Source organism: Triticum aestivum, chromosome 7A (genome assembly GCF_018294505.1).
Source record: "Triticum aestivum cultivar Chinese Spring chromosome 7A, IWGSC CS RefSeq v2.1, whole genome shotgun sequence".
Lineage (NCBI taxonomy): Eukaryota > Viridiplantae > Streptophyta > Magnoliopsida > Poales > Poaceae > Triticum > Triticum aestivum.
Window position 1 is genome coordinate 5,479,091 of NC_057812.1, and position 72,089 is coordinate 5,551,179.

Below are 72,089 nucleotides of genomic sequence, written 5' to 3' on the forward strand. Positions count from 1 at the left end.
AGCGTTCAAGAGAACGGGGTTGATGGAGTCGTACTCGTCGTGATCCAAATCACCGATGATCCTAGCGCCGAACGGACGGCACCTCCGCGTTCAACACACGTACGGAGCAGTGATGTCTCCTCCTTCTTGATCCAGCAAGGGGGAAGGAGAGGTTGATGGAGATCCAACAGCACGGCGGCGTGGTGGTGGAAGTAGCGGGATTCCAACAGGGCTTCGCCAAGCGCTGCGGGAGGAGGGAGATGTGTCATGGGAGGGAGAGGGAGGCGCCAGGGCTTAGGTATCGTTGCCCTCCCTTGCCCCCACTATATATAGGGCCAAGGGAGAGGGGGGCGCAGCCTTGGCCCTTCGTCCAAGGAAGGGTGCGACCAGGGAGGAGTCCATCCTCCCCAAGGCACCTCGGAGGTGCCTTCCCCCTTTAGGACTCTTCCTTTCCTTATCTCTTGGCGCATGGGCCTCTTGGGGCTGGTGCCCTTGGCCCATACAGGCCAAGGCGCACACCCCTACAGCCCATGTGGCCCCCCGGGGTAGGTGTCCCCACCCGGTGGACCCCCGGGACCCTTCCGGTGGTCCCGGTACAATACCGGTGACCCCGAAACTTGTCCCGGTGGCCGAAATAGCACTTCCTATATATAATTCTTTACCTCCGGACCATTCCGGAACTCCTCGTGACGTTCGGGATCTCATCCGGGACTCCGAACAACTTTCGGGTTACCGCATACTAATATCTCTATAACCCTAGCGTCACCGAACCTTAAGTGTGTAGACCCTACGGGTTCGGGAGACATGCAGACATGACCAAGATGACTCTCCGGTCATTAACCAACAGCGGGATCTGGATACCCATGTTGGCTCCCACATGTTCCACGATGATCTCATCGGATGAACCTCGATGTCAAGGACTTAATCAATCCCGTATACAATTCCCTTTGTCTAGCGGTACGATACTTGCCCGAGATTCGATCGTCGGTATCCCGATACCTTGTTCAATCTCGTTACCGGCAAGTCTCTTTACTCGTTTCGTAACACATCATCCCATGATAAACTCCTTGATCACATTGTGCACATTATGATGATGTCCTACCGAGTGGGCCCAGAGATACCTCTCCGTTTACATGGAGTGACAAATCCCAGTCTCGATTCGTGCCAACCCAACAGACACTTTCGGAGATACCTGTAGTGTACCTTTATAGCCACCCAGTTACGTTGTGACGTTTGGCACACCCAAAGCACTCCTACGGTATCCGGGAGTTGCACAATCTCATGGTCTAAGGAAATGATACTTGACATTAGAAAAGCTTTAGCATACGAACTACATGATCTTGTGCTAGGCTTAGGATTGGGTCTTTGTCCATCACATCATTCTCCTAATGATGTGATCCCGTTATCAATGACATCCAATGTCCATGGTCAGGAAACCGTAACCATCTATTGATCAACGAGCTAGTCAACTAGAGGCTTACTAGGGACATGGTGTTCTCTATATATCCACACATGTAGCTGAGTTTCCTATCAATACAATTCTAGCATGGATAATAAACGATTATCATGAACAAGGAAACATAATAATAACTAATTTATTATTGCCTCTAGGGCATATTTCCAACACTACTTTCCAATAAGGGGTTAGGTACAGTTACCTCGTCAAGTTCTACTTTCCTCCCACTCACTTCTTTCGAGAGAAACTCCTTCTCCAGAAAGTTTCCGAATTTAGCAACAAAAGCCTTGCCTTCGGATCTGTGATAGAAGGTGTATCCAATAGTTTCCTTTGGATATCCTATGAAGACACATTTCTCCGATTTGGGTTCAAGCTTATCAGGTTGAAGCTTTTTCACATAAGCATCGCAGCCCCAAACTTTCAGAAACAACAACTTTGGTTTCTTGCAGCCGTCTCTAGAGCGTATCCCCAAAACGATAGCGGTAAATCAGTAAAAGACATCATAGATCGTATCATATCTAGTAAAGTACGATTACGACGTTTGGTCACACCATTACGCTGTGGTGTTCCGGGTGGCGTGAGTTGTGAAACTATTCCACATTGTTTCAAATGTACACCAAACTCGTAACTCAAATATTCTCCTCCACGATCAGATCGTAGGAATTTTATTTTCTTGTTACGATGATTTTCAACTTCACTCTGAAATTCTTTGAACTTTTCAAACGTTTCATACTTGTGTTTCATTAAGTAGATATACCCATATCTGCTTAAGTCATCTGTGAAGGTGAGAAAATAACGATATCCGCCACGAGCCTCAACATTCATCGGACCACATACATCTGTATGTATGATTTCTAACAAATCTGTTGCTCTCTCCATAGTACCGGAGAACGGTGTTTTTGTCATCTTACCCATAAGGCACGGTTCGCAAGTACCAAGTGATTCATAATCAAGTGGTTCCAAAAGCCCATCAGTATGGAGTTTCTTCATGCGCTTTATACCAATATGACCTAAACGGCAGTGCCACAAATAAGTTGGACTATCATTATCAACTCTGCATCTTTTGGTTTCAACACTATGAATATGTGTGTCACTACTATCGAGATTTAATAAGAATAGACCACTCTTTAAGGGTGCATGACCATAAAAGATATTACTCATGTAAATAGAACAACCATTATTCTCTGATTTAAATGAATAACCGTCTCGCATCAAACAAGATACAGATATAATGTTCATGCTTAACGCTGGCACCAAATAACAATTATTTAGGTCTAATATTAATCCCGAAGGTAGATGTAGAGGTAGCGTGCCGACTGCAATCACATCGACTTTGGAACCGTTTCCCACGCGCATCGTCACCTCGTCCTTAGCCAATCTTCGCTTAATCCGTAGTCCCTGTTTCGAGTTGCAAATATTAGCAACAGAACCAGTATCAAATACCCAGGTGCTACTGCGAGCATTAGTAAGGTACACATCAATAACATGTATATCACATATACCTTTGTTCACCTTGCCATCCTTCTTATCCGCCAAATACTTGAGGCAGTTCCGCTTCCAGTGACCAGTCTGCTTGCAGTAGAAGCACTTAGTTTCAGGCTTAGGTCCAGGTTTGTGTTTCTTCTCTTGAGCAGCAACTTGCTTGCTGTTCTTTTTGAAGTTCCCCTTCTTCTTCCCTTTGCCCTTTTTCTTGAAACTAGTGGTCTTGTTGACCATCAATACTTGATGCTCCTTCTTGATTTCTACCTCCGCAGCTTTCAGCATTGCGAAGAGCTCAGGAATAGTCTTATTCATCCCTTGCATATTATAGTTCATCACGAAGCTCTTGTAGCTTGGTGGCAGTGATTGGAGAATTCTGTCAATGACGCAATCATCTGGAAGATTAACTCCCAATTGAATCAAGTGATTATTATACCCAGAAATTTTGAGTATATGCTCACTGACAGAACTGTTCTCCTCCATCTTGCAGCTATAGAACTTATTGGATATTTCATATCTCTTAATCCAGGCATTTGCTTGAAATATTAACTTCAACTCCTGGAACATCTCATATGCTCCATGACGTTCAAAACGTCGTTGAAGTCCCGATTCTAAGCCGTAAAGCATGGCACACTGAACTATCGAGTAGTCATCAGCTTTGCTCTGCCAGACGTTCATAACATCTGGTGTTGCTCCAGCAGTAGGCCTGGCACCCAGCGGTGCTTCCAGGACATAATTCTTCTGTGCAGCAATGAGGATAATCCTCAAGTTACGGACCCAGTCCGAGTAATTGCTACCATCATCTTTCAACTTTGCTTTCTCAAGGAACGCATTAAAATTCAACGGAACAACAGCACGGGCCATCTATCTACAATCAAACATGAATAAGCAAGATACTATCAGGTACTAAGTTCATGATAAATTTAGGTTCAATTAATCATATTACTTAAAGAACTCCCACTTAGATAGACATCCCTCTAATCCTCTAAGTGATTACGTGATCCAAATCATCTAAACCATGTCCGATCATCACGTGAGATGGAGTAGCTTCATTGGTGAACATCACTATGTTGATCATATCTACTATATGATTCACGCTCGACCTTTCGGTCTCCGTGTTCCGAGGCCATATCTGTATATGCTTGGCTCGTCAAGTATAACCTGAGTATTCCACGTGTGTAACTGTTTTGCACCCGTTATATTTGAATGTAGAGCCTATCACACCCGATCATCACGTGGTGTCTCAGCACGAAGAACTTTCGCAACGGTGCATACTCAGGGAGAACACTTCTTGATAATTAGTGAGAGATCATCTTATAATGCTACCGTCAATCAAAGCAAGATAAGATGCATAAAAGATAAACATCACATGCAATCAATATAAGTGATATGATATGGCCATCATCATCTTGTGCTTGTGATCTCCATCTTCGAAGCACCGTCATGATCACCATTGTTACCGGCGTGACACCTTGATCTCCATCGTAGCATCATTGTCGTCTCGCCAATCTTATGCTTCCACGACTATCGCTACCGCTTAGTGATAAAGTAAAGCATTACAGCGCGATTGCATTGCATACAATAAAGTGACAACCATATGGCTCCTGCCAGTTGCCGATAACTCGGTTACAAAACATGATCATCTCATACAATAAAATTTAGCATCATGTCTTGACCATATCACATCACAACATGCCCTGCAAAAACAAGTTAGACGTCCTCTACTTTGTTGTTGCAAGTTTTACGTGGCTGCTACGGGCTTAAGCAAGAACCAATCTTACCTACGCATCAAAACCACAACGATAGTTTGTCAAGTTGGTGCTGTTTTAATCTTCGCAAGGACCGGGCGCAGCCACACTCGGTTCAACTAAAGTTGGAGAAACTGTCACCCGCTAGCCACCTTTGTGCAAAGCACGATGGGAGAACCGGTCTCGGGTAAGCGTACGCGTAATGTCGGTCCGGGCCGCTTCGTCCAACAATACCGCCGAACCAAAGTATGACATGCTAGTAAGCAGTATGACTTATATCGCCCACAACTCACTTGTGTTCTACTCGTGCAAATAACATCAACACATAAAACCTAGGCTCGGATGCCACTGTTGGGTAACGTAGTAATTTCAAAAAAATTCCTACGCACACGCAAGATCATGGTGATGCATAGCAACGAGAAGGGAGAGTGTAATCTACGTACCCTTGTAGATCGACAACGGAAGCGTTAGCACAACGTGGTTGATGTAGTCGTACGTCTTCATGGCCCGACCGATCAAGCACCGAAACTACGGCACCTCCGAGTTCTAGCACACGTTCAGCTCGATGACGATCCCCGGACTCCGATCCAGCAAAGTGTCAGGGAAGAGTTCCGTCAGCACGACGGCGAGGTGACGATCTTGATGTACTACCGTCGCAGGGCTTCGCCTAAGCACGGCTACAATATTATCGAGGACTATGGTGGAAGGGGGCACCGCACACGGCTAAGAATATGATCACGTGGATCAACTTGTGTCTCTAGGGGTGTCCCTTGCTTCCGTATATAAAGGATCAAGGGGGGGTGGCCGGCCAGGAGAGGGCGCACCAGGAGGAGTCCTACTCCCTCCGGGAGTAGGATTCCCCCCCTTTCCTAGTTGGAATAGGATACGGGAGGGGGGAAAGAGGAGAGAGAGAAGGAAGGGGGGGGCCGCCCCCCTCTCCTTGTCCTATTCGGACTAGGGGGGAGGGGCGCGCGGCCCAGCCCTGGCCACCTCTCCTCTCTTCCACTAAGGCCCATATACCTCCCGGGGGGTTCCGGTAACCTCCCGGTACTCCGGTAAAATCCCGATTTCACCCGGAACACTTCCGATATCCAAATATAGGCTTCCAATATGTAAATCTTTATGTCTCGACCATTTCGAGACTCCTCGTCATGTCCCCGATCCCATCCGGGACTCCAAACTCCTTCGGTACATCAAAACTCATAAACTCATAATATAACTGTCATCGAAACCTTAAGCGTGCGGACCCTACGGGTTCGAGAACAATGTAGACATGACCGAGACATGTCTCCGGTCAATAACCAATAGCGGAACCTGGATGCTCATATTGGCTCCTACATATTCTACGAAGATCTTTTATCGGTCAGACCGCATAACAACATACGTTGTTCCCTTTGTCATCGGTATGTTACTTGCCCGAGATTCGATCGTCGGTACCTCAATACCTAGTTCAATCTCGTTACCGGCAAGTCTCTTCACTCGTTCCGTAATACATCATCTCACAACTAACTCATTAGTTGCAATGCTTGCAAGGCTTATGTGATGTGTATTACCGAGAGGGCCCAGAGATACCTCTCTGACAATCGGAGTGACAAATCCTAATCTCGAAATACGCCAACCCAACATGTACCTTTGGAGACACCTGTAGAGCACCTTTATAATCACCCAGTTACGTTGTGACGTTTGGTAGCACACAAAGTGTTCCTCCGGTAAACGGGAGTTGCATAATCTCATAGTCATAGGAACATGTATAAGTCATGAAGAAAGCAATAGCAACATACTAAACGATCGGGTGCTAAGATAATGGAATGGGTCATGTCAATCAGATCATTCACCTAATGATGTGATCCCGTTAATCAAATAACAACTCTTTGTCCATGGTTAGGAAACATAACCATCTTTGATTAACGAGCTAGTCTAGTAGAGGCATACTAGTGACACTCTGTTTGTCTATGTATTCACACATGTATTATGTTTCTGGTTAATACAATTCTAGCATGAATAATAAACATTTATCATGATATAAGGAAATAAATAATAACTTTATTATTGCCTCTACGGCATATTTCCTTCAAGAACATACAAGCTGCTAAGCTTGAATTAAACACTAAAATCCAAGTGCTCAGCCGATTCTTCCAAGGTCCAAGATAGTGCATCTCTATCCTAAGGAAACACATCGTATACCATTCCAAGCTCTTGTTTCGTTCTTATGAATCAACCCCAACAGCCCATTAACTTTCATCAATCACTACATAATCCATTAATTCTACAAATCCAATGTCTATGGTGTTCCACATGATCTACTAATGTCCCTATAACTCCCAAATCCTTGAAAAGGGCTATCCTTACTATAGCTAGTCCACCAATTTCCATTATTGGGGTCAAGTAAACTCCAAGATCAAGCTCGTACAAATCCCTAAATAAACTCCGACAATTAATCCAATCTCCTAGTTTATTGTCCACCGAGAAACATGGTATCATGATTGAGATCATTAGACTAAATCCAATCTACTCCAAACCATGTAGTCCCACTTATCAACGTCTTATTAGGATTACCTATTTAAATCAAAATCTCATGTCCAACGAGAACTACTACTTGTTCCTCCAAGTCATTTTCGTAACATTACTTGTTTCCTATCAATAACCCATGGTTAAGTCAAATCCTTACACCTCTAAGAACTTCATCTTGCGATTATAATTGACTTGCTAAGTCCAATTTACTCCAAGGTGATGAAAGTTATGCTACTCTATTAACATGATCCCACCAAGTCCATCTATCAACACGAAAGCCTCAAAATCCACCAAAGAGTCTCAGGTATTTCCTCAAGATCACTAGTATAGCTTCATCAACTCATTTGTCCTCAAATTGGTCCTCCCTATGGCATCGTCAATTCTAGTGCTATCTTAGGATGATAATGTGCTCGTTCACTATTCCCACTAGTTCCACAATAAACCTAGTGATGAGCAAAGATTACTAAACCTTAACTGGTTCTCTTGCAATTCCGTAGTTAAGCACATGGTTAAGGATTTGAGCTTGGGTATCTCGTGAAGTCTCGAAGGGTCTAGCGGTGGGTTTCTAATCTTGAGGGGTAAACATAACTCTACGGGGTTGCACTTGGTCGTGGACGCTGTAGCAAAAGTCTTCAGTGCTAGTTTGATCGTCGAGGTAGAATCCTTGGCGCATCTTGTCTTGCTGGTTTTCAGTTGATGAGAGAGATGAGAGGGAAAAGTAGCATAGAGGAGGTGCCTAAAGGGGGCTCTATAGTGCAAGTGCAATAAACAAGTGCCAAAAGAAGCAAACACAAACATTAAGATAGGGCAAGTGATATAGTCGCCTACTTGTTGCTTAGGGCAAAAGGGCGACTTACATCAAAATACAAACAAATAAAAACAAGCAACAACACAGAACATGGTTCTATTTGAACCATCGCATGGACTCGACTTCGCATAGGGGGTACATGACTCATCCTACCCTAGGGGTTCTCATCCACCGGTGGTTGCCGATACAACAACGGGAAGGACAGGGTCGCTCTATTAGTGATGTATATCATGATCTTTCATATCTTATACCCCGATCGTCGTAGGACAAGGTTGCATCATCCTGGGGCAGTGTCAAGGGTGTCACCATCTTCTGAGTATTGGTTTCCTCATCCCTTGAGAAGGTGTCTTCTGTCTTGTCATGGTGTCGCCAAACTTGTGTTCAAAAGATGCAGATGAATGTTTGGCAAGGCGTCTTCCTTCTAGGCTATCCATAAGGATTACGAGGAATCTCGTGGTCAGGGGCATGAGGATTCTAGCGACCATTTACAAAAGTTTTGAAGGGGAAGAGATCAATAAGGAAAATATACCTTAGTTTTTGGAAAAACTCAGAAGGGAAGAGAAGTATAGGTAGTTTTGAAAATAGTTTTACCCTAACTAACGACCATGCTAACTAAGGCTTCCTAGAGTCAGGATGGATCTGATACCAGCTCTGTGGGGACCCCGAGTCATAAGTCGTGATAACCGAATGCACGTGTACAGTGATCCTAGAGATCAATGCTCACTGAACACACATAACCTGAATAACAAGAGTCTTACATCCATACATACCATCTTACACAAATTAGGACCATTATGGTCAAGTCTTCATAAACTCGCAGCGGAAAATCTTCAATGATAGCATGAACCCATGCCATCTGCCTTAACCCTATAGGCATTCTGACTGGGAAGCGTCCTAGCTCGCATGTTCGTCACCAAAGTATTCTCCATCATATCCTGTTCTTTCATGCCTAGCCAATAAAATAACCAGTGGCAAGCCAATGAGTACTTTGAATGTACTCGCAAGCAACCCATGTTTTGGATCAAGGTACAACAATGCATGATGTAGGTAATTTTTTTGCAGAAAGCTAGTTTTGAGTGCTATGACATGTTCAACAACTTGTAAAGCATGCATCATAAGAATTTAAGTAGCCATGAGGACGGGTTACAGATATCAACATAAACAGAGTTTGGATCAACTCCATCTTAATCAACAAGTCAAGTAGTTTGACTTGACCCAAGTAGTTCTTTCCACTCATCCATACACACACACACACACCAGGTTTCATAAACTTTTGGCCGTAGCCCAAGAGCGGTTACCCAACTATCCTTGACCGTGGACACGGCTATTCGAATAGTTTTTACACTCTGCAGAGTTTGCACACTTTACCCACAAGATCCGGGAAGCTTTCGTGTCACCCACGATCCCGCAGTACCTCAAGTACTCGGGGGAAGCACCCGAACACTATCTTTCCCTAGGAGACACTAACATAGGGTCCACTCGTTGGTACACGGCCTTTGTGTATAAGCATCAAGATTTGGGACTCTTCCCTTTTCATTATCACACATACACGCACGATATGTCCGGTGCCCTGTGAAAACAGTCATGGCCGCCTATCCAAGCACGACCCCGTCCCGAGAGTGACCTCATGTCACCCCCGTCACTAGTAATGTGGGCACCATGCTAGTATCGGCCTAGGTAATCAATAATGCCCCGCCCATAAGGGGTAGAGTGGTTGTACATGTAAGGTTGGAGTAACGGTCGCAACTTAAACCAATCCGTTTTCATAAACAACACACTCACTTGCCTCGGTACACCACTTCGTCATCAAGTGGTTACTCAACTCAACATCTCCCTCGGGCATAAGTGGCACCCGACGGGGTTTTCGAAAAGTCTTTTGAAAATACTTTGTTTTCATAACCATGCATATACCCGACCCATTTGCGTAGCCACTACTTTAGCATCCTATCTAGTCCCACCCGCATAACCCTCATAGGAAGGTAGGGTCATGCTTGATGCAAGTTCCAATAGGAAAGTAACAAAGGCAACCAACCAAAGTGGTCACCACCTCAACACGATCCCGATGCATTGATAATAAGGTGCTATATGACATGCATAAAAAAGGTTTCTTAAACATGGTCAAAGGGCTGCTTGCCTGGATCCGTAAGGTCTTCAATCCTTCTGGTCCATCTCCGAGTATTCCATCTACTTCGTCAACTAACGTTGAAAGCAATCATAATAAAGAAACACAACAAGGCAAAAATAGAAGTGCTCTAAAAATGTGAGTTGGATTTTTCTAGGATACCTTTGGTCATATGAGGAATGACCAAAGTGGTTTCATTGGGATTTGATCAATGGATTCTCTGAATATTTTAATATGGGGGAATCAAGGGATTTGTGGATTTGCAAGAAGTGTACAAAAATATTATTTTGAAAAATGAGCAAAGACACCCATTTAACAAGGAATGATTTTAGAAGCACCTAGGAGTTGGTTTCACTAGATTTGGAGCTCCAATGATTTTTCTATGAATTTGCAAAGTTGGCACTATATGGAGAAATGGACCAATATTTCATGTGGCATATAAAGTATTGAGAAAAATGTTTAAAAAACTACGTTATGAACTTAGTAGTATCTAGTAGTTTGAATAATTGAATTTTTATTAAAAAATGGGCTCCCTCTGATTTTCTAAAGTTCATCATAGAGATGGAAAAACATGATTTGACAAATGTTTGTGAAGCAAATCTTTCTGGAAAAATGTGCAAGTTGCACCATGTGATAGACCATGAATTTACGAACTTCTAGAAATTTGAATCATCAAATTTGGAGTCAATTTGAATTATTTAGGGATTTTACAATATTTAGGAAAAAGAAAAGGAAGAAAAGAAGTCAACCTTATAAAGCGCACTGGGCGAAGCCCAGCTAAACAGCGCCTACTGGGCTCGGCCCAGTGGCTCAGCTGCGCGAGGGAGGAGATGACACCGAAGGCGCACTGCTGGAGGGCGCCACCCAGCGGGGCAAGAGGATCGGCCCGAAGCCGTTTCCACTTAACCCGACTGGTGGGCTGGCTCGGTCGCCTCTGCCACTGACGGGCAGCCCCCCTGCCAGCTGGCGGGGCGGTCGTCCTCTACCTCTTGCTCGAGGCAGAGCAGGGGAGGCAAAGCGCACGCCGGCGCCCGTTCGGCGATAGCCGGCGCCTCCGGTCGTCTCCCGCGGCGCTCCGCCTATGGGCGAGCTCAACTCGGAGCGATGCATCCGCTGGTGCAGGTCACGGCCACCGGAGGGGGCCTAGGTGACCGCAGCTTTGACGGTGGCGGGGGAGGTTGTCGGCCATCTGTGGCTCTCGGTGACGGTTAGAGGAGGTGGGGAGGGTCACCGAACCACGGGGAGTCATTGGATGGAGGAAAGGGAGGGAGGTGAGCTCAGTGTTGCTCGAATTCGAGCGAGTCGAAGCAGCGGCCGTGCGGTGGTAGGAGGAGAAGGAAGGCGCGGGAGGTGGAGCAGGCTACTCGAGGAGGTCGCTGGGGGGAGAGGGAGTGAACCGAGAGGGGAGAGGAACCTGGGGTGGTTGTACAAGGCGAGGCCATGGCGCACCATGGGCGGCGTCCACGGCCGCGGCCTAGGTGACACCAGGGGCCAAATTGGCACCCTAGGCTCACGATGGGAACGGGCCGACCCGGACCTGGCCTTGGACCCGGCCCGGTGGCCTCAGGGTCAACATGCGAGGCCATGGGCCGGCCCATTTTATCAGAATTTTGTGGCCTCGCCGACCCAAAATTCAGTAATTTTTTACACAAGTTTGGTATCCTTGTGTACTGCTCATCTCATGCCCACAGGAAATAGATGTGCTGATGTAGACGCCATTAGCTGCCTTATTATGCGAAATAATTAGGCACAACGCACTCGCCCAGGCAGCCAGGCGATATGTCTATATGTATGCATGTACGCAGCACGCTGTTCGTGCTTCACTGGTTTAGATGTTGTAGCACGAGGACACGAAATGGCCTCACTGACCCATTCAGGCTATGTGTATGCATGTGCGCTGTTGAGTCATTGGTTCATATGGGTCGACCCGTCTGACCCATCAGGTCGCACAATGCCAGCTCCACTGACCCATATATGATTCAAGGCCAACCCATCTGACCCATTGGCCTCGACTTTTTGGGCCGGGTCAGTGACCCGGCGGGCCGACCCGGCCCATTCCCATCTTGACCCTAGGCCATGTCTGGGGCGTTCGTGGGCGTGGAATAGGTCGAGGGAAAGGAAGGGGAGTAGGGCGAGCTCGAGGCGTTCCCGCGCGAGTGCAGTGACTGGCGAGCTCGGGCGGCGCTCTGTCCACGCGTGGGACGGGCATGGGAGAGGGAGGAGGGAGGGGCTGACAGCTTTCCGTGTTGCGGACGTCGAGGTGGTCCTGCTGGCGTGCGGGAGGAGCTCAAGGTGGTCGGGAGCCTTGGGCAGGATGCGGCTACAGTGCAAGGGCGCACTGTAGCATGCTCCAGAGCACGCATATGGCTGGCATTGGCATATTTTTGGCGTCCAGGGCATGGCCTATAGTGTCTAGGGGGTCAGAGGAGGAGTAAACAAAGGGATGGCATCATTGGATGCCCTGGAGAGCCACTAGGAGGGGAGAGAGGTTGAGGGAGAGAGAGATCGGTGTTATCCAGAGGAGTAAAAATGGAGTTTTACCCCCTCAATCGTTGAATTGAGGATGAGAAGGAGTTGCTGGAGGTAGGTGATGACTAGGCACACCTCTGGTAAAAATTCGAGGCAGAGGGGAATTCATTAGGGGCTTCAAACATTGATCATAAAAATGTGGCAGATGGTGTTTGATGTTGTTTTGGGCAAGCAAATGAATTCCAATTGACATGATATTTAACAGGGTCAAATGGAATATAGCAATGAGGTTGTTCACCAAGTTTGAGCACATTTGAAGAAAGTTGCCAATGTAACTTTGGCAAACCCTAGAAATCAACAAAAATGGATTTTCCAAGCTTTAGTCATGTGAATCTTTTATCCTTGATGCACCACTTGGTGTAGTCTCATAATTTGAGTATCTGAATATGTCCACAAAAATTGGGATCAAAAGGAGGCAGTTGGCAATGTAAAGTTGTTCAAACTTGGATCTGGTCAGAGAGGGTTTTGGGGCACTTTTGTGTACCAAAACTATTTGGATGGGAATGAAACTTGGCAATATCATCACATTAGTCATGTGTGGCTTTCTAGAATTTTCCTGAATTTATTTGAAAATATTTCTCATAGAAACATTTCAAATACTTGAAATGAACAGAAATGGTTTTGGAGGGTTTTGTCCAATATTTTGAACATGATCATTTGTTGAAACTCATATATATGGGAAATACATGTCCACTGAGTTTCCCTAAATTTTCTCAAATATTTTTGAAACATTAAAATAATTTTAATCTATTAAAGACCATTTCTGGCCTTAAGAAAAATCATTTATATAAATAGCAAAATAACTTCTAAAATAATAATTTTGTGGTTTATGGGAGTACTATATCTAATAGGAGTCAAATATATCTTTTGAAAGATTTTTACTGCCCTTAATTAAGTACTTGCAGTGCAAGCCTCAATTCAGGGGGTTTTGGAAAACCTAATTTAGAAAATTCTTTTTGGCCAAATTCTTTTTGTAAGAAAATACTATTGTGTCCTATACACACGGCATGATCATTGGGAAAAGTTTTGGATCAAGGAGAAGGAGTATAAGAGTTGGATAATTTGATTTTTAGAGCACTAGCAAACAACAGACAAACATCCAATCAAGCAAAGTCCAAAACACTCAAAAGTTTTTGTCAAACCACATTTTTCATGACTTATTAGCTTAAGTGTTGTGCCATGAAAATCAGGGTGTGACATAACAATATCTTGCTAGTATATATTTTGGCTTAGCCCTATTGGGCAACTCTATCTCCATACATAATTGTGCCTAATACCGAGGTTACCTAGCCCTAGTACTTCATCCAAAAATTATTTTCAATGAAGTCCTCATTCGTGTAAAGAAATTTATATTGTTTCCAAATAACAATGTGTCATGCATATAAAGTTTTAGAAATATTATTATGCTCGCACGTAATTTCTTGTGAACACAAGCATCTTTGCTATATTTGATGAATTCATACTCTTTGACTATCTTATCAAAATGAAGATTCCAACTTCATTATGCTTGTTTCTATCCATTATACGATTTGTCAAGTTTGCACACTTTACTAGCATCCTCTCATAGTAGGGTTCCTCTTGTGCATCATTCCATCAAGTAGAATGACCCCCTCGGAGGAATGACTTTAGAGTTATGAGGATCAAGACCTGGGAAAAGACTCTAGTACGAATGAATTGAGCTAAGTCAACTAAAATGGAGAGCGTTAATTAATGAAACAAGTCCATGTAATTTAACCCTAATGATTCAGCAGGGTGAAAGTTGCGAGTTCATCACCGAATCAGCCTTTTTCCCATTGTCTTTTTTATTGATCCCAGGCGCCAAGAACAACATCGATAAAGATAGCCAACAGCACGCCTACCTGTGTTGTTCCCTTTCCGGCGTATCTCATTTTCCGGTTTGATAGATATAGCGAACAGCGCCGCGGCATATCTTCCGCTCTCACTTGCTGTAGTCCAGACGACCATGTAGTGTTACTTGAGGGAGAGTGGTAATCGACGTGCCAAAGCTTGAGTGATTATCGCCACATTGATGGTTCCACGATTGGATTCGCATCGAAGCTCTTCTTTCATGGATTCACAGGGAAGCAATCGTTCGTCCTGCACTTCCTACCACAAATTATGAAATTTTCTCTGAAGAAAAAAGTCCATTTTACTACCTTCAATAAAGTGGGTGGTTCACTTTACCCCTGATCTATTTTTCTGCTTCTTTTACCCCCCCCCCCTCCCAAACAAACCCAAACCGGACAAAACACCCCCCGGCTGGTTTTTCTCCACCCGCTACTGATGTGGCACTAGTCAACGGCGGTTTTGACCTGGGTGGGGCCCCCTTGTCAGGTCTCTTTCTCTCTCTCTCTCTCGCACCAATCGAAGGTGACGACGAGCGGCGGGGAGCGCATCGTCGCGACGGCGACAGCCCCAACTACACCGAGCTCCCGCAGTGCGAGCGCTTGCTGGGCCCTGCCGAGGTAGACGGCGTAGGAGGACGGCCCGAGGAGGCCGTCGGCGAGGTGCCGCCCGAGCACCTCGGCGTGGAACTCCACCGCCTCGCGCCATTCTTGGCTGCACCACGCCTCCGGCGACCCCGCGGCCGCCGCGGCCTGGGCATGGGTCCTCCTCCTGACGCATGCGGTGACAGGGAGCTCGGCTCCGCACCCCACCCTGGTCCTGCCCCTCTGCCGCCCTCGCGTGCGTGTCACCGCGCCCGCCTGCTGTCGCTCGTGCGTGCCCGCTGCTGCCGCTACTATCACTGACCGCTTGCCGCGCCGCTGCCGCCTCTGCTCTAGCCGCTGCTGTTGACTCCTGCTGCGGCCGCTCGCCATTGCAAACCGCGACCTGCTCGCGCCCTTCCATGGCCTCGCCTCCCCATGCCGCTACTCTCCCACCATTGTTCGCCCGCGCCGGCTGCTGCTCGGAGCTCGCCGGCGCTCGGGAACTTGGCCAGCACTCCTCTTCCCTCACATGTGCCCGTGCCTCCTGCTACTATTCCTCGCGCCGCCTGCGTTGCTCTGCTGCCGCAGCGCCCCGCCCGCGCAGCCCTGCTCCGGCACCCGTCCTCGTGGCCCCGCTCCGGCAGCCCTGCTGCGCCCGCTGAGCCTCCCCTTCTGCTCGCGCTCACCCCAGTCCCTGCTCGTGCCTAACTGCGTCGGCCCGCGCCCGCCACTGCCTGGCCTTGCCTGCTTCGCCCAGCCACCCCCCCCCCCCCCCCCCCCCCCCCCCCCCCCCCCGCCCCGCCCCGCTCGCCACTCCTACCAGCTGAGGGGGTGTTTTGTCCGGTTTGGGTTTGTTTGGGGGTAAAAGAAGCGGAAAAATAGATCAGCGGGTAAAGTGAACCACCCACTTTATTCAGGGTAGTAAAATGGACTTTTTTCAAAAAAAAATGGTAAAACTTAACAAGTTCATCACTGAATCTGCTCTACTCTGATTGGGCCGTTTAGTATCAAGGACTCTGTTTTCGGCCTGTGGGAAATTATTTCGGCCCAAACAACGCGCCTCCTACCGGCCTGCTAAAATTCCCCACCCTCTGGCCGTCGCCCTCGCCCCCAGCATCCAGCACCGCCGCCGTACCCAGCGCCGGCCGTCCCGACCTTGACTCCCCTGCGGCAATGGCGAGTGACTCGCTGCCGTCGGCGCCCCGTGCGGCGGAACCCGAGTCCATCACCACCACCAGTCCACCACCATTTTCTCCCTCGGCAAAGACCTGCTCCTCGACATCTTCCTCCGCCTGCCGAACCTGCCGGCCCTCGTCCGCGCCGCGCTCACCTGCCGCACCTGGCTCGGCGCCGTCCTTCCGTCGTGCCTTCTGCGCGCTCCACCCGGCGCCCCTACTCAGGATCTTCATCGAGACCGACGGCATCTGCATCCCCACCTTCGTCCCTGTGGGTTCAGCTGCAGACTGCAGTATTCTATAAAGTCAGCAATATGGCTAGGTTTAAATGTTTAATCATGTTTACGCCTGTGACTCCAGTATTTTTTCAGATTGCTCCAGATTACAGAGAGGAAAATGGCTCCAGGCCATGGTGTCGCTGCTGTCTAAATATGCCACAGATTTCTTCAACATGAGGAGATGATGTCCGCCAATGACACCATTAACTTTCCTCTTACTCACATCCAGTACTCTACTAGACAACAGAAAAACAGAGTCCCATACAGGCTATGCCAACTGTGAAACGATGAAGCTATGGAACAAACCAGTCAACACAAACATCTGAACAATAGCAAATACAAGAGTTCAAAAGTATTGTCATACAAGCATATACTCCCTCCGTCCAAAAATACTTGTCATTAAAATGGATAAAAGGGGGTGTATCTAGATGTATTTTAGTTCTAGATACATCTCTTTTTATCCATTTTGATGACAAGTATTTTCGGACGGAGGGAGTACAACAATTAGGAATCATCCTTTACATTAACTTGAAGGAATAATCAATATACATTATAATAACTTCAAGCAAAGAAATACAGGAGTCCCATACAAGCTATGCCAACTGTGAATCTCTAAACCATGAAGCTATAGAACTAACAATCAGCACAACATCTGAGCAGTAGCAAATACAGGAGTTCAAAAGTATTATCATACACACATAGACAATTACAAATCATCAATATCCTTTACATTAACTTCAAGCAAATAAAAATCTCAGCCTACTATGCTTCTTCATGCTTATTCTGAGCTCTTGTTACTCAATTTGTAGTCCTCTTTCTTGTCCAGCTTTTCCATGTAAGAACGGCAAACACATACATCTGATCATATGTCTTGTCAACCATGCAGAAATAAGCAGTCCTCCATTCTCTCTTAAACAACAAGACACAAAACACCACCCAGAGACCCAAAACAAATCCCAGAGCGAGTCCAAAATAAAAGGTCATTGGTTCAAAGGAATGTTCATTCCTTTTTTGATCATCTTGCCTTGTAACATTCTTTCCGGGGCAACTGTTCGGAAGAGGAGGCCCACATAGACCACTGTTGCCACTGTACATGGAAGGTTGCTGTGTGTAGAGGGTGTCGAGCTGATGTCCTGATGGTATTCTCCCTGTTAGATTGTTATCAGACAAGTTCAAGTAGCTCAAATAGGTTATATCTGACAGGCTCGGAGGGATTCTGCCAGAAAGCATGTTCCTTGAGAGGTCAAGTGATTCCAGAGCATGCAAGGCCCCAAGCTTATTTGGTATTTTCCCACTCAATTGGTTCCACGATAGATTCAAGATTATCAACGCATCAAGAGCTACTATTTCTTCTGGTATTCTCCCAGTTAATTGGTTGAAAGATAAATCAATGCTCACCAAATCCATAATGTGAATATCATAATCAAGTTCACGTCCCTTGACGACCACAGAGGAAAAACTATATGTACGCAACTTATGCGAGTAACTGCCATAAGGTATTGAGTCGAACATATAATCCTTTACATATTTTCCTGTCATGCCCGTCACATTTGACAGATGCCACGTTATGGGACCTGATAAGCCATTGCCTGCTAGGTTCAGGTGGTGAAGGTGACTAAGATTTGAGATGGTAGCTGGGATTTCTCCGGAAAACATATTCTGATTTAGACGCAAAAATCGTAATTCAACCAAATCTCCAATCCACAATGGCAACCTTCCAGAAAAACTATTACGTGATAGATCTAGAGCCTCCAATCGTCTACAGTCTTTTACAAACGGTGGGAAGTTGCCAGAGAAACTATTGTTACTCAACATGAGAAAGGAAATGTCCTTCACCCCAAAACACCAAGGAAGTTGTCCCTCGAGAAGATTGTTCCTTAAGTCCAATGATTCCAAGAATTCCGCTTTGCAGAGAGATTCGGGAATAGAACCGGTTATTTGATTGGAAACCAGAGCTAATGAAATCAAATGTGGAGTCCCAATGTTTGATGGCAAAGTTCCAGATAAAGAGTTTCTAGACATGTCCAGGGAGGTAATATTTGTTGGTAAGTTAGGGAGTTCACCAGTTAGGTTATTTGAATTGATTGAGAAATATTGCAGTGACATGAATTCCATGTTTATTGGCAACCTGCCGCTGATTTCATTGTTGGAGATGTCCAGATCTGTGACCTTTGCAAATGTAGTGCTGAACCAGTGAGGAATCCTATCAACTATACCTGTGGATGATATATCCATCAATCGAATGTCCACTTGGAATTGAAGCCATGCAGGAAACAAAGGGCCCAGTTGGCAAGAGCCAAGAGTTATTTCTTCTAAACTGAAGGGTGGTATCCAATCGGGACCAACTGTAATCCTCAAATAATTCCATCTTAAATGCAACCTTCTCAACCTCGTTAGACTTGTTAAATGTTCTTCAGTGAAGTCACCGTTCAAGTTGTTGAGTGTGAGATCCATCATGGTCAAATTGCTGAGCATACCGATCTCAGATGGCACAGATCCACTGAGATTGTTGGAAGAGAGATCAAGTCTTCTTAATCTAGAGAGCAGCCCCACCCCTCGTGGTATGCCTCCAATTAGGTTGTTCCGAGCGATGTCAAGAATGACTAAGCTGGTCAAGTGTGGTATCTGATCCGGCATGATTCTGGTAATATTGTTGGAGCCCAAATACAGCTCGTGCAGTTTGTTCAAGGGACACTGGGGCATCCTCCCAACAATATCCTTTATATTTCCAACAATTTGACAAAAGGAAAGGTCCAGAATTCTCAAATTGCATAGTTTTCTGAAGCTTGTAGTCATCGTCCCCATGTTATGATTAGATGAAAAATCAAGGACTCGGAGGGACGTCATATGTGCCAGTGCATCAGGAGGTTGACCGTACAGTTGAGTTTCAGAAAGGTAGAGATCTTGGAGGCTTGTCAAATTCCAAAACCATCCCCTTGCCATTAGGTGGGCAAAGGTGTTGCCGGAGAGATCAAGCCTCTCGAGTTTGGTGAGGTTAATATGTGGGAGTGAATGATTTGCGGTCGGAAGATAGCAAAACCCAAGATCGAGGGCCTTCAAAGAAGGAATCATGTTGACAACATAAGGCCAATCAGCTATTGTGCTGAGGTTTACCGAATTCAGTCTAAGATACTGCAAATTAGGTATGCGCGCTATCCATGAAATGTCTCTTGAGTACATACTTTGAAATTGGCATGAGAGGTCAAGATGCCGCAAGTTTGAGAGGTTTCCGAGATGAGGGGGCACTCTGCCAAAAAATGGTATGCCGGAGAGGTTGAGATATCTCAATCCCGTCAAAGAGGCCAAGAACTCCGGAATGTGGCCGCTTGGGCCCTCGAGGCAATTCATGCTAAGATCAAGGTGCACTAGACGATCCATGGAGAGCAAAGAATTACTTATCTCGCCAACCAAAGCCGTGTCTCCGTAAAACCCATCAAGGAGCACATTACGAAGATGAAGCCTAAGGACACGGTCGGTCCGGTTGCTGCACTTCACGCCTCTCCACTGACAGGAGTCTTCCTTGTGCCAAGAATCAAGGATGCCCATGGGGTCGCTGGTGATGCCGCGCTTGAAGGATAGCAGGGCATCCCGCTCTCGTGGTATGCAGCTTGCGCCAGCGGAACCGCCGGCTGGCCCGAGCTGAAGTGCATCGGAGGCCAGCAAGTCGGCGGCAGCTAGGACGCATATGAGCACGAGCTTGGCAGTGGTGGGACGCATGGTGAGGAAGATGATGGATCCATCTCTATGCCGCTACGAACGGAGTTTCATGGCAATTGTAAGCAAAAAAAAAATCCATCTTTCTGACTGAGTCCATGTTCCCTTGTTGGCAATCTGACGGCAACCCTGTGAGCAAGGACGTACACATGTTTTCTGGCCAAGGTCGTCAGGAACTGAGAATTTCTACACATCCAAGGCCTGAATTCGTCCAGTGAATTTGACTGACGTGCATGTTAGGCAAGCGAACATCACCACGTGGTTTAGTACAGGTGCAGGCTTTTCCTTCCATTTCTCAGCTCACTGAACGATATGTAAGTGAAGATAATTTCAGTGTAGTTTTACTGTTTCTTTTAGTCCTTGTTGCTGCAGCTGTCCCTTAGAAGTAGGCTAATGAAAATTTCTGCAGGATTGTACAATGATTGAAAGGCCAGGAGCTCAGGGTATGTATGGTGGCATTCGTAAGTGTTTTCAAGCTCCTTGCTGAGTCCCGCAAAAAAAAAAAAGCTCCTTGCTGAGGATGAGAAAAAGGAAACTTCAATTATCAAAGCAACATTAATAATTCTAAAAGTTTATCAGCATTGTCACACATAGTTGCAGGATTTGAGATGCTGAAAGCATGTTAATAGTCAGTGTTCTACTGTACAAGCATTAGAGTACTGGACATTTCAAGATTTCGGAAGGCCAGAACTGACCAGCTTTGTAATGTAAAAAGGACAAGTATGTTATCGCAAGATCCTGGTCACAAAATATCTTAGCATGTACTCTTGAGGTTTTAAAATTTAATAGGTTCAGTTTGCATTTTGATTCCATCAAGAGAACTTTTGCTTCAATGGCCGTACGAGGGGAATGTATAATTAATTATCTGACAACTGAAATTTGTAGGAAATAAAGGTTCATCTACCACCTAAATGGGTGTGGTTAATCTAGGGCCTTCCATTTTCTTAGTGGCGTTTGGTTCATCAATCATCAAGGGTCTTGTGTTAGTTGGTTGTGCAGCTCTGGTCATTGAGCAAAGAGAAATAGAGTAAGGAGAATACTGAAAGAGTTGTGCATTCTACTAGTTGTGTAACAAGTAAACATACTGCCAGTTTTTCATGGCATCAGGCCTACTATTGAGAGATCTGACAGCCGAAACAATCCCCTGCACAAAGAGGCAAAGCACAGCAAACTTCAGACCCAGGATTACGGCTCAGGCTGGACGGAGCGAGCGGGCTTTTCGGCCCGCTCGTGGCCCGTTTGGGACCGGACCGTTCGGTCCTGGCCCGTTGAAGAAATTAGCCAGTCCGGTTACAGAATTTGGGCCCGATATTTTGTCGGTCCAGTCCGGTCTTTGACCGAGCCAACCGAGCGGACCGAAGCGCGCTGCAGGCCGTTCCTCGTCATCATGGCCACCACACGCTCTGGCCGGCGAGATCCGCGCGCTGGGTGATCGACGACCACGCCCCGCCGTCTCTCTCCTGCATGGGCGCGCCCCTTCTTGATTTGTTTCCGTTTATTGAGTCGAACAAAGAAGAAAACTCAAGTCGTGCGTGAGGTAGAAGAGAACAGAAAATAGAAAGAACACGCCATCACACCCGTGATTATCTGAGAGTCACACAGGGGCAAGAGGCAGTCACGCCCTACCGTTTGGTTTTTCCTTTTAATCAGTCGACAGGAAATATATAGAGAGAATAAGATAAACATGATTCGATCCGATAATTTAGACGCTTCCCGCGACAACTCCTCGCTGTTGTTCCTTTTATTTGCTAGTAATGAGAGAAATAGCGAACCAATCTGTGGTTGAGATGGTTAGGTGAACAGTGGTATCCCCAACCCACCAGGGTTCAAGACGTTCCCGTCGACGACGAGGCGAGTAAGGTGTGCGTGTATGCGTTCATAGGGGTGAGTGTATGTGCGTGTATATGAGCGTTTGTGTCTATACTGATGCTAAAAAAAATGAGAGAAATAAGTTTGATCGGATAATATACTTGCATGCAAAAAAAAAACTGCTAAAAATATACTTGCGGACGCTCGAGGCTAAGGGCATCTCCAGCCGCGCCCCAGGAAGGCCTCCCCACACGATTTTTTCGCCTAAAAAAAGGGCCCAGTCGCGCCCCCAGGAGTCCGATTTTCGCCGGCCTGGGCCGAAAACAGTGTCGGCGGACCCAGACCGAACCCGGCGCGCTGGGGAGCGCGCGAACTGTTTTGGCGCGAAACAGCCGCGGGTCCGCCGCGTCAGCGACACGGCGCCTCGTCTTCCCCCAACGGCCTCGGTTCCCGCGGGGAATCAATGCCAAGGCTGCCGCCGGTCAGTCTTGCCATTGATTCCTCACGGGCGACGCGTCACGGGACGGCGCGCCGACGCCTCCCCTCCCTCGCACGCGTACACACGGGTGCGGCGCGGCTATATAGCCGGTGGCCTGCACTCGTCTGCGCCCACACCAGCCCCGCCCCTCGCCGCCGCCCAGCTCCTCCCTCTCCCTACCTCTCCCGAGCGCCGCCGCCCAGCCCCTCCCTCTATCTCTCTACCTCTCCCGAGCCTGTCACCATGGCGGAACGCTACCCCGGAGACGAGGCGGCAGCCAATGGCTTCGGCCGCCGTTTGCTCCGCGAACAGGAGTCCTGGCTCCTGTTCCAGGCGAACATCCCGGCGCCGCCGGACATGCGCGCCGGGCCGACGGGGTGGAGGCTCAGCGCCGGGGGAGTGCCCATTCCCCCGTTGCCCGACGCCGTGGCGAAGCCGAAGTACTTCGCCGAGGAAGTCGAGGTCGTGCGCGCCTCCCTCACCGACGCCCAACTCTCCTTCCCCCAGTACGCCGCCGACAACCACGCGGCTTGGGCAGCATATTTCGAGCGCCGCCAGCAGCAGCGCTTGGCGTTCATCAACGGCGCGCCGGTGGTTGGCGGCCGGCAGAACAGCGAGGGGCGCCACCTGTGGTGGGGCGTCCCCGGCCGCACACTCGAGGGCGTGCTGACGTACCTCGAGGGCGGCAACGACCCGCCGTTGGCGTACCCGGTGAGGGCGGCCGCCCCGGCGCAGCACCGACGCGCCGGGCCATGGGCGCCAAGGAGGTTCGGGTCCTCCTCCTTTTCTTCTTCCTCCCGATCTTCATCGCACTCCTCCTGCACTCCGGCCCTGCTCGGCGTCAAGGCCGAGCCCGCGGCGGAGACGCCGCTCGGCCGGCGCACTCGGAGCGCCGGCATCGTCATCAACGAGGGCGGCCGGCGCGCCTACTCGTCGGCTCCTCCTCCGCGCTTCGTCAAGCCAAAGACGGAGCCGGGGCTCGCGCCGGTGAAGAAGGAGCCGGCCGCGCCGGTGACGACGGAGCTCGACGACGACGACGCGGCCCTGGAATGGGCGCGCAGGGACTCCATAGCGATGGAGAAGGAGCGTCTGGAGAAGGCGAAGGAGCGCCAGCGCGCCGCCCTGCTTCGCTTCGCGGAGCGTCGACGCGGCCGCGACGAAGGCGGAGTCGTCGTCATCTGCGACAGCGACGACGACGACGATGATGCGCCGCCACCAGTCCGCCATGGCGACGCCGGGCAGGGGTCCAGCAGGGGCGCCCGCGTCAAGGAGGAGAAGGCCGACGACGACGATGGCGGCGACGCCGGCGACTTCAGCAAGTTTTTCCTTTAGATTAGTTTATGTATATGTGCTATGTAATGAAAATCCGCGAACTTCGCCGAAATATGCCGAAATTTATCGTGTTTGGCCGAAATTTATCGTGTTTAAGCCGAACTTCGCCGAACTTCTTTTATTTTAAAACGTGCCTGGGGGCAGCCCTGGGGCCGGCGGCTGGGGACCAACTCGCCCCCAGGCCCAATTTTTGCGCCGGCTCACCCCAGGCGGCGATTTTAGGCGCCCCCTGGGGGGCCAACGGCTGGAGATGCCCTAACCGTCGCGCCGCCCCCTCTCCCTCGCCTTCCTCTCCCCAGCACCGCCGCTCCCTCGCATGGCTGTTCCCCCTCTCCCCCGTGCGGCCGCGCCGCTCCCTCTCTCTCTCTTGTGCCTCTCCCTCACGCCGCCGCGCCGTCAACATGTGCGTCTTCTCTGGCTACGGCCACCGTGCTGCTTCTCCGACAACCTCTCCAACATCCTGGACCCACATGCAGCGACTGGACGTCACCGGGACCATGAGGACCGCCGGTCCGCACCGAGCTTCTCGTCCGCCGGTCCGCACCGAGCTTCTCGTCCGCCGGTCCGGTCCCTGAATCTGGACCGCTGCCCTGCTCGGTCCGGTCCGGACCGGACCGCCGGCGGCCGGTCCAATCGACAACTCGGACCGGCCCGGACCGTGTCCACCCGTCCCACATTAGTTTCTTTAGTACGCGAGCATGCCACATAATATACAGGATTTTACATGTTTCTAAGTCATCTTTTAACTCAAGTAAAACTCATGAAGGAAATAGCAGCAGTTACAATCACACTTTGGTCAGAAGTACTCCCTCCGTCCCATAATATAAGACGTTTTCACAAGATAACATGGCTTGTAAAAACATCTTATATTGTGGGATGGAGGGAGTACCAATTAGGGAGGACTTGATTAACCTGACTTGGCTCTTTCATGGCTTTGTTTAACCTGACTTGTTGAAACACCATCAATTGGACGCTTCACTAGAAAGTGGAAGTCTGCAGACGAACACGATACCATTCCCAGTCGACCTTACATGCTCAGCAGATGAGATGAATTTTTGTTGAACATATTCAAAACACTTAAATAATTGTGGTTGAAGTACATGTGAAATGCTGTTAGCATGACGGTTCAGATAGTTGTTTATTAGTGTATTAGTTACATGTGAAATTCTGTTAGCAGGAGCTTGGCACTGGTGGTACGCATGGCGAGGAAGATGATGGATCCGTCTCTGTGCCGCTACCAGCAGGCAACTGTTAGCAATTTCAGTCCATGTTTCCTGAGTGACTGGCAACCTGACAGCAACCCTGTGAGCAAGCATATACACATGTTTTCCTTTTTGCCAAGTTCACGTCAGGAATGGAGAATTTCTACGTGTGACACACATCCCCAGTCAGTGAATTTGCCCTACGTGCATGCGAACAGCACCACTTGGTTTAGCAGAGGTGCAGTCTTTTCTCTCCATTCCTCAGCTCACTGATCGGTATGTAAGTGAAGATAATTTCAAGTGTTTGGACACACATATATATAGTTGATTATATTTCACCTACCTAGAGACTCATCACTCATGTTTGGATCAGGTTTGGATATATGGGAAGAGCTTTTTTTGGTTCCATGTTGCTGTGGTTGTCCCGGAGAAGCAGGCCATTGAGGACCGGGCTGCACTTGTTCTTTTCCATCAGGTGCGGACGAAGATAGAAACAAATTGGTCCTCCTGCAAATATTTACGGTGCGAATACTCTCTAAGGATTCAAGATTTTGTTGCCAGGAACATGAGAATGTTGTGCTTCTTACTTGCCCCAATTATTATCTGTAACAAGAAACTCCTCTTTTAAAGTTCCCAATGAACAGTAAACCAGCTCTGAACTTTCTCTGTCCGTCACAAAAAGTAACTGCAACGATGAGCAGAGGGCGATACCTGACCGGGCAGGGAGCGGATGCACCACCGGGTGGACGCCGCGGCACAAGCAGAAAGGGGGTCGACGGCGGGCCGATCGCCCAGCATTCCAGCCGTTTTGTTTCTTATTTTTCTGACCCAGGTTCATCGCTAACTGTACACTGGACAGGCACAAATTCAGTCCACAACCTTGCTGACTTGCAAACAAGCAGGATATCAACCTTACTTAGCAGCACCATTTAATCTCATGTAGCGGGCTAAGCATCTGTTGTACGTACGTAGTATTTTGTTAACTTGTAACAACACATTACACATATAATGGATGCCTAATTACAGAATGTTGATTCTTCAGAAAAGTTGCAGCCAATGTTGTTTTTCTTTCTAAGTCTTCACAGATTTTTTACATTTCTTTCGAAGTCTTCACAGATTTTTTATTCCTTTTGCATTTTCATTGGTTTTCTTTATTCTACTTTTTTCTTTTATTTTGATTCTTTTTCTTTTTTTCTCCATTTTTTCATTCTTTTTTGCATTTTGTTTCTTTGTTCTTTGTTCTTTTTGCTCCTTTTTCGGTTTTGTTTGTTCTTTTGGTTATTACTCTACATTTTTATATGTCAACAATGTTTTTCAAATACACGTCTAACATTTCTTCTTCATTTTTTGTTTTTTCTTAGTTTGTTCTCGTTTTCACTCTACATTTTCGTATATGTCAAAAACATTTTTTATTAAGGGATCAGCGTTTTTTATATACACGTTCAACATTGTCCAAACGCATATTCGTCATTTTTTTTAAATACCTGTTCAACATTTTAATATTTATTCAACAGTTTTTAAAATATATGTTCAACATTTTTCAAATACTTATTCAACATTTTAATTTTTTGCAGAATTTTTAATACTTATTAAACAGTTTATAATAAAATTTTAACATTTTTCAAATACACATTCAACATTTTTTTAATACTTATTCAATATTTCCAATTATTTTTTCAACATTTTTAATACTGATTCAACATTTCCAAATACTTGTTTAATATTTTACAAATACTTGTTCAACAATTTTTAATACTTATTCAATATTTGTCAAATACTTGTTCAACATTTGGAATACTTATTGAACATTTTCAAATACTTATTCAACATTTTTTAAGTAATTGTTCAACATTTTGTAATACTTATTCAACATTTTTTAAATACTTGTTCAATAATTTTTAATACTTATTCAATATTTGTCAAATGCATGTTCAACATTTGGAATACTTATTGAAAATTTTCAAATACTTGTTCAACATTTTGTAATACTTATTCAACATTTTTCGAATACTTGTTCAACATTTTCCAAATGTTTTTTTCGGAGAGTGTTTTTTGTACATATATGTACGATATATTAAAGTGAAAACAAGTAAAAAATAAAGCAAAAAACAAGAACAGAAAGAAAACCAAAAAAAATGTAGCCTCCGCACTCCTGGGCCGGCCCATCTGAGGGTGCAACGAAATAAACAAAAAAACCGGAAGTAGCAACCATAATCTTCTCATCGTCGGACGAGAATCATCCGAATCGCAATGAAGTTGCTGAAAAAGCACTCATCACCACTATCCATTTGTACCTTGCAGGCGGAACGTCGAACTCCTTGCGGGCGCGGTGGAAGAAGTCGGACGGTGAAGAGCACATGTCTCTTCCAGACCAGGCAGCAGGCCTGTCGACGTGGACACGGCTGTGGTGGGAACCGGCAAGCAAGGTAGCTGAGCTTGGAGCGTTGCTAGCAGCAACAGAGGCGAGGGTGGTGGCGTGGACGTGGGGGTGTTACGACGGCGCGAAAACAGTCCACCAACGCCGACAAGAATGGTCGTCGGGTGCAGTGTGCTGGTAGATGAGGTATGTGGGTACGGGTAGTGGCCTGGGTAGCATACAACCTGGGCGACGGCGGCGAGGACGGAATGTGTTGGCTGTCGATGGAAGAGGAGGAATGGCCAATATGACACCGACTGACGGACCGGGGGAAGAAGGACAGTCGTCACCCGTGTCCGCGCCGACGCAAACATGTCCCAAATTTGAGTCAGCAATGGATCATAGGCAGACAAAATCAATTGGTGGTGGGAAGGGAAGGAGAGTCTTGCTGCCTGCCTGCGTCACCTCACTATGGCTAGTCCAAAAAAACTCCCTCCTAGTCATGGTCGTTGCTTCTTCTCCCCCACCCTAATCCACACCCATCCACGGTCCCTCTCCCTCGGCGTTGGCTTCGGCGGGAAGGCCGCCCGCTGTGGATCTGGAGGAGACGATGGAGACGTCGTCGACGCTCGCTGTGGTTGTTTGGCACGCGAGGTGGGACGGGGACACGAGTGCGGCCGTGCCGTCGTGTGTGGCGGCCAACCGCGAGCCCGAGACGGCGCCGCCGGCTGCTGCGCCCACGAATAGATGGTCGGACGGCACCACGGCTGGCCGTTATACGCCGTCCCGTGTCAATTCCGAAGCCGAATTTCTCACCGCTTGGCGTTCCCGTCTTCTCCGGCTCCGACCACCTCCATCTCCACCGCCGGTGACCCGCCTTCAGACCCCTTTCGCGCACACCTTCATCCTTCTGCTCTCCTCTCTTCTACTAACTGGTAGTAGTATAGTAAGCAACGCTAACTGAATTGAACAGCTCCTATACTCCACTACAGCGGCAGGTGAGTGAGATCCAGCGGCTGGGTTCTGAATGTTACTATCAACCATCTGATTTGCGCCAGTTATCCATCCTCACTTGCAGAGAATTATTCACAAGATCCTCAACTATTTCAAAAGGCACACCAATTCTTCAGATTCCCTCGTCTTTGTGGTGCTGACAAACTAATCACTAACATTGCATCTCTCTCTCTCTCTCTCTCTCTCTCAATGCCCGGATCATCGCTGTGGTTCCAGCGCAGCAGCCATCCTGCGGCGACACAACGGCCTATCAAGTACAACGATCAAGGCATAGTCGACAGCCTTACCGAAAATAATCTGACAAGTATGTGGGCTAGCAGAAGGATAGGGGAGGACGGCCAATTGTATGGAGTCCATGTTCAGGGCACTGCTGGCATCGGTCTCCCAACTACGGTGCTTGTCAAGAAGTTCCAGAACCTGAACCCAGCACTACTGGTGGATGACAATGTCAGGAACCGCTGCAAGTCGGAGATGGTCCTATTAGCCAGCATCTGTCATGACAACGTCATCAATGTCATACACTTCATCCAAAGGGAGGAATCCATCATGCTCGTCTACGAGTACCCGGTGAACGGCAACGTTGACTATTGGCTACACCGGCGGGAGGGGGGCGAGCAGCCGCTGAGTTGGCCACAAAGGATGGGCATTGCCATTGGTGTGGCCCAAGGGCTCTGCCACTTGCACCACAAATGCAACAGACCGACTGTCCACCACAACATCAACTCTAACAATATCTTGCTTGATCAGAATTTCAAGGCCGTGATAGCCAGCTTTGGCGCTGCGCAGATGAACATCGCCGGGCTTAACCAAACATTGCCGATCACGGAGATTCCTGTTGGTAACTTTGGGTATGTAGCTCCAGGTATGGCAGGCGATCGATCCACGCAATGGAATTCTACTGTTAAGTAACTTGGCCTTCTAACTACTACTGATTAATTGCAGAGTATGGTGTCGCAGCAAGCCAGCTGACAGAGAAGGCAGACATTTACAGCTTCGGCGTGGTGCTGCTAGAGCTAGTCACAGGGAAGTTGGCAAATGGAGCAGATGGTCTATTGGCGATTTGGGCTCGGGACAACTGCAATGAATTGATGGCAAACCATCTGAAAATGTTCAAGATTGTCGTGGACAAGAGCATCCCTGATCAAGCACGGTACATGGAAGAGATGGCGACGGTGTTCAGGCTAGGTGTGGATTGTACCGTTGGGGATCCGAAGCAAAGGCCGTTCATGCAGATGGCTCTCAAACGACTCCGTCGCAGCCGTGGGCGTGGTCCATTCCTTGGCCTCCTCAACCTGTAAGGCCACAGGCTAAAAGCAAGTGACTTGGTTACTTTAAAAATAAAATAAAAGAAAAGAAATAATCAAGGCCCCTTCCTACTGTTCACATGAAAAATGAAATAAAAAGGAATATCCCTGATTGCAGTAGGCACCTTTATATATCAAAATGTTGCTTCCTCCCACAATAATGTCCTTTACCTGCTTTTACCTGTGCACGATGTTCATAATGCTATGGAAACAGAGTCTGTTGTGTTCCTGGCTGCTCTACACATGCATATACAAAGTCACACTTCTGTTGGATCTTTAATATGTTAATCTTTGGAGTGATTGCTGATTTGGAACTTGCCAAATGAACTTTCTTGTTACAGAAAACCGAGTTAAGTAGGAAGCACAGCATTCTCATGTTTCTGATGTCGCGAAATTTAGTAAGAATTCCCATTGTAACATTTTCAGGCGAGTAAATTTATAATCTTGTTGGGCACCTGATGGAAAACCACAATTGCAGAACACAACTATCTTACTAAATTGGATGATCACTAACTGGTAGGCTGTAGTACTGAATGTAACCTCCCCATCTGAGTGATTGTAATTTGTAAATTGCAGTTTAGTTTGTATGGTGATTCTGTGAAAGAATTTGTTGTTCTTGTCTGCTTGAATTTAAAGAATTTATCTGTTGTGTCAATATCCATTTCTTTTCATGAATTCTTATCGGCGTCATTTTTGTTTCAGATACATGGATGTAGTCCAAGTGAAGGACAAAGTGGCATGTGAGATCAGCTCAGCGGATGAACTGGCATTGACAGAGCTTATGTTCAGTGATACTTTGAAGGATGCTATAGTAGAAAAAGATGGTGGCTCTGCTTTCTTGCTTTTTTTGGCAACAAAAGCTTCAGGGTGCCCCAAAACCGTGGGGGTCAAAAGGACGTGATCAATATGATCAAGAGGGATGTCAACTTTAGCAAAAGACAGTTTGAATTTCTTGCTATGTAGGTAAGTCCTTTTCTAGATTGATAAACAATTTACAGGCTAGAAATATTTTGTGGCTCGAGGAAGTAAAGGTGATAGTATCTTTGTGTTGGAATGAGTTCAGTACCTGGGGATACCAGGTGTCAGGTGATAGTATCTTATTATTTGTGTGGAATGAGTTCCAGGTTAATCTTGTAGTGCTACCTGGGGACATCACAAGAGGCTCCATGTAGTATCTGCTATTTTTAGCTAGGAGAACATGTGCTCTGACTGTTGTTAGCTAAGGTTCTGTCTTCTTTAATGGTTTTTCTCCTAAAAAGAATGACTCCACATGGATCCAGATTTGTTGTCGCCAATGGAAGATCAACAAGTTTTAGAAATTCGGCGTTAGACTTTTGAAGATATAGTATTATCGTTATAGCATCGAATTTAAGATGGTGAGTGCTAGTATGTTAGGTACCTTGCATTCAAGCGGGAAGTTCGCAACCATTTTCCCTGTCCCTTGCAACCGGTAGAAGAGCAGGTCAAGCTCCTCCCTTGGCTTTGGGGCATCCTGAAGCTTTTCTTGCCAAGCAAAAAGAAAGCAGAGCCACCATCTGATCTGGAGTAGCATACACTTCAAACTTTTCAAAGTACCACAGAACATAAGCTCTGTCAATATCAGTTCATCAGCTGAGCAGACCTCACATGCCACTTTACCTTTTTTCACTTAGATAACATCCTCACTAGTGATGTATCTGAAAAAAGTAAAGTATGCACCCGATACAATTCATGAAAAAATGGAGATTGACACAACCGCTAAATTATTTATATTCAAGCAAACACAAACAACAAAATCTTTCATAGACTCACCATACAGACTAAACCGCAATCCGCAATCCGTATATATACATCTACTCATGGGGGGTGGTTACATTCAGTACTACAGCCTATCAGCTGTTCTGCATTTGTTAAATAGTCGTGTTCTGCATTTGTTCTTTTCCATCAGGTGCCCAAGAAGATCATAAATTGGTTCTACTGCAAATATTTACAGTGACAATACTTACTAAAAATTGAAGATTTTGTTTCCAGAAACATCAAATGTTCCGCTGCCAACTTAAGGTGTTACTTCGCAAGTGTGAAGCAGTCAGGAACACAATAAACAGTGTTTCTGTAGCATTGTGAAAATCTTCCTGTTCTCAAAATATGCAACCACATCATGCACGGATAAAAGCAAGAACAAACACTATTACGAGAGAAGGCAACATTTTGATATAAAGGTTCTCATTGCAATCAGGGGTGTTTCATTTCACATGAACAGTAGGGAAGGCCTTTACTTTTTCCTTTTTTAAAAGTAACTAAGGAACTTGGCTTAGCCAGCGGCCTTACAGGTTATAGCAGGTGAGAAGGCCACCGAATCGTCCACGCCCACAGCCGTGGCGGAGTCGTTTGAGAGCCATCTGCATGGACGGCCTTTGCTGCGGATCATCGACAGTGCAATCCACACCCAGTCTGAATACGGTCGCCATCTCCTCCATGTACCGTGCTTGATCTGGGATGCCCTTGTCCACAGCAATCTTGAACCATTCCAGCTTCTTTGCCATCAGCTCACTGCAGTTGTCACGAGCCCATATGGCCAACTGACCATCCACCCCATTGGCCACCCGCCCTGTGATGAGCTCCAGCAGCACCACACCAAAGCTGTATGTGTCTACCTTCAACGTCAGCTGGCTTGCAGCCCTCCCATATTCTGACATTAATCATTTATATGACTAGTTAGTAAATGACCACACTAGTTATAAGATGGAATTAAAAAAAACTCAGTACATGAACCGCTACCTGGAGCTGCATACCCAAAGTTACCAAACAAAGTCCCCACGATAGGCAATGGTTGGTTCAGCCCGGCCATGTTCATCTGGGCAGCACCAAAACTGGCTATCACGGCCTTGAAATTCTGATCGAGCAGGATGTTGATAGAGGTGATGTTGTGGTGGACAATCGGTCTATTGCATCCATGGTGCAAGTGGCAGAGCCCTTGGGCCACTCCAATGGCGATGGCCTTCCTCTGCGGCCAGCTCAGCGGCAGGTCGCCCTCCTCCCGCCGCTGCAACCACTGGTCAAGGCTGCCGTTCACCTGGTACGTGTAAAAAAGCATGATTGCATTTTCCCTCTGGATGAAGTGTAGGATGTTGACGATGTTGTCGTGACGGATGCTGGCTAACAGGAACATCTCCGACTTGCAGCAGTTCTCCAGATTACCATCCACTATTCCGTCCGAGTTCTGGAACTTCTTGACAACCAGCGTGGTTGGGTGACCGATGCCAGCAGTGCCCTGAACATGGACTAAGTAGAGTTGTTTGTCCTCCCCTATCCTTCTGCTAGCCCACATGCTTCTCTGATTATTTTCAGTAAGGCTATCGACTATGCCTTGATCATTGAGCACAATCGGCAGCAGTGTTGCCACAGGACACCTGCTGCGCCGGAACAGCCGTGATCCGGCCATTTTCAGAACCCACGAAGCAGGGAAGAAGCTGGCGTCAAAGGTGCTCAACCAGTCAATCTGCACACGAATTATTTAACTATGAGAGATAGAGAGGGATGCATGTTGGTAATTAGTTTGAAAGCCAAATGTTGACAGCCATGACAAAGATGAGTGAATGTGAAGAATGTTTGGGCCTTTTGAAATAGTTGAGTATCTTCCTTCAAACTTTGAGTGAGAGACAACGAGACAGGCATGGTTCTTCATAGACGATACAAGGATAAAACTAGTGAAATGATGCTAAACTGGCTGTAGCCTGCACCAAAATTTGTGTGGTGCACACAAAAATTTTACACCCATTCCAAACAGGGTCTTATGGTTGCAACAAGACGATGCTCCACTGGGATCTGGTGCAGACACATGATAGCATTCAGAATGTAGCTGTATCTCACCTGCTGCTCTATTGTAGGGGGTCTTCAATTCAGGGCTTCGGAGAGACAGAGATAGCAGAGAGGAGGCACCAAATTAGCTGAGGGGAAACGTAGAGGAGGAATCTGACAGTGGGTCACCGGCGTTGAAGATGAAGGCCGTCGGAGTTGGAGAAGAAGGCCGAAGTGGCAGTACGGGGCAGGGGAGCTCCAAGCGGTGAGGGAGTCGGCTTCGGAAGGCCGACCCGCGGCAGTCGTAGTGCGTCCCGGCCGCCGCCGCTGCCTCATCGGGCCGTACAGGCAGGTGCACACCGCGCCGTCTCCTGCGGTCGCCTCCCACGACGCCACGACGGCACGGCCACCCTTCTCTCGCCGCCCCAACCACATCGACGGCGTGCGGCCTTCCCGCCGACACCAACGCGGGCAGTACATGGATGGATGGGTGGAGATTGGGAAGGACGGTGAGGGGAACGTATCTCTTTTTATCATTTACCTACTCGAGTACAAGCAGGAATTAACCTTGGGATGCCTCATACGTCTTCAATGTATCTATAATTTTCGATTGCTCCATGCTATATTATCTACTGTTTTGGACTATATTGGGCTTTATTTTCCACTTTTATATTATTTTTGGGACTAACCTATTAACCGGAGACCCAACCCAGAATTGCTGTTTTTTTTTCTATTTCAGTATTTCGGAGAAATAGAATATCAAACGGAGTCCAAACGGAATAAAACCTTCGGGAACGTGATTTTCTCACCGAACGTGATTCAGGAGACTTGGACCCTACTCCAAGGAGTCAAAGAGGCGGTCATGAGGGTGGGGGGCGGGGGCGCCTCCCTGCCTCGTGGGCCCCTCGGTGCTCTACCGACGTACTCCTTCCTCCTATATATATCTACTTACCCCCAAACGATCAGAATAGGAGCCAAAAACCTAATTCCACCGCCGTAACTTTCTGTATCCACGAGATCCCATCTTGGGGCCTGTTCCGGAGCTCCGCCGGAGAGGGCCGTCATCACGGAGGGCTTCTACATCATCATAGCCTCTCCGATGAAGTGTGAGTAGTTTACCTCAGACCTTTGGGTCCATAGTTAGTAGCTAGATGGCTTCTTCTCTTTTTTTTGGATCTCAATACAAAGTTCTCCCCCTCTCTTGTGGAGATCTATTCGATGTAATCTTCTTTTTGCGGTGTGTTTGTTGAGACCGATGAATTGTGGGTTTATGATCAAGTCTATCTATGAATAATATTTGAATCTTCTCTGAAGTCTTTTATGTATAATTAGTTATCTTTGCAAGTCTCTTTGAATTATCCATTTGGTTTGGCCAACTAGATTGGTAGTTCTTGCCATAGGAGAAGTGCTTAGCTTTGGGTTCGATCTTGCGGTGTCCTTTCCCAGTGACAGAAGGGGCAGCAAGGCACGTATTGCATGGTTGCCATCGAGGATAACAAGATGGGGTTTATTTCATATTGCATGAATTTATCTCTCTACATCATGTCATCTTGCTTAAAGCGTTACTCTATTTTTAACTTAATACTCTAGATGCATGCTGGATAGCGGTCGATGAGTGGAGTAATAGTAGTAGATGCAGAATCGTTTCGGTCTACTTGTCACGGACGTGATGCCTATATACATGATCATGCCTAGATATTCTCATAACTATGCTCAATTCTGTCAATTGCTTAACAGTAACTTGTTCATCCACCGTAGAATACTTATGCTCTTGAGAGAAGCCACTAGTGAAACCTATGGCCCCCGGGTCTATTCTCATCATATCAATCTACATCACTTTAATCTTGTTTTGCTTTTTACTTTGCCTTTTACTTTTTACTTTGCATCTCTATACCAAAAATACCAAAAATATTATATCTATCAGATCTCACTCTCGTAAGTGACCGTGAAGGGATTGACAACCCCTAATCGCGTTGGTTGCGAGTAGCTATCGTTTTGTGCAGGTACGAGGGACTTGAGCGTGGCCTCCTACTGGATTGATACATTGGTTCTCAAAAACTGAGGAAAATACTTACGCTACTCTGTTGCATCATCCTTTCCTTTTCGGGGAAATCCAACGCAAGCTCAAGAGGTAGCAGTGCATCTTTAGACTGCCCATAAGAAAAGAACCACTGCCTCTTCTAATCCGGCTCCTGACGATGAGGTGGATAATTCGGACTTTGAGGTAGAGCTTGACTCACTTGGTTTATTTTTCATGCGTCTTATTGATGATGATATTTGTCAGGATGATGTCGAAGCCAGCCACGCGGATGTTGCCGAGGTAATTGTTCTCTCTTCCAATTCAGAAGCTTTGCCTTCACAAAAAATCCGTCAGGAAAACCGGAAAGTTAAATTTTCTCATCCACTTGCTTATTTGGATCCTAAACTTCTTATGAAGACCCAACAACACGAAGCTCGCCGCACCGTTCGGTCCTCCGCCGGTTTACCGAACAGTCCGGTTCGGAAACGCCATTCCGAGGTCTCTAATTTGCTTGTCAGTGCTTGTCCTAAAGCGGGCTGCTTTCGTCAACCTCTTACTCCGTCTGACTCCGATTATCAGGTTACTTCCCACTCATCTTCTGGCGAGTCATCGGCTACTCAGCTCCCACCGCTCAAAACGGTGCTTGGGTAAACTATACTTATTGTGATGTTTGCATTACATTGCCTTAGAACATATTCTGTATTTGATTTTGTTATTCTTCTCAGGGCCAAACCTAGGCCAAGCAAGAAGGCCCGCCTGGACAAAGCGGCCGAAGAAGATGTCGTTCTTAAAGCGGACAAGACACCCAATGCTGAAGCGGCTATTCCTGAGGATATTCCCAACGATCCACTGCAGCAAGATGATGATCTTATTGCAGAAGAGAGACCTACTGACACCTCAGGTCCTACCCATCAGCCTACAGGTTCCATCCGGATTGAAAGCTCCACCGGTCCAGCCAAGCCTACTAACAAGCCAACGGCTCCAGTGCAAACCGACGGTACCAAAGATGATGAGGTTATCATTACTGGTACTGGCCATACTGAGCCAAACAATCCTGTCGCTTTATCCAAACATTCTGCCAAGGAAGAACTTGCTGCCTTTGGTAAAGGCAAGTGGAACGCTGATCTGACGACCTACGCTGCTCTTAACGCCCCAGATATCCATTCCGGCTATCTGAACCGGCTGTATACCAGCCGTGACTATGAAGTTGGTCTGGTCAACATGATGAAAGACAAATATGAGGTAATTTCCATATGCTCCTTCCTGCCTGTATGCTTCCATTTCTGACTCTCCTAGCCCCCAAGGGCCGGTTTGGAATATTCTTTCAAACCGGGACTTAAATAATATAAATCCTGTTGCTTTGAAATTTGCTGATGTAGCCCCCAAGGGCCGGTTCAACTTTAGCGTAGTTAAACCGGTACTTTAAGTAATTGAAACTGCCGCATCAGAATATATATGATCCAATAGCCATTAGCCCCTAAGTGCCAAGTTGAATACTTGTATTGATCTTGGGACTTTGTAAACAATTGAAAGATGAAGATCAAATGTGCATTAGCCCCCAAGTGCTAAGCGCATAACCTGTTATGTGGTTGGTACTTGAATCCTTCAACCGATTTGTTGAAACATATATCTGTATGCATGCAGGCGGAGCTGAAGATGAAAGAAAACCAAGTCATCGATCTTCAAGAAAACCTGAAAACCCAACAGGCTGAAACCTCCAAAGCAAAAGAGGATTTGGCCAGTGCTTTAAGCGCCATGAAACAACTTAAGGAGAACTTCAAGAAGAAACGGGCGGACTGGGCCACTGAAAAATCCGCTTTGATCAAACGAGCAGAGGATGCTGAGGCTGCGCTAAAACCAGTGGCAGATGAACTGACCAGCATAAAGCGACACGTGCATGCCATGACTGCTGCTATCTTTGGTAAGCCAGTTTGCCTTCTGAATTGGCTCTGCCTTCTGATAGAGTCGCCGGTTTATTAACCCTTTTATGGTATTTCAGGGACACGCATTGGTCACTTGGGGTCAGATGTGCGGAAGAAACTAAAAGCTGTCTATACATTGGTTGAACAATTGTATATTGGTGCCCAGCGAATCATCTGTACCGCCTCTCATAACAAACCGGCGCCTACTTTGATTCAAGATACTCTGATGAAACTGTCGGTGCTTCCTGCCCGGGTTGAAGAGCTGAAGAAATCTGCTGCTCGAACCGGCGCAATCAATGCTTTAATCCGGGCAAAAGCCTGGGTGCCGGATTTTGATCCTGTTGAAGCGGCTCAGGGCTACCCCAACTTGAAGGAAGACGGATCAGAATTTGGTGAAGCGGATCTGCGAGCGATAAACCGGGAAGTGCATCCACTAGCTTGTCAGTTGGCTGAGGAAGCAGACTTGTCTCGTTATCAAGCGCAATATGACAGTCAGAACAAGCGAATAGCTGCGCCTATCCATGAATCGGAAAATCTGATTCCTCCAATCCATAAGCATACTTACGCTCCCGATATTGACCCGTCCTTGCTGATCCACGATGAAGCTGTTTTTCAAGCATTAATGGTAATCGACTGGACAACTGTAGATTTCCAGCCACTGGGTAGGGACACGGAGGCTGAAGCGGCGCAGGACGACCCACAACCATCAGGCCAGGCTGGTGACCAAGCTTGAACCGGACACCGGTTTTAAAACTGCCTCTTCTTCGCGAAAAACAATTATATTATTATGGGCACCATGTTGCCTTGTAATAGGCTAGCTGATACCTTTGATGTTGATATGCCTTCGTCCATAATTTATTCTTCCTGTGGTAATGAACTTTCCAAAACACTTTCTGAAATGAAAAATTCGTCAAGTGCCACCGCGGTTGTACCATCAGGCGGAATATGATGTCTGCATATATGAAATCAAAACAAAATTTTAAGTATGACCAAATTTTGAGATAGATAATACCTACCATCATTGAGCGTGAAGTTGGCTTGGCCAATCTTGAAGCGGAGTTTTGCAAACCCATACTGTTGGAGGAGATAACAGCTCCTATATATATATATATATATATATATATGACGCTGGTTTACCATGTAAACCGTGCCGGGTTATAAGAAACACCGTGTTACTCCATAAGAGGATGTTAACAACACGGATCAAACCGGTCAAATAGCCTCCGGATTGACGTGAACTGTGTTCCGTCAATTGAAAAAAAAATTGTCGGTTTAAGAAACACAATGAAAAGCAAAAAAAAACCCTTCAAAGAAAAGTGTGAAGCAAAAGAAAAGTTTTATTTAAGCTAGTCAAATGGCGTTACCATGGCTAAACACGACCAAGTTTCCGTTAGGTGTAACTATGGTTCTAGTCAGCCAGGTCCCCAGATGAAATCGTGGCATTTATGCCGACCAAATGGCGTGGTCATGGTTCAGGTTCGACCAAGCCCCCAAGTGATTCTGTGGCCTTAGGCTGACCAAGAGGCATGACTGGTTCAGACATGACCAAGTCCCCAAGTGATCTGGTGGCTTTCGCCTATCAAGAGGCATGGTATTGGTTCGGACACGACCAATCCTCCAAGTGATATAACACGATGCTTTTAGCAAAGCGAACTCAAGGGGTAAACCGGAGGCCGCTATAGAGCAACTCCATGTAACCTCACTTGATGTAAAAGAGCAGACACCCCGCTTTAGCTGAGGTTCCGGTTTATTATATTTAATCATAATATATACATTGTCGTAATATGTACATAAGTATAGCCAATGGCTTAGGTGTAGTAAGGCCGAAGATGAGCTATATTCCACGGCCTGTTAGTCTCCTCCTCTGATGTACGTGAGTCCTTATGCTCTCGAATATCGATCAGATAGTACGACCCGTTGTGCAGATTCTTGCTGACCACGAAAGGCCCCTCCCAAGGTGGGGATAGCTTATGCATATTAGTCTGATCTTGGATGAGCCGAAGCACCAAATATCCTTCCTGAAAGGTTCCGGTTCTGACCCGGCGACTGTGGTAACGACGAAGATCCTGCTGGTAAATCGCTGATCGGGCGGCTGCGATGTCACGCTCTTCATCCAACCGGTCCAAAGCATCTTACCGTGTTGTCTCGTTGTCCGCTTCAACATAAGCCGTGACACGAGGTGAATCATGGTGGATATCACTGGGGAGAACCGCCTCCGCTCCATAAACCATGAAGAACAGTGTGTATCCTGTTGATCTGTTGGGTGTTGTATTGATGCTCCATAGCACAGATGGTAACTCTTCTACCCAACAACCCGGCGTTCTCTGCAAGGGAACCACGAGCCGGGGCTTGATACCTCTCAAGATCTCTTGATTAGCTCTTTCTGCTTGACCACTGGACTGTGGATGTGCCACTGATGAAACGTCGAGCCGGATGTGCTCCCGTTCGCAGAACTCCTTCATAGCACCTTTGGATAAATTGGTACCATTATCTGTGATAATACTGTGCGGAAAGCCAAACCGGAAAATCACCTTTTTGATGAACTGAACCGCCGTGGCCGCATCACACTTGATAACAGGTTCTGCCTCCACCCACTTTGTAAACTTGTCAACCGCCACCAGGAGGTGGGTCTTCTTATCTTTGGACCTTTTGAAAGGCCCAACCATATCCAGCCCCCAAGTCGCAAACGACCAAGTAATCAGAATCATTCTCAATTCTTGAGCCAGTACATGAGCACGCCTTGAAAACCTTTGGCAACCATCACACCGTCTGACCAGATCCTCCGCATCAGCATTGTTGGGTAACGCAGTAATTTCAAAAAATTTCCTACGCACATGCAAGATCATGGTGATGCATAGCAACGAGAGGGGAGAGTATGATCTACGTACCCTTGTAGATCGCAACGGAAGCGTTGACACAACATAGAGGAAGTAGTCGTACGTCTTCTTCCCGATCCGACCGATCCAAGCACCGTTACTCCAGCACCTCCGAGTTCTTAGCACACGTACAGCTCGATGACGCTCCCCGGGCTCCGATCCAGCAAAGCTTCGGGGATGAGTTCCGTCAACACAACGGCGTGGTGACGATGATGATGTTCCACCGACGCAGGGCTTCGCCTAAGCACTACAACGATATGACCGAGGTGGAATATGGTGGCAGGGGGCACCGCACACGGCTAAGGAACGATTACGAGGATCAACTTGTGTGTTCTAGGGTGCCCCCTGCCTCCGTATATAAAGGATCCAAGGGGGGGGGTGCGCCGGCCTAGAGGAGGGCGCAGGAGGAGTCCTACTCCTACCGGGAGTAGGACTCCCCTCCCCATTCCTTGTCCAACTAGGAGAGATGGAGGGAGAATAGGAAAGGGGGGGCGCAGCCCCTCCCTCCTTGTCCAATTCGGACTAGGGGGAGAGGGGGCGCGCGGCCTGCCCTGGCAGCCCCTTCCTCTTCTCCACATTAGGCCCATAAGGCCAATTAACCCCCCGGCGAGTTCCGGTAACCCCTACGGCACTCCGGTTTTATCCGAAACTTCTCCGGAACCCTTCTGGTGTCCGAATATAGTCATCCAATATATCAATCTTTATGTCTCGACCATTCCGGGACTCCTTGTCATGTCTGTGATCATATCCGGGACTCCGAACTAACTTCTGTACATCAAAATGCATAAACTCATAATAACTGTCATCGTAACTTTAAGCGTGCGGACCCTACGGTTCGAGAACAATGTAGACATGATCGAGACACGTCTCTGGTCAGTAACCAATAGCGGGACCTGGATGCCCATATTGGCTCCTACATATTCTACGAAGATCTTTATCGGTCAGACCGCATAACAACATACGTTGTTCCTTTTGTCATCGGTATGTTACTTGCCCGAGATTCGATCGTCGGTATCCAATACCTAGTTCAATCTCGTTACCGGCAAGTCTCTTTACTCGTTCCGTAATTCATCATCTCACAACTAACATATTAGTTGTAATGCTTGCAAGGCTTATGTGATGTGCATTACCGAGAGGGCCCAGAGATACCTCTCTGACAATCGGAGTGACAAATCCTAATCTTGAAATACGCCAACCCAACATGTACCTTTGGAGACACCTGTAATGATCCTTTATAATCACCCAGTTACGTTGTGACATTTGGTAGCACCCAAAGTGTTCCTCCGGCAAACGGGAGTTGCATAATCTCATAGTCATAGGAACATGTATAAGTCATGAAGAAAGCAATAGCAACATACTAAACGATCGGGTGCTAAGCTAATGGAATGGGTCATGTCAATCAGATCATTCAACTAATGATGTGACCTCGTTAATCAAATAACAACTCTTTGTTCATGGTTAGGAAACATAACCATCTTTGATTAACGAGCTAGTCAAGTAGAGGCATACTAGTGACACTCTGTTTGTCTATGTATTCACACATGTATTATGTTTCCGGTTAATATAATTCTAGCATGAATAATAAACATTTATCATGATATAAGGAAATAAATAATAACTTTATTATTGCCTCTAGGGCATATTTCCTTCAGTCTCCCACTTGCACTAGAGTCAATAATCTAGATTACACAGTAATGATTCTAACACCCATGGAGTTTTGGTGTTGATCATGTTTTGCTCGTGGAAGAGGCTTAGTCAACGGGTCTGCCACATTCAGATCCGTATGTATCTTGCAAATCTCTATGTCTCCCACCAGGACTAGATCCCGGATGGAATTGAAGCGTCTCTTGATGTGCTTGGTTCTCTTGTGAAATCTGGATTCCTTTGCCAAGGCAATTGCACCAGTATTGTCACAAAAGATTTTCATTGGACCCGATGCACCAGGTATGACAACTAGATCGGATATGAACTCCTTCATCCAGACTCCTTCATTTGCTGCTTCCGAAGCAGCTATGTACTCCGCTTCACATGTAGATCCCGCTACGACGCTTTGTTTAGAACTGTACCAACTGACAGCTCCACCGTTTAATGTAAACACGTATCCGGTTTGCGATTTAGAATCGTCCGGATCAGTGTCAAAGCTTGCATCAACGTAACCGTTTACGATGAGCTCTTTGTCACCTCCATATACGAGAAACATATCCTTAGTCCTTTTCAGGTATTTCAGGATGTTCTTGACCGCCGTCCAGTGATCCACTCCTGAATTACTTTGGTACCTCCCTGCTAAACTTATAGCAAGGCACACATCAGGTCTGGTACACAGCATTGCATACATGATAGAGCCTATGGCTGAAGCATAGGGAACATCTTTCATTTTCTCTCTATCTTCTGCAGTGGTCGGAAATTGATGAAGGAAATATGCCCTAGAGGCAATAATAAAGTTATTATGTATTTCCTTATATCATGATAAATGTTTATTATTCATGCTAGAATTGTATTAACCGGAAACATAATACATGTGTGAATACATCGACAAACAGAGTGTCACTAGTATGCCTCTACTTGACTAGCTCGTTAATCAAAGATGGTTATGTTTCCTAACCATGAACAAAGAGTTGTTATTTGATTAACAAGGTCACATCATTAGTTGAATGATCTGATTGACATGACCCATTCCATTAGCTTAGCACCCGATCGTTTAGTATGTTGCTATTGCTTTCTTCATGACTTATACATGTTCCTATGACTATGAGATTATGCAACTCCCGTTTGCCGGAGGAACACTTTGGGTGCTACCAAACATTACAATGTAACTGGGTGATTATAAAGGAGCATTACAGGTGTCTCCAAAGGTAGATGTTGGGTTGGCGTATTTCAAGATTAGGATTTGTCACTCCGATTGTCGGAGAGGTATCTCTGGGCCCTCTCGGTAATGCACATCACTTAAGCCTTGCAAGCATTACAACTAAATGAGTTAGTTGCGGGATGATGTATTACAGAACGAGTAAAGAGACTTGCCAGTAACGAGATTGAACTAGGTATTGGAATACCGACGATCGAATCTCGGGCAAGTAACATACCGATGACAAAGGGAACAACGTATGTTGTTATGCGGTCTGACCGATAAAGATCTTCGTAGAATATGTAGGAGCCAATATGGGCATCCAGGTCCCGCTATTGGTTATTGACCGGAGACGTGTCTCGGTCATGTCTACATTGTTCTCGAACCCGTAGGGTCCGCACGCTTAAGGTTACGATGACAGTTATATTATGAGTTTATGCATTTTGATGTACCGAAGGTTGTTCGGAGTCCCGGATGTGATCACGGACATGACGAGGAGTCTCGAAATGGTCGAGACATAAAGATTGATATATTGGAAGCCTATGTTTGGATATCGGAAGTGTTCCGGGTGAAATCGGGATTTTACCGGAGTACCGGGAGGTTACCGGAACCCCCCGGGAACCATATGGGCCTTGATGGGCCTTAGTGGAAAGGAGAAAGGGGCAGCCCAAGGTGGCCGCGCGCCTCCCCCCTTCCCCTAGTCCTATTAGGACTAGGAGAGGTGGCCGGCCCCCCTCTCTCTCTTTCCCCCCTCAAGGAGTCCTATTCCAACTAGGATTGGGGGGGGGGGGGAATCCTACTCCCAGAGGGAGTAGGACTCTCCTGGCATGCCTCCTATGGCCGGCCAGCCTCCCCCCTCTAGTCCTTTATATACTGAGGCAGAGGCACCCCAGAAACACACAAGTTGATCCACGTGATCTATTCCTTAGCCGTGTGCGGTGCCCCCTGCCACCATAGTCCTCGATAATACTGTAGCGGAGTTTAGGCGAAGCCCTGCTGCTGTAGTGCATCAAGATCGTCACCACGCCGTCGTGCTGACGGAACTCTTCCCCGACACTTTGCTGGATCGGAGTCCGGGGATCGTCATCGAGCTGAACGTGTGCTCGAACTCGGAGGTGCCGTAGTTTCGGTGCTTGATCGGTTGGATCGTGAAGACGTACGACTACTTCCTCTACGTTGTGTCATCGCTTCCGCAGTTGGTCTGCGTGGGTACGTAGACAACACTCTCCCCTCTCGTTGCTATGCATCACATGATCTTGCGTGTGCGTAGGAAATTTTTTGAAATTACTACGAAACCCAACAATTGAGTCTTACTCAACTTCACACCTTGTAACACAGGCAAGAACCCTTTCTTTGCTTGATCCATTTTGAACTTTTTCAAAATCTTGTCAAGGTATGTGCTTTGTGAAAGTCCAATTAGGCGTCTTGATCTATCTCTATAAATCTTTATGCCTAATATGTAAGCAGCTTCACCGAGGTCTTTCATTGAAAAACTCTTATTCAAGTATCCCTTTATGCTATCCAGAAATTCTATATCATTTCCAATCAGTAATATGTCATCCACATATAATATCAGAAATGCTACAGAGCTCCCACTCACTTTCTTGTAAATACAGGCTTCTCCAAAAGTCTGTATAAAACCAAATGCTTTGATCACACTATCAAAGCGTTTATTCCAACTCCGAGAGGCTTGCACTAGTCCATAAATGGATCGCTGGAGCTTGCACACTTTGTTAGCTCCCTTTGGATCGACAAAACCTTCTGGCTGCATCATATACAACTCTTCTTCCAGAAATCCATTCAGGAATGCAGTTTTGACATCCATCTGCCAAATTTCATAATCATAAAATGCGGCAATTGCTAACATGATTCGGACAGACTTAAGCATCGCTACGGGTGAGAAGGTCTCATCGTATTCAATCCCTTGAACTTGCCAAAAACCTTTTGCGACAAGTCGAGCTTTGTAGACAGTAATATTACCGTCAGCGTCAGTCTTCTTCTTGAAGATCCATTTATTCTCAATTGCTTGCCGATCAGCGGGCAAGTCAACCAAAGTCCATACTTTGTTCTCATACATGGATCCCATCTCAGATTTCATGGCTTCAAGCCATTTTGCGGAATCTGGGCTCACCATCGCTTCTTCATAGTTCGTAGGTTCATCATGATCTAGTAGCATGACTTCCAGAACAGGATTACCGTACCACTCTGGTGCGGATCTCACTCTGGTTGATCTACGAGGTTCAGTAGTATCTTGATCTAAAGTTTCATGATCATCATCATTAGCTTCCTCACTAATTGGTGTAGGTGTCACTGAAACAGTTTTCTGTGATGTACTACTTTCCAATAAGGGAGCAGGTACAGTTACGTCGTCAAGTTCTACTTTCCTCCCACTCACTTCTTTCGAGAGAAACTCCTTCTCTAGAAAGGATCCATTCTTAGCAACGAATGTCTTGCCTTCGGATCTGTGATAGAAGGTGTACCCAACAGTCTCCTTTGGGTATCCTATGAAGACACATTTCTCCGATTTGGGTTCGAGCTTATCAGGTGAAGCTTTTTCACATAAGCATCACAGCCCTAAACTTTAAGAAACGACAACTTTGGTTTCTTGCCAAACCATAGTTCATAAGGCGTCGTCTCAACGGATTTTGATGGTGCCCTATTTAACGTGAATGCGGCCGTCTCTAAAGCATAACCCCAAAACGATAGCGGTAAATCTGTAAGAGACATCATAGATCGCACCATATCTAATAAAGTACGATTACGACGTTCGGACACACCATTACGCTGTGGTGTTCCGGGTGGCGTGAGTTGCGAAACTATTCCACAATTTTTCAAATGTACACCAAACTCGTAACTCAAATATTCTCCTCCACGATCAGATCATAGAAACTTTATTTTCTTGTTACGATGATTTTCAACTTCACTCTGAAATTCTTTGAACTTTTCAAATGTTTCAGACTTATGTTTCATTAAGTAGATATACCCATATCTGCTTAAATCATCTGTGAAGGTGAGAAAATAACGATATCTGCCACGAGCCTCAATATTCATCGGACCACATACATCTGTATGTATGATTTCTAACAAATCTGTTGCTCTCTCCATAGTACCGGAGAATGGTGTTTTAGTCATCTTGCCCATGAGGCACGGTTCGCAAGTACCAAGTGATTCATAATCAAGTGGTTCCAAAAGCCCATCAGTATGGAGTTTCTTCATGCGCTTTACACCGATATGACCTAAACGGCAGTGCCACAAATAAGTTGCACTATCATTATCAACTCTGCATCTTTTGGCTTCAACATTATGAATATGTGTATTACTACTATCGAGATTCAATAAAAATAGACCACTCTTCAAGGGTGCATGACCATAAAAGATATTACTCATATAAATAGAACAACCATTATTCTCTGATTTAAATGAATAACCGTCTTGCATTAAACAAGATCCAGATATAATGTTCATGCTCAACGCTGGCACCAAATAACAATTATTTAGGTCTAATATTAATCCCGAAGGTAGATGTAGAGGTAGTGTGCCGACCGCGATCACATCGACTTTGGAACCGTTTCCCACGCGCATCGTCACCTCGTCCTTAGCCAATCTTCGCTTAATCCGTAGCCCCTGTTTCGAGTTGCAAATATTAGCAACAGAACCAGTATCAAATACCCAGGTGCTACTGCGAGCATTAGTAAGGTACACATCAATAACATGTATATCACATATACCTTTGTTCACCTTGCCATCCTTCTTATCTGCCAAATACTTGGGGCAGTTCCGCTTCCAGTGACCAGTCTGCTTGCAGTAGAAGCACTCAGTTTCAGGCTTAGGTCCAGACTTGGGTTTCTTCTCTTGAGCAGCAACTTGCTTGCCGTTCTTCTTGAAGTTCCCCTTCTTCTTCCCTTTGCCCTTTTTCTTGAAACTAGTGGTTTTGTTAACCATCAACACTTGATGCTCCTTTTTGATTTCTACCTCCGCAACTTTCAGCATTGCGAAGAGCTCGGGAATAGTCTTGTTCATCCCTTGCATATTATAGTTCATCAAGAAGCTCTTGTAGCTTGGTGGCAGTGATTGGAGAATTCTGTCAATGACGCAATCATCCGGAAGATTAACTCCCAATTGAATCAAGTGATTATTATACCCAGACATTTTGAGTATATGCTCACTGACAGAACTGTTCTCCTCCATCTTGCAGCTATATAACTTATTGGAGACTTCATATCTCTCAATCCGGGCATTTGCTTGAAATATTAACTTCAACTCCTGAAACATCTCATATGCTCCATGACGTTCAAAACGTCGTTGAAGTCCCGATTCTAAGCCGTAAAGCATGGCACACTGAACTATCGAGTAGTCATCAGCTTTGCTCTGCCAGATGTTCATAACATCTGGTGTTGCTCCAGCAGCAGGCCTGGCACCCAGCGGTGCTTCCAGGACGTAATTCTTCTATGCAGCAATGAGGATAATCCTCAAGTTACGGACCCAGTCCGTGTAATTGCTACCATCATCTTTCAACTTTGCTTTCTCAAGGAACGCATTAAAATTCAACGGAACAGCAGCACGAGCCATCTATCTACAATCAACATAAACAAGCAAGATACTATCAGGGACTAAGTTCATGATAAATTTAAGTTCAAAATTAATCATATTACTTAAGAACTCCCACTTAGATAGACATCCCTCTAATCTTCTAAGTGATCATGTGATCCAAATCAACTAAACCATAACCGATCATCACGTGAAATGGATTAGTCTTCAATGGTGAACATCATTATGTTGATCATATCTACTATATGATTCACGCTCGACCTTTCGGCCTCCGTGTTCTGAGGCCATATCTTCATATGCTAGGCTCGTCATGTATAACCCGAGTATTCTGCGTGTGCAAAACTGGCTTGCACCCGTTGTAGATGGACGTAGAGCTTATCACACCCGATCATCACGTGGTGTCTGGGCACGATGAACTTTGGCAACGGTGCATACTCAGGGAGAACACTTCTTGATAATTTAGTGAGAGATCATCTTATAATGCTACCGTCAATCAAAGCAAGATAAGATGCATAAAAGATAAACATCACATGCAATCAATATAAGTGATATGATATGGCCATCATCATCTTGTGCCTGTGATCTCCATCTCCGAAGCACCGTCATGATCACCATCGTCACCGGCGCGACACCTTGATCTCCATCGTAGCATCGTTGTCGTCTCGCCAATCTTATGCTTCCACGACTATCGCTACCGTTTAGTGATAAAGTAAAGCATTACATCGCGATTGCATTGCATACAATAAAGCGACAACCATATGGCTCCTGCCAGTTGCCGATAACTCGGTTACAAAACATGATCATCTCATACAATAAAATTTAGCATCATGTCTTGACCATATCACATCACAACATGCCCTACAAAAACAAGTTAGACGTCCTCTACTTTGTTGTTGCAAGTTTTACGTAGCTGCTACGGGCTTAAGCAAGAACCAATCTCACCTACGCATCAAAACCACAACGATAGTTTGTCAAGTTGATGCCGTTTTAACCTTCGCAAGGACCGGGCGTAGCCACACTTGTTTCAACTAAAGTTGGAGAGACTGTCGCCCGCAAGCCACCTATGTGCAAAGCACGTCGGGAGAACCGGTCTCGCGTAAGCGTACGCGTAATGTTGGTCCGGGTTGTCTCGTCCAACAATACCGCCGAACCAAAGTATGACATGCTGGTAGGCAGTATGACTTATATCGCCCACAACTCACTTGTGTTCTACTCGTGCATATAACATCAAACCATAAAACCTAGGCTCGGATGCCACTGTTGGGTAACGCAGTAATTTCAAAAAAATTCCTACGCACACGCAAGATCATGGTGATGCATAGCAACGAGAGGGGAGAGTATGATCTACGTACCCTTGTAGATCGCAACGGAAGCGTTGACACAACATAGAGGAAGTAGTCGTACGTCTTCTTCCCGATCCGACCGATCCAAGCACCGTTACTCCGGCACCTCCGAGTTCTTAGCAGACGTACAGCTCGATGATGCTCCCCGGGCTCCGATCCAGCAAAGCTTCGGGAATGAGTTCCGTCAGCACAACGGCGTGGTGACGATGATGATGTTCCACCGACGCAGGGCTTCGCCTAAGCACTACAACGATATGACCGAGGTGGAATATGGTGGCAGGGGGCACCGCACACGGCTAAGGAACGATCACGAGGATCAACTTGTGTGTTCTAGGGTGCCCCTGCCTCCGTATATAAAGTATCCAAGGGGGGGTGGTGCGCCGGCCTAGAGGAGGGCGCAGGAGGAGTCCTACTCCTACCGGGAGTAGGACTCCCCTCCCCGTTCCTTGTCCAACTAGGAGAGATGGAGGGAGAATAGGAAAGGGGGCGCCGCCCCTTCCTCCTTGTCCAATTCGGACTAGGGGGAGAGGGGGCGCGCGGCCTGCCCTGGCAGCCCCTTCCTCTTCTCCACATTAGGCCCATAAGGCCCATTAACCCCCCGGGGGGTTCCGGTAACCCCTACGGCACTCCGGTTTTATCCGAAACTTCTCCGGAACCCTTCCGGTGTCCAAATATAGTCATCCAATATATCAATCTTTATGTCTCGACCATTCCGAGACTCCTCGTCATGTCCGTGATCATATCCGGGACTCCGAAGTAACTTCGGTACATCAAAATGAATAAACTCATAATAACTGTCATCGTAACTTTAAGCGTGCGGACCCTACGGTTCGAGAACAATGTAGACATGATCGAGACACGTCTCCGGTCAATAACCAATAGCGGGACCTGGATGCCCATATTGGCTCCTACATATTCTACGAAGATCTTTATCGGTCAGACCGCATAACAACATACGTTGTTCCTTTTGTCATCGGTATGTTACTTGCCCGAGATTCGATCGTCGGTATCCAATACCTAGTTCAATCTCGTTACCGGCAAGTCTCTTTACTCGTTCCGTAATTCATCATCTCACAACTAACATATTAGTTGTAATGCTTGCAAGGCTTATGTGATGTGCATTACTGAGAGGGCCCAGAGATACCTCTCCGACAATCGGAGTGACAAATCCTAATCTTGAAATACGCCAACCCAACATGTACCTTTGGAGACACCTGTAATGCTCCTTTATAATCACCCAGTTACGTTGTGACATTTGGTAGCACCCAAAGTGTTCCTCCGGCAAACGGGAGTTGCATAATCTCATAGTCATAGGAACATGTATAAGTCATGAAGAAAGCAATAGCAACATACTAAACGATCGGGTGCTAAGCTAATGGAATGGGTCATGTCAATCAGATCATTCAACCAATGATGTGACCTCGTTAATCAAATAACAACTCTTTGTTCATGGTTAGGAAACATAACCATCTTTGATTAACGAGCTAGTCAAGTAGAGGCATACTAGTGACACTCTGTTTGTCTATGTATTCACACATGTATTATGTTTCCGGTTAATATAATTCTAGCATGAATAATAAACATTTATCATGATATAAGGAAATAAATAATAACTTATTATTGCCTCTAGGGCATATTTCCTTCAAGCATGAGCAGTTAACCAATAAAAACCTTGGCGAAACGCTTTAGCCACCAGAAACTTTGAACCAGCGTGGTGACCACAATCTCCTTCATGGATCTCACGCAAGATTTCACGGCCTTCTTTAGGAGACACACAGCGTTGAAAAGCCCCTGATATACTGCAATGATGCAACTCGCCGTTGATGATAGCCATGGATTTGGATCACCGGATTATCTACCTTGCTAGAATTTCATCCTCTGGCAACTCACCCCGGTTCTTGTATGCCAGGTAAGGAAGCACCCAATCCGGAATAACATGAAGAGCCGCCACCAATCGAGCCTCCGGATCAGGAATAGCCAAATCCTCTTCACCAGGGATCTTGACCGACGGGTTGTGCAGCACATCCAAAAAAACATTGGGTGGGACCGGTTTGCGCTGAGAGCCCAGCCGGCTTAAAGCATCTGCCGCTTCATTTTTCCATCGGTCCACGTGATCCACCTGATAGCCTTTGAAATAGCCTGCGACAGTATCCACCTCACGATGATATGCTGCCATGAGTGGGTCTTTGGAGTCCCAAGTGCCAGACACTTGCTGGGCCACAAGGTCCGAGTCACCGAAGCACTTAACTCGACTTAGATTCATCTCCTTAGCCATCCGGAGACCATGGAGCAAGGCTTCATACTCAGCTGCATTGTTAGTACAAGGGAACATTAAACGGAGAACATAACAAAACTTATCACCTCGTGGGGAAGTTAACACGACTCCAGCCCCCGAGCCTTCCAACTGCCCGGACCCATCAAAATGGATGGTCCAATATGTATGATCCGGCTTTTCTTTAGGTGCTTGCATTTCCGTCCAATCATTGATGAAATCAACAAGTGCTTGAGACTTAACCGCTGTCCGAGGCACATACTTCAAACCGTACGGCCCCAGCTCTATGGCCCACTTTGCAATCCGGCCAGTTGCTTCCCGGTTCTGGATGATATCTCCCAAAGGAGCAGAACTGACCACCGTAATTGAGTGCCCTTGGAAATATTGTTTAAGCTTTCGGCTTACCACAAAAACTCCATACACCAGCTTCTGCCAATGCGGATACCTTTGCTTGGACTCAATGAGCACCTCGCTGATGTAATAGACCAGACGTTGAACCGGATGCTCCTTACCTACCTCCTTTCGCTCCACCACAATAGCTACACTGACCGCCCTAACATTAGCAGCCACATATAGCAGTAACGGCTCCTTGTCAATGGGAGCGGCGAGCACAGGCGGATTGGCCAATTGCCGCTTTAAGTCCTCAAATGCTTCATCAGCAGCAGAACTCCAGACAAACTGATCCGTCTTTTTCAACATCTGATACAAAGGGATTGCCTTCTCACCCAAGCGGCTGATAAACCGGCTTAGCGCAGCAATCCTGCCTGCCAAGCGTTGAACATTGTTAATACACTTCGGTTTAGCCAGGGAGGTGATAGCCGTGATCTTCTCCGGATTAGCTTCAATTCCCCTATTGGACACTAGAAAACCCAATAGCTTGCCCGCCGGTACACCAAAGACACATTTGTCCGGATTAAGCATCATCTTGTATGTTCTCAGATTATCAAAGTTTCTTTCAAATCATCAATCAGAGTCTCCTTCTCCCTGGATTTAACCACGATATCATCCACGTAAGCATGCACATTACGGCCAATCTGCTTATGAAGACAATTTTGTACACACCGTTGGTAAGTTGCCTGGGCACTCTTGAGCCCGAAGGGCATAGACACATAGAAGAAGGCTCCAAAGGGAGTTATAAATGCTGTCTTCTCCTGGTCCTTAACTGCCATTTTGATCTGATGATAGCCAGAATACGCATCCAGAAAACTTAAACACTCACAACCCGCCGTAGCATCAATAATTTGATCAATACGGGGGAGGGCAAAAGGATCTGCTGGACAAGCCTTATTAAGATCTGTGTAATCCACACACATGCGCCAGGTGCCGTTTTTCTTGAGGACCAGCACCGGATTGGCAAGCCACTCAGGGTGAAAAACTTCAATAATAAAGCCAGCTGCTAAGAGCCTGGCCACCTCTTCTCCAATCGCCTTACGCCTTTCTTCGTTAAACCAGCGGAGGAACTGTTTCACCGGTTTATATTTAGGATCCATATTGAGTGTGTGCTCAGCGAGTTGCCTCGGTACACCTGGCATGTCGGAGGGTTTCCATGCGAAGATGTCCCGATTCTCACGGATGAACTCGATGAGCGCGCTTTCCTATTTTGGATCCAAGTTGGCACTGATGCCAAACTGCTTGGACGAATCGCCAGGTACGAAGTCAACAAGCTTAGTCTCTGCTGCCGATTTGAACTTCAGGGCCGGATCATGCTCCGTAGTTGGCTTCTTCAACGGATTCATGTCCGCAGGATCAACATTGTCTTTATAGTATTTCAACTCCTCGGTGGCACAAACCGACTCTGCATAAGCTGCATCTCCTTCCTCGCATTCTAAAACGATTTTGCGGCTTCCGTGAACCGTTATTGTCCCCTTATGACCTGGCATCTTGAGCTGCAAATACACATAACAGGGCCGGGCCATAAACTTGGCGTATGCCGGTCGCCCAAACAGGGCATGATATGGACTTTGGATTTTCACCACCTCAAACGTCAATGTCTCTGACCTGGAATCATGATCATCCCCAAAGGCCACTTCCAGAGTTATCTTACCAACGGGATATGCTGATCTGCCAGGCACTACACCGTGGAATACTGTATTAGACTGTTTGAGATTCTTATTTGTTAATCCCATACGACGGAAGGTCTCATAGTACAGGATGTTAATACTGCTCCCTCCATCCATGAGCACCTTGGTGAACTTATAACCTCCCACCTGAGGCGCCACCACCAGCGCCAACTGACCCGGATTATCGACCTGGGGCAGGTGATCCTCTCTGCTCCATATGATCGGCTGTTCAGACCAACGTAGATAACGGGGTATGGCCGGTTCAACAGAGTTGACCGCCCGCCTCTGAACCTTCCGGTCTCGCTTGTCCAAGCTAGTGGTAAATACATGGTACTGTCCACCACTCAACTGCTTTGGGTTGCTCTGGTAGCCCGACTGCTGCTGCTGCTGCTGTTGGTTGTAACCACCCTGGTCGTTCCGATTATTTTGACAATTATTTCCGCCCGGATTACCATTAAATCCTGAACCGGAACTTCCTCCACCGTAACCCGGCCCGGACCCTGAGCCATCGCCAGATTCGTGATCATACCGGAAATTATTAGAATTCTTGAACTCCTGCATAATAAAGCAATCCTTCCAAAGGTGGTTTGCTCGTTCCTCCTTCGTCCCATGTCTTGGACAGGGCTGGCTTAACAGATAGTTTAGGTGGTTTGGGTTAGGGTTGGGGGCCCCACTATGATTTCTTGGCCTACCCTTGCGTCGCTGGCCATTGTTCTGTGCGTTGATATTAGCCACAAAGTCCATGTTACCATCCGCTTTACGCTTGCCTCCTCCGCCATTGCCCACCCAGTGATGCTGCTGACCTTTGGCGCTGTTGTTCTTCTTTCCTTTCCCTGTCTTATCATCATCAGATTCGGGATCCTTGGTACTATCAGAATCAGCATATTTCACCAAAGCGGCCATGAGAGTCCCCATGTCGGTGCAATGACGCTTCATCTGTCCCAACTTCAGCTTCAGGGGTCCAAACCGGCAGTTGCCCTCTAGGGTTAATACTGCGGTGTCAGCGTTGATGCGGTCTGAGGAGTGCAACACTTGTGAAACCCGGCGCACCCAATGAGTCGTTGATTCTCCTTCCTCCTGAACGCATGCAGCTAAGTCCACTATCGACATAGGCTGTTTATAGGTATTTTTGAAATTGCTGATAAACCGGGCCCGTAATTGGGCCCATGAACTGATAGAATTAGCCGGCAAGCTTTTTAACCAAGTACGGGCCGTTCCTTCGAGCATCATGGTGAAGTATTTTACACACGCCGCATCATCCACATCAAGCATCTCCATGGCCATCTCATAGCTCTCCACCCATGTCTCTGGAGGTTGATCCGCCGTGTAATTTGGTACCTTGCGCGGGCCTTTGAAATCCTTGGGCAGGCGCACGTTGCGTAAAGCGGGGATAAGGCAAGGCACACCCAAAGAACTGGAAGTAACACCAGGTTCAGTCAAGGTGGTTGGATGAACCGGTGTGAGCTGCCGAGTCTGATGCTGTGCGGCTAACTCGGCCTCCCTGCGCGCGCGGGCCCGGTCCACCACTCCCTGAGCGTCATCAGCACCACCCGCCGGGTTGTTGTCCCGGGGTGCCCCACGTCGTTCATTACTCGACACTGTCGGTTCATCTATATGTCTGCTATAGCTTCGGCTTGGACGAGGGGTCGAGTGGATCCGGTCGCGGCTGTACGAGTATGCTTCCTGTTGGGCCAAAGCGGTCCTCAGAAGTTCCTTGACCCGCCGTGTCTCTACTGCTTGCGGTGAGTCACCTTCAATTGGAATGGCCTCCAGCCGTGCAGCAGCGGCAACAAGATTGTCCATTGGGTTGGAGTAGTGACCCGGGGGCGTTAAAGCAGCCTGAGGTACAACGGTGTTTTGACGAGGCGGGTCGATCTGACGAGGCTGAACCGGTGCACCGGTCCCAGGGGCTTCTGCCCGGTTCCCCTCCAGCGGATTGCCGGCCTTGGCCCTGGAGTGTTGAAAAGGTCTCTGACCTCGAAAACCGGAGGTAAGCGGGATCGGTGTTTCCTCCTCATGACTTCATGCGACGCGCTCTGGTCCAACATAAGCCTGTAGGATTGTGCGTCTAAAGCGGCCCGCTCTGCGGCCATCCTGGTGTCCTCAGCCGCCAGATCCGCCTTGGCCTGGGTGATCTGTTCCCTTACCTTTGCAATCTCCGTATTGTGAACGTCCTGATCTGGCGGATTAACTTCCGCCATATGCACAGCCAACGCATCAAATAGTTCTGATAGAACCTGAGCCGGCGGACGCACAGGGCCTCCTGCCCCGGCAGCCGTCGCTGCTGCTGAACCGGAAATCGTCGCCACGGCTGTCGAAGAATGAAGCGTTGTTTGTGTTCCAGCCATGAATATTCCAACTCGGTTGGGCAGATCAGAGGGGTCCGGAATGCTGTCGCCATCGGAACAACTCCCAATCCGGCCATCTTGTAGCTGATAAAGAGATTCGGTTTCTCCGGTCGAATATTCGTCTCCAGAACAAATGACAGCCGCCCCGCGAAATCCCGATTCGTCCTCATAACTTCCTCCATGGATGACTCCCACGAAGGCACGCTTCATGGCCGGTTTGGCCCGGGCGGATTGCGCACGCTGAGCCGTCTCGACGAGGTCGGTGCAGATGTCCGGCTCAGGGCCCGGTTCACCGATCTTGCCAATGAAAACGTGAATGCTATCAAAGGGGACCCGGTACCCGTACTCAATTGAGCCGGCCTCAAGGCCCTAGCCTGCGTCGTCGATGTAGAGCCTGCCGCGACGACTCTTAGTCATCCGGCCTACAGCATAGCCCTCGAGTCCTTCAAAGCGGCCCTCCAAGAACCGGAAACCATCGTGCGATGGCCCCACGGTGGGTGCCAACTGTCGTGGTTTTGACACGGCAGATGTCCTAGAGAAAGGACTTAGTCGCGGAGCCATCGCGATGGGTTAGCTTGAAGGGGTTAAGCGGACACAAGGACGCAAGAGAGTTTATACTAGTTCGGCCCCTTCGATGAAGGTAAAAGCCTACGTCTAGTTGTGATGGAATTGATTGGGTCTCGATGACTTGGGAGCAAACAAGCTTCGCCTAAGTCTCGAGTTGTGGTCGTCCCCCCTTGAACCGCCGCCGGGTTGTCCCCTTATATACACGGGTGACGCCCGTCGGTCCACAGAGTCCCAACACCGGTTCATACTCATATCCGGGTTGGTCTCTCCTTATTCCTAACTTACAATACAAGTTTACATACCAAGCCGGTTTACGGCTACAGGTCTTAAACTGACTACAGGCCTTGGGCCCCTATCTTTCTTCTTGAGCTTTAACATCCTTGAACTACTGATGACGTTAAGCCGGCCCAGATAGGCCGGTTTATGCCCAGTAGTAGTATCCCCAACAGTAGTAGTATTTGAGTTCCCCTCGCAAGGGCAAGCGGCCTCTGATCCAAACCCAGGTACTGTAACTGTATTGTATTTGTATTATTACTGGAGTATTATACAGTACTAGTAGTACTGGAGCATCCATCTAACATTTTATTTCAGTAGCTACATCAATCCATCAATTTGTATTTCAGCAGGCTCTGATTCGTTGCACTTGCTGCTCTATACCAGTCCAGTACCACTATTTGTCTTGCGGGTCCCCTTCAAAATACTACTCCCTCGTCTTCATAATTTATTTAGTGTCCATAGGTTACCTTGGTACATAAATGATGGACACATGGAATTTCTTTTATATCTTGGTACATACATACTCAAATCTAAAAAATTGTCTAAAGACAAGCAGGGTCCACCGGTCAGTTTGTGGCTATGGATCTCCACCTCCACTTCATCTCTCTCTCTCTCCGTCTCGTGTTCCATTCCGCACGCCGCCGCCATCGGTCGTCCTTCTATTTCATTTTTTTTGCTTCTCGTGTTCTTTCTACCAGTATCTTTTATGTTTGATGATGAGTAGGTTAGAAGTTTTCTTGTGGAAAGAAAATACGATGGACACATGGAATTTCTTGTATAATACCTTGTACCTACCCGAATCACCAAAATCTAGAAAGTTGTGTAAAGACAAACAGGGTCCACCGGTCAGTTTATGGCTATGGATCCCCGCCTCCACCTCTACCTCGCATCTCTCTCTCTATCGGGTTCCACCCCCCCCCCCCCCCCCCCCCCCCCCCCCCCCCCCCGCGCGCCGCCACCGGCCGTCTTTCCCAATCTCTAACCCAGAGATCCATGGCGGCCGGAGAGGCGGGTGACATATCCACCGTCGCTGCACTAGTGGTTACTAGTGCAAATCAGATGAGAACATCCAGAAGTGAGAACCCAGCTGCAGATCAATTCATGGAATGCTGAGGAGGCATCAAATTGGTTGAGAGGAAACGTAGAGGGACAGGAGAGGAGCGTATGCACCAAAGTAATTCGACTGTTAATCACCGGCGGTGGAGATCGAGAGGCGACGGCGGTCAGGGTTGGAGAAGAGAGGCTGAAATACGGGCGATGAAGTGCACGAAAGCTCGAAGCATTGAGGAACCCGAGCATGCCTTCGGGGGCGTACCGGCACACCGACGGCAGGTCTCACAGGGCGGCAAGGACAGCCGTCCCAACTTGCCTGCACAGCAAGAGCGACGGTGAGCATCTTCAACCTCTTCATCTCGTTCGGATCAAGACCCGGCGGCCTTCGCGGCGACCCCAGCGCAGACGGATCGTGTACTAGCGGTCTCCGGCTGGATTGACGCCGGCGAACCCGACGCCAATGGATGGTGAATAGGAGACCCTATCTGCAACCCAAATGATAAGCTATAGATGTGGACGTAGTTATATACTCCTATGTACACTTGTTTTCTTTGCGGGTTAGCGATATATATATATATATATATATATATATATATATATATATATATATATATATATATATATATATACTAGTACCTCGGAAATCAAGGTTTATTCCATGCTTTGGAATCATTTATACTTCAAAAAATACGAACCGGCAATCAAACTAATGAGATTATCGGTTTAGTACTCGTAGTACAGTACATTTTAGGGGGCGGACCACCGGCTCAGCTGGTTCACCAGAGTGTCGGCCTGTCGGGAGTATATATACCCCCTCCGTTTCAAAATGGGCGCCGCTAGAGAAATCATCCGCCTGTTTAGCCGTCCGATCAGCGTGATAGGGATCGTTGGATCATAGCAGACAACAACGAGCTTTCATAGCAGACACCAGCGAGCTTTCAACGTAGCGCCATTGCAGCCCCACGCGGAACTTCGGAGCAGCACCGGTGAGCTCCATTGGAACCCGACGGAGCTCCAACGTAGCACCAACACTCCGGCGAAGCTCCATGACAATTCCGGCCGAGCTCCATAGCAGCACCAATGGAGCTTCAATGAAGCATCGACGCTCCGGTGAAGCTCCATTGCAACTCGGGCTGAGCTCCATAGCAGCACCAACGAAGCTCCAATGCAGCTCCGCCGGCTCCAGCGAAGCTCCGTCGAAACTCTGGCCGAGCTCCATTGCAGCTCCGACGGCTCCGACGAAGCGCCGTTGAAACTCCGGCCGATCTCCATAGCAGCCCCGACAACAGCGCCTACTTCATGGCAGCGTCGCCGTCCTCGACTTGTCACGCCGCCGGCAGCAGCGCCCCCTGCTTCATTGCAGCGTCGCCGGCAGCAGCAAGGCGACGGAGACGTTCCCGTGCAGCGCGCTCTGCTCCTGTGTCATCGAAGACACTGCAGCGGCGCTCTGTTCCCGCGCCACTGGAGACGCTGCATCAGCGCGCTCTACCAACAGCGGGCGCTCCCTTGCAGCACCACCGCGCTCACAAACACCGACTGCAGCGAGCTAGCGTAGGGGAGCTGCAGGTCAATACAGAAGCTGCAGTTCGCCGATGCATGGAGCTGTTGGTCGATGCGGGTGTGCTACAAATTGCCGACCGCTGCTGCAAGCCGCCCCACGGCTGCTCCGACGAGGGCCGATAGCGAAGCAGAAGATCGTTCGTTGTGTGAGAGAGCTAGAAGATGAAAGAGAAAAAGAGATCTCGCTGGGAAGAGGAAAGACAACGAGCAGCTCGCTTTGACGCTGGGGATAAGGATAAGGGTCTGTTTGGTTTCAAATAAGTTATTAACTTATAAGTCGAAAAATGAAAAAAGTGACTTATTTTACCAAACAGATCCAATTTATAAGTCACCTCAAGTCATAAGTTGCTCCACCTCAACTTAAAACTTATAAGTCACCCCTTTTTGCATGGGTTCCATCATCTTTACATAAAAAAACAGGATGGAAAGATGTAGTCAGATGACTTATAAGTGAGGCGACAACCAAACAGGCGTGACTTATAAGTCATTGATTTTAAGTCAGGTGACTTATTGGAACCAAACAGGCCCTAAGGCAGCGACGCGGTGCGTGGCCCCAAGAGGACGCGTGTCACGCGGGCAAGACGGCTTATTTTCTCCGGAAATCATCCGGTTGTTTTTAAACATTTTCCTTCCAAAATAGATGACTCAATTTTATATACTAATTTTTGTATAAAATTGGGTCATCTATTTTGGAATAGAGAAAGTATATATAGCCTATGGACATTGAGGTTAACTAACTTGACTTGACTTGATGTAGGGGAAGTTGACCTGACTCTTTGCTGGGTGGGTGGGACCAGAAACCGGACGTTGGCAACGTTGGCAGCTCTCTCGGAGGCCGGAGCTTTGAATCACCAAGATATATGGCGGGCTGCCGGATGGGAGCACTGCTGATCTGAACTTTTTCTTTCGAGGTAAAAAAAAGTTTTATTTTGAGAGGGCCGTTTTCACTCTGGAAGCATATTCTTCCGAATGAACAATACATTTAAAATAAAAGCAACACTACGCGTCGACCGGCGGACTTTCTAAAAGACCCGCCGCCTCGTGAGACATTGGATTTAACCCAGGGTAGCCGTCAACTTTGCAATAAGGATGAAGTTGCGTTTGGATTTGAAACAGAGTTCATCTTGCGGAACTTTTGTGACACAGGGTATTGCTGCAATTTTTTTTTTGCAGCAAGCTAATGTTGTGCTGTAAAAAAATTGTCTTCACCATTATACATGTGTTATTGAAGAACGTTTTGTAACATCACTAATGTCGCAGAAATCTTTCATGCAACATGGAGGATGTTGCAAGAAAAAGGAGCTTCCTTCGAACGGTGGTGAAGGAGGAGCGGCGCTGCTTGTCGCCGCCAGTGAGCGTCGCCCCCCCCCCCTTCCCAGATCGCCTCGCCGCCATTCTCCTCTCCGACGAGGTGGGTGCACCGCACACGGCCGGGGGGGGACATGGTGGAGGCGGGTGGCAAGCACCACGACGGCGACCGCGCCAGACCCCTGGTTGCAACGACGCACCACGACAACGATCGCTCCCCACCCCGGCTGCAATGGCGCACCGCGGTGACCGACGGCAGAACCATGCTCATGGCAAGTTGGGACCACCCCGTTGTGCTGCTGTTGCGGAACCACATGTGGCTGCGGTCGTTTCTCGGGACGAAAGGATAAAGAAGACATCGAGGCGGTTGAGGTTTCGTGTGAGATTCAGATCCTATAATAGACTAGTTATTGCGATGAGGAGATTGCAACGGCGACTCAGTTGCAAAACCTAAATTATGTACATATGTTGCACCCCAAACCATACGATCAAAATAGATTCGACGGGCACAAAGGCGGCGGATGCGCGTGTTGCCATCAGCCGGCTGATGGCAAGCATTTCTCTAATTATATTGACTAGTAGAACACCGTGCGTTGCTACAGGCCTTTTAATTTTTGTATGATCACATATATATACCTATATTATTGCATAAAATTAGGTTGTTCATTTCATCTTCGTTCCCATCACCTCTTCGTCCAACCTTGCATGTATGTGATAATCAATCAACTTAATATTTTAACTAATTCCACTTTAATTTACTTACTAAACTTCTAATCAAAATATATGGTAATTCACGGGCAGAATTTGATGAAACATTTATTTACATAATCACATTATTATTGATAGGTAAATCACAAGCTAACATATTAAAATATTTATATCTCGTTGCAACGCATGGACATTATTATAATATATTTTTAAAACCGCTCCCGTGTTATGAGGCAGAGAGAGTATGAAAAACACTTCTTATATATTATACTTGTGCACAGAGTCTCGGTTTGACGGGAAATCTGTGACGCGAAAAGCCTACGTCAGAGCGGCGATCCAGTGGCCATGCGTCGTGTTGTACGGGGCCAATTGTTTTTAATTCTTTTATTTTGTTCGTTACAGGAAGACAGTTATTCATTTAAATCAGAGAATAATGGTTGTTCTATTTATATGAGTAATATCTTTTATGATCATGCACCCTTGAAGAGTGGTCTATTTTTGTTGAATCTCGATAGTAGTGATACACATATTCATAATATTGAAGCTAAAAGATGCAGAGTTGATAATGATAGTGCAACTTATTTGTGGCACTGCCGTTTAGGTCATATCGGTGTAAAGCGCATGAAGAAACTCCTTACTGATGGACTTTTGGAACCACTTGATTATGAATCACTTGGTACTTGCGAACCATGCCTCATGGGCAAGATGACTAAAACGCCGTTCTCCGGTACTATGGAGAGAGCAACATATTTGTTGGAAATCATACATACAGATGTATGTGGTCCGATGAATGTTCAGGCTCGTGGCGGATATCGTTATTTTCTCACCTTCACAGATGATTTAAGCAGATATGGGTATATCTACTTAATGAAACATAAGTCTAAAACTTTTGAAAAGTTCAAAGAATTTCAGAGTGAAGTTGAAAATCATCGTAATAAGACAATAAAGTTTCTACGATCTGATCGTGAAGGGGAATATTTGAGTTATGAGTTTGGTCTTCATTTGAAACAATGCGGAATAGTTTCGCAACTCACGCCACCCGGAACACCACAGCGTAATGGTGTGTCCGAACGTCGTAATCATACTTTACTAGATATGGTGCAATCTATGATGTCTCTTACTGATTTACCGCTATCATTTTGGGGTTATACTTTAGAGACGGCCGCATTCACGTTAAATAGCTGAAAGTGCAACTATCCCTGGGTGGTTTTGGTAATTCCTAACAACATAGAGCTCATTGAGCTAATATTATTCCAAGATTAATATTTCAGGAAAAGCTCAATGAATGGCATGGCATGGATGAGGAAAGTGGATCCCTCAAAATTCTAAGGACAAAAAAGTTTGGCTCAAGCTTCAAGATCAAGACTCTACATTTTATATTTTAGTGATCCAAGATCACATTGAGTCTATAGGAAAAGCCAATACTATCAAGGAGGGATGAGGTGTTGCTTAATGGCTTGCTTGCTCAAAATGCTTAGTGATATGCTCCAAAACTCTCAACTACCTTCCCACATCCACATATGACCTAAACCAAAAGTCAAACTCGGCCCCACCGATTCTTTCTATCCGGCGCCACCGAGTTTCAAATGTCATAACCACTGCCACAAACCCTAGGCAAATCGGTCTCACCGATAGGGATCTCGGTCTCACCGAGATGGGGTTGTAATCTCTCTGTTTCCCTTCGTAACGTTTCGGTCTTACCGAGATAAGCGATCGGTCCCACCGAGATTGCAATGTAAACTCTCTGTTTCCCTTTTGTAACATTTCGGTCTCACCGAGATGAGCGAATCGGTCCCACCGAGTTTACCTGACCAACTCTCTGGTTAGCTTATTACCAAAATCGGTCCCACCGAGTTTGTGTAATCGGTCATACCGAGAGTACGTTATGCCCTAACCCTAACCATATCGGTCCTACCGAGTTGCATCTCAGTCCCACCGAAAATCCTAACGGTCACTAGGTTTGCTGAATCGGTCCGACCGAGTTTAACCATTCGGTCCCACCGAGTTTGGAAAATTGTGTGTAACGGTTAGATTTTGTGTGGAGGCTATATATACCTCTCCACCCACTTTTCATTCATGGAGAGAGCCATCAGAACATACCTACACTTCCAATACACATTTTCTGAGAGAGAACCACCTACACTTGTGTTGAGGTCAAGATATTCCATTCCAACCATATGAATCTTGATCTCTAGCCTTCCCCAAGTTGCTTTCCACTCAAATCTTCTTTCCACCAAATCCAAATCCTGTGAGAGAGAGTTGAGTGTTGGGGAGACTATCATTTGAAGCACAAGAGCAAGGAGTTCATCATCAACACACCATTTGTTACTTCTTGGAGAGTGGTGTCTCCTAGATTGGCTAGGTGTCACTTGGGAGCCTCCGACAAGATTGTGGAGTTGAACCAAGGAGTTTATAAGGGCAAGGAGATCGCCTACTTCGTGAAGATCTACCGCTAGTGAGGCAAGTCCTTCGTGGGCGACGGCCATGATGGAATAGACAAGGTTGCTTCTTCGTGGACCCTTCGTGGGTGGAGCCCTCCGTGGACTCGCGCAACCGTTACCCTCCGTGGGTTGAAGTCTCCATCAATGTGGATGTACGATAGCACCACCTATCGGAACCACCACAAAACATCCGTGTCTCCAATTGCATTTGAATCCTCCAAACCCTTCCCTTTACATTCTTGCAAGTTGCATGCTTTACTTCCCACTGCTCATATACTCTTTTGCATGCTTGCTTGAATTGTGTGGAGATTGCTTGACTTGTGTTAAGATATCTAAAATCTGCCAAGAACTAAAATTGGGAAAAGGCTAGATTTTTATTTGGTCAAGTAGTCTAATCACCCCCCCTCTAGACATACTTTCGATCCTACAAGTGGTATCAGAGCTTTGGTCTCAATTTGCTTTGATTTACATAGCTTTTGGTGATCATAGCCTTGGTTTCACAACCTAGGAGAGTATGGCGTCTAGCGAGGGAAATTATCACCGTAGAGGTCCTTACTTTGATGGCGCTAATTTTGCTAGTTGGAAGCTGTTGGGGATATTACTACTGGGCATAAACCGGCCTACCTGGGCCGGATTAACTTCATCAGTAGTTCAAAGGTGTTAAAGCCCAAAGAGGCAGATAAAGGCCCAGGGACCGTAGTCGGTTTACAACCTGTAGCCGTACACCGGCGTTTGTGCATATACTTGTACTGTAAGTTAGGAACAAGGAGGGACCAACCCGGATACGAGTATGGACCGGTGTTGGGACTCTCTGAACCGGCAGGCGTCACCCGTGTATATAAGGGGGCGACCCGGCGGCGGTTCGGGGGAGAACAGACAACAACTCGAGACTTAGGCGACGCTTGTTGGCTCCCTAGTCATTGAAACCCCATCAATTCCATCACAACTAGACGTAGGTTTTTACCTTCATCGAAGGGGCCGAACTAGTATAAACTCTCTTGCGTCCCTGTGTCCGCTTTAACCCCTTCAAGCTAACCCATCGCGATGGCTCCGCGACTAAGTCCTTTCTCTAGGACATCTGCCGTGTCAAAACCACGACAGTTGGCGCCCACCGTGGGGCCATCGCACGATGGTTTCCGGTTCTTGGAGGGCCGCTTTGAAGGACTCGAGGGCTATGCTGTAGGCCGGATGACTAAGAGTCGTCGCGGCAGGCTCTACATCGATGACGCGGGCTGGGGCCCCGAGGCTGGCTCAATTGAGTACGGGTACCGGGTCCCCTTTGGTAGCATTCACGTTTTCATTGGCAAGATCGATGAACCGGGCCCTGAGCCGGACATCTGCACCGACCTCGTCGAGACGGCTCAGCGTGCGCAATCTACCCGGGTAAAACCGGCCATGAAGCGTGCCTTCGTGGGAGTCATTCATGGAGGAAGTTATGAGGACGGATCGGAATTTCGCGGGGCGACTGTCGTTTGTTCCGGTGACGAATCTTCGACCGGAGAAACCGAATCTCTTTATCAGCTACAAGATGGTCGGATTGGGAGCTGTTCCGATGGCGACAGTATTCCGGACCCCTCTGATCTGCCCAACCGGGTTGGATTATTCATGGCCAGAACACAAGCAGCGCTTCATTCTTCGACAGCTGCGGCAACGATTTCCGGTTCAGCAGCAGCGACGGCTGCCGGGGCAGGAGGCCCTGTGCGCCCGCCGGCTTAGGTTCTATCAGAACTATTTGATGCGTTGGCTGTGCTTATGGCGGAAATTAATCCGCCAGATCAGGACATTCACAATACGGAGATTGCAAAGGTAAAGGAACAAATCACCCAGGCCAAGGCGGATCTGGCGGCTGAGGACACCAGGATGGCCGCAGAGCGGGCAGCTTTAGACGCACAATCCTACAGGCTTATGTTGGACCAGAGCGCGTCGCATGAAGTCATGAGGAGGAAGCACCGATCCCGCTTACCTCCGGTTTTCGAGGCCAGAGACCTTTTCAACACCCCGGGGTCAAGAGCCGGCAATCCGCTGGAGGGGAACCGGGCAGAAGCCCCTGGGACCGGTTCAGCCTCGTCAGATGGACCCGCCTCGTCAAAACACCGTTGTACCTCAGGCTGCTTTAACACCCCCGGGTCACTATTCCAACCCAATGGACAATCTTGTTGCCGCTGCTGCACGGCTGGAGGCCATTCCGATCAAAGGTGACTCGCCGCAGGCAGTAGAGACACGACGGGTCAAGGAACTTCTGAGGACAGCTTTGGCCCAACAGGAAGCGTACTCGTACAGCCACGACCGGATCCACTCGACCCCTCATCCAAGCCGGAGCTATAGCAGATATATGGATGAACCGGCAGTATCGAGTAATCAACGACGTGGGGCACCCCGGGACAACAACCCGGCGGGTGGTGCTGATGACGCTCAGGGAGTGGTGGACCGGGCCCGCGCGCACAGGGAGGCCGAGTTAGCCACACAGCATCAGGCTCGGCAGCTCACGCCGGTTTGTCCAACCACCTTAACTAAACCTGATATTACTTCTAGTTCTTTAGGGGTGCCTTGCCTTATCCCCGCTTTGCGCAACGTGCGCCTGCCCAAGGATTTCAAAGGCCCGCGCAAGGTACCAAATTACACGGCGGATCAACCTCCAGAGACATGGGTGGAGAGCTATGAGATGGCCATGGAGATGCTCGATGTAGATGACGCGGCGTGTGCAAAATACTTCACCATGATGCTCGAAGGAACGGCCCATACTTTGTTAAAAAGCTTGCCGGCTAATTCTATCAGTTCATGGGCCCAATTACGGGCCCGGTTTATCAGCAATTTCAAAGATACCTGTAAACAGCCTATGTCGATAGTGGACTTAGCGGCATGCGTCCAGGAGGAAGGAGAATCAACGACTCATTGGGTGCGCCGGGTTTCACAAGTGTTGCACTCCTCAGACCGCATCAACGCTGACACCGCAGTATTAACCCTAGAGGGCAACTGCCGGTTTGGACCCCTGAAGCTGAAGTTGGGACGGATGAAGCGTCATTGTACCGACATGGGGACCCTCATGGCCGCTTTGGTGAAATATGCTGATTCTGATAGTACCAAGGATCCCGAATCTGATGATGACAAGACAGGGAAAGGAAAGAGGAACAGCAGCTCCAAAGGTCAGCAACATCACTGGGTAGGCAATTACGGAGGAAGCAAGCGTAAAGCAGATGGTAACATGGACTTGGTGGCTAATACCAACGCACAGAACAATGGCCAGCGACGCACGGGTAGGCCGAAAAATCGTAGTGGGGCACCCAACCCTAACCCAAACCGCCTAAACTATCTGCTAAGCCAGCCCTGTCCAAGACATGGGACGGAGGAACCAGCAAACCACCTTTGGAAGGATTGATTTATTATGCAGGAGTTCAAGAATTCTAATAATTTCCGGTATGATCACGAATCTGGCGATGGCTCAGGGTCTGGGGCGGGTTATGGTGGAGGAAGTTCTGGTTCAGGATTTAATGGTAATCCGGGCGGAAATAATGGTCAAAATAATCGGAACAACCAGGGTGGTTACAACCAACAGCAGCAACAGTCAGGTTACCAGAGCAACCCAAAGCAGTTGAGTGGTGGGCAGTACCATGTCTTTACCACTAGCTTGGACAAGCGAGACCGGAAGGTTCAGAGGCGGGCGGTCAACTCTGTTGAACCGGCCATACCCCGTTATCTACGTTGGTCTGAACAGCCGATCATATGGAGCAGAGAGGATCACCCACCCCAGGTCGATAATCAGGGTCAGTTGGCTCTGGTGGTGGTGCCTCAGGTGGGAGGTTATAAGTTCACCAAGGTGCTCATGGATGGAGGGAGCAGTATTAACATCCTGTACTATGAGACCTTCCGTCGTATGGGGCTAACAGATAAGAATCTCAAACCTTCTAATACAGTATTCCATGGTGTAGTGCCTGGCAGATCAGCATATCCCGTTGGTAAGATAGCTCTGGAAGTGGCCTTTGGGGATGATCATGATTCCAGGTCGGAGACATTAACGTTTGAGGTGGTGAAAATCCAAAGTCCATATCATGCCCTGTTTGGGCGACCGGCATACGCCAAGTTTATGGCTCGGCCCTGTTATGTGTATTTGCAGCTCAAGATGCCGGGTCACAAGGGGACAATAACGGTTCACGGAAGCCGCAAAATCGCTTTGGAATGCGAGGAAGGAGATGCGGCTTATGCAGAGTCGGTTTGTGCCACCGAGGAGTTGAAGCACTATAAAGACAATGTTGATCCGGCGGACATGACTCCGTTGAAGAAGCCAACTACGGAGCATGATCCGGCCCTGAAGTTCAAATCGGCAGCAGAGACTAAGCTTGTTGACTTCGTACCTGGCGATTCGTCCAAGCAGTTCAGCATCAGTGCCAACTTGGATCCGAAATAGGAAAGCGCGCTCATCGAGTTCATCCGTGAGAATCGGGACATTTTCGCATGGAAACCCTCTGACATGCCAGGTGTACCGAGGCAACTTGCTGAGCACACACTTAATGTGGATCCTAAATATAAACTGGTGAAATAGTTCCTCCGCCGGTTTAACGAAGAAAGACGCAAGGTGATTGGAGAAGAGGTAGCCAGGCTCTTAGCAGCTGGCTTTATTGTTGAAGTTTTTCACCCTGAGTGGCTTGCTAATCCGGTGCTGGTCCTCAAGAAAAACGGCACCTGGCGCATGTGTGTGGATTATACGGATCTTAATAAAGCTTGTTCAGGAGATCCTTTTGCCCTCCCCCATATTGATCAAATTATTGATGCTACGGCGGGTTGTGAGCGTTTAAATTTTTTGGATGCGTACTCTGGCTATCATCAGATCAAAATGGTAGTTAAGGATCAGGAAAAGACAGCATTTATAACTCCCTTTGGAGCCTTCTGCTATGTGTCTATGCCCTTCGGGCTCAAGAGTGCCCAGGCAACTTACCAACGGTGTGTACAAAATTGTCTTCACAAGCAGATTGGCCGTAATGTACATGCTTACGTGGATGATATCATGGTTAAATCCAGGGAGAAGGAGACTCTGATTGATGATTTAAAAGAAACCTTTGATAACCTGAGAACATACAAGATGATGCTTAATCCGGACAAGTGTGTCTTTGGTGTACCAGCGGGCAAGCTATTGGGTTTTCTAGTGTCCAACAGGGGAATTGAGGCTAATCCGGAGAAGATCACGGCTATCACCTCCCTGGCTAAACCGAAGTGTATCAACGATGTTCAACGCCTGGCAGGCCGGATTGCTGCGCTAAGCCGGTTTATCAGTCGCCTGGGTGAGAAGGCAATCCCTTTGTATCAGATGTTGAAAAAGATGGATCAGTTTGTCTGGAGTTCTGCTGCTGATGAAGCATTTGAGGACTTAAAGCGGCAATTGGCCAATCCGCCTGTGCTCGCCGCTCCCGTTGACAAGGAGCCGTTACTGCTATGTTGCTGCTAATGTTCGGGCGGTCAGCGTAGCTATTGTGGTGGAGTGAAAGGAGGCAGGTAAGGAGCATCCGGTTCAACGTCTGGTCTATTATATCAGCGAGGTGCTCATTGAGTACAAGCAAAGGTATCCGCATTGGCAGAAGCTGGTGTATGGAGTTTTTATGACAAGACGGAAGCTTAAACAATATTTCCAGGGGCACTCAATTACGGTGGTCAGTTCTGCTCCTTTGGGAGATGTCATCTAGAACCAGGAAGCAACTGGCCGGATTGCAAAGTGGGCCATAGAGCTGGGGCCGTATGGTTTGAAGTATGTGCCTCGGACAGCGGTTAAGTCTCAAGCACTTGTTGATTTCATCAATGATTGGACGGAAATGCAAGCACCTGAGGAAAGGCCGGATCATACGTATTGGACCATCCATTTTGACGGATCCAGGCAGTTGGAAGGCTCGGGGGCTGGAGTCGTGTTAACTTCCCCATGAGGTGATAAGTTTTGTTATGTTCTCCGTTTAATGTTCCCTTGTACTAATAATGTAGCTGAGTATGAAGCCTTGCTCCATGTTCTCCGGATGGCTAAGGAGATGAATCTAAGTCGAGTTAAGTGTTTCGGTGACTCGGACCTTGTGGCTCAGCAAGTGTCTGGCACTTGGGACTCCAAGGACCCACTCATGGCAGCATACCGTCGCGAGGTGGATACTGTCGCAGGTTATTTCAAGGGCTATCAGGTGGACCACGTGGACCGACGGAAAAATGAAGCGGCAGATGCTTTAAGCCGGCTGGGCTCTCAGCGCAAACCGGTCCCACCCAATGCTTTTCTGGATGTGCTGCACAACCCGTCGGTCAAGATCCCTGGTGAAGAGGATTTGGCTATTCCTGATCCGGAGGCTCAATTGGTGGCGGCTCTTCATGTTATACCGGATTGGACGTTTCCTTACCTGGCGTACAAGAACCGGGGTGAGTTGCCAGAGGATGAAATTCTAGCCCGGCAGATAATCCGGCGATCCAAGTCCATGGCTATCATCAACGGCGAGTTGCATCATTGCAGTATATCAGGGGTTTTTCAACGCTGCGTGTCTCCTGAAGAAGGCCGTGAAATCTTGCGTGAGATCCACGAAGGAGATTGTGGTCACCACGCCGGTTCAAAGTCTCTGGTGGCTAAAGCGTTTCGCCATGGTTTTTATTGGTTAACTGCCCATGCTGATGCGGAGGATCTGGTCAGACGATGTGATGGGTGCCAAAGGTTTTCAAGGCGTGCTCATGTACCGGCTCAAGAATTGAGAATGATTCCGATTACTTGGCCGTTTGCAACTTGGGGGCTGGATATGGTTGGGCCTTTCAAAAGGTCCAAAGATAAGAAGACCCACCTCCTGGTGGCGGTTGACAAGTTTACAAAGTGGGTGGAGGCAGAACCTGTTAGCAAGTGTGATGCGGCCACGGCGGTTCAGTTCATCAAAAAGGTGATTTTCTGGTTTGGCTTTCCGCACAGTATTATCACAGATAATGGTACCAATTTATCCAAAGGTGCTATGAAGGAGTTCTGCAAACGGGAGCACATCCGGCTCGACGTTTCATCAGTGGCACATCCACAGTCCAATGGTCAAGCAGAAAGAGGTAATCAAGAGATCTTGAGAGGCACCAAGCCCCGGCTCATGGTTCCTTTGCAGAGAACGCCAGGTTGTTGGGTAGAAGAATTAACATCTGTGCTATGGAGCATCAATACAACACCCAACAAATCAACAGGATACACACCGTTCTTCATGGTTTATGGAGCGGAGGCGGTTCTCCCCAGTGATATCCGCCATGATTCACCTCGTGTCCGCCATGATTCACCTCGTGTCACGGCTTATATTGAAGCGGACAACGAGACAGCACGACAACATGCTTTGGACCGGTTGGATGAAGAGCGTGACATCGCAGCCGCCCGATCGGCGATTTACCAACAGGATCTTCGTCGTTATCACAGTCACCAGGTCAGAACCAGAACCTTTCAGGAAGGAGATTTGGTGCTTTGGCTCATCCAAGATCAGACTAATATGCATAAGCTATCCCCACCTTGGGAGGGGCCTTTCGTGGTCAGCAAGAATTTGCACAATGGGTCGTACTATCTGATCGATATTCGAGAGCATAAGGACTCACGTACATCAGAGGAGGAGACTAACAGGCCGTGGAATATAGCTCATCTTCGGCCTTACTATACTTGAGCCATTGACTATACTTATGTACATATTACGACAATGTATATATTATGATAATAAACCGGACCCTCAGCTAAAGCGGGGTATCTGTTCTTTTACATCATGTGAGGTTACACGGACTTGCTCTAAAGCGGCCCCCGGTTTACCCCTTGAGTTCGCTTTGCTAAAAGCATCGCGTTATATCACTTGGAGGATTGGTCGTGTCCGACCCAATACCATGCCTCTTGATAGGCGAAAGCCACCAGATCACTTGGGGACTAGGTCATGTCTGAACCAGTCACGCCTCTTGATCGGCCTAAGGCCACAGAATCACTTGGGGGCTTGGTCGAACCCGAACCATGACCACGCCATTTGGTCGGCATAAATGCCACGGTTTCATTTGGGGACCTGGCTGACTAGAACCATAGTTACACCTAACGGGAGCTTGGTCATGTTTGGCCATGGTAACGCCATTTAATCAGTTTAAATAAAACTTTTCTTTTGCTTCACACTTTTCTTTGAAGGGGGGTTTTTGCTTTTCATTGTGCGTTTTTTAAACTGACATTTTTTTTTTCAATTGACGGAACACAGTTCACGTCAATCCAGAGACTATTTGATCGGTTTGATCTGTGTTGTTAACATCCTCTTATGGAGTAACACGGTCTTTATTATAACCCGGCACGGTTTACAATGGTAAACCAGCGTCATATATATATACAGGAGCTATTATCTCCTCCAACAAGTGTGGGTTTGCAAAACTCCGCTTCAAGATTGGCCAAGCCAACTTCACGCTCAATGACGGCAGGTATTATGTATCTCAAAATTTTGGTCATATACTTAAAATTTT

General features: G+C 47.4%; 3 protein-coding genes across 3 annotated transcripts; 1 reads left to right on the forward strand and 2 right to left on the reverse strand.

Annotated features, from left to right (window-relative positions):
• Window positions 1-17,312: 17,312 nt before the first annotated feature.
• On the reverse strand, window positions 17,313-20,231 carry LOC123154331 (receptor-like protein EIX2). Its single transcript, XM_044573089.1, has one exon. It carries the CDS (start codon window positions 20,229-20,231, stop codon window positions 17,313-17,315), a length of 2,919 nt encoding a protein of 972 aa, XP_044429024.1.
• A 7,734-nt stretch (window positions 20,232-27,965) lies between these two features.
• LOC123150624 (receptor-like protein kinase HAIKU2) lies at window positions 27,966-30,904 on the forward strand. Its single transcript, XM_044570464.1, has 3 exons — window positions 27,966-29,281; window positions 29,362-29,713; window positions 30,426-30,904. The coding sequence occupies exons 1-3, from the start codon at window positions 28,609-28,611 to the stop codon at window positions 30,622-30,624; spliced, it is 1,224 nt and encodes a 407-aa protein (XP_044426399.1). The 5' UTR covers window positions 27,966-28,608; the 3' UTR covers window positions 30,625-30,904.
• A 1,026-nt stretch (window positions 30,905-31,930) lies between these two features.
• Window positions 31,931-33,890, reverse strand: LOC123150625 (leucine-rich repeat receptor-like serine/threonine-protein kinase At1g17230). Its single transcript, XM_044570465.1, has 3 exons — window positions 33,573-33,890; window positions 32,481-33,201; window positions 31,931-32,391 (listed from the first exon to the last, which is right to left on the reverse strand). The coding sequence occupies exons 2-3, from the start codon at window positions 33,142-33,144 to the stop codon at window positions 32,027-32,029; spliced, it is 1,029 nt and encodes a 342-aa protein (XP_044426400.1). The 5' UTR covers window positions 33,145-33,201; window positions 33,573-33,890; the 3' UTR covers window positions 31,931-32,026.
• Between the last annotated feature and the right edge of the window lie 38,199 nt (window positions 33,891-72,089).

Coding starts and splice junctions, on each gene's coding strand:
- LOC123154331 (XM_044573089.1), bottom strand. CDS start 20,231: ATGCGTCCCACCACTGCCAAGCTCGTGCTCATATGCGTCCTAGCTGCC.
- LOC123150624 (XM_044570464.1), top strand. CDS start 28,609: ATGCCCGGATCATCGCTGTGGTTCCAGCGCAGCAGCCATCCTGCGGCG. Junction 29,282..29,361: donor CTTTGGGTATGTAGCTCCAG/GTATGGCAGGCG, acceptor GATTAATTGCAG/AGTATGGTGTCGCAGCAAGC. Junction 29,714..30,425: donor TTCCTTGGCCTCCTCAACCT/GTAAGGCCACAG, acceptor TTTTTGTTTCAG/ATACATGGATGTAGTCCAAG.
- LOC123150625 (XM_044570465.1), bottom strand. CDS start 33,144: ATGGCCGGATCACGGCTGTTCCGGCGCAGCAGGTGTCCTGTGGCAACA. Junction 32,392..32,480: donor CTTTGGGTATGCAGCTCCAG/GTAGCGGTTCAT, acceptor GATTAATGTCAG/AATATGGGAGGGCTGCAAGC.